This window comes from Gorilla gorilla, chromosome 1 (assembly GCF_029281585.2).
Source record: "Gorilla gorilla gorilla isolate KB3781 chromosome 1, NHGRI_mGorGor1-v2.1_pri, whole genome shotgun sequence".
In the NCBI taxonomy this organism is placed as follows: domain Eukaryota; kingdom Metazoa; phylum Chordata; class Mammalia; order Primates; family Hominidae; genus Gorilla; species Gorilla gorilla.
In genome coordinates this window covers 95700751-95769527 of record NC_073224.2, presented here as the reverse complement: position 1 = coordinate 95769527, position 68777 = coordinate 95700751, and the positions used below count along the sequence as shown (strand labels likewise).

The following is a 68777-nucleotide window of genomic DNA, read 5'->3' as shown; positions in this document are numbered from 1 at the left end:
CAATTGCCGGCTAATACTTCTTTTATCCATGGGAATGCAGTTTCTTTTGCTTCTAATTTTTCTCTGTGACTCCCAATAATCTAATTAGATTTCTACTAGTCCAAGGGCAGCTTCCAGAATGACATTTCACTGTTCAGAGAAAGCTTCTCAACAAATGATTGCAGCCACTTGTCAGGACAATCCTGGAAGGAAGCCAGCAGGGCTGGAGGCAAGGGATGGAAGGGAAGGGCAGAGCCATGATGAGGATAATAATAATACTCGACATTTGTGGAGCATGTGGTGCTTTTAAAAGTGTTTTCGCATACATTATGACACGTTGCATCATTTGATCCTGGACACAAGCATGACAGATCGGCAAGGTGTATATTATTATCCCAAGTTTACATGAGGAACTGAGAGTACAAGAAGTAAATGTGCCTAAGATCACACAGCTGGGGCCAGGTGCGGTGGCTCAGGCCTGTAAACCCAGCACTTTGGGAGGCCGAGGTGGGGAGGTCATGAGGTCAGGAGTTCAAGACCAGCCTGGCCAATATGGTGAAACCCCATCTCTACTAATAATACAAAAATTAGCCGGGCATGGTGGCACACCTGTAGTCCCAGCTACTTGGGAGGCTGAGGCAGAAGAGTCGCTTGAACCCAGGAGGCAGAGATTGCAGTGAGCCGAGATCGCGCCACTGCCCTCCAGCCTGGGCGACAGAGCAAGACTCAATCTCAAAAAAAAAAAAATCACACAGCTGGTTCTGAGGTGAAGCTTGCACTAGAAGTGGGTTCAGATCACCTCATTAGAATATTCTACTTGCCAAATGGAGAAAGAAAAGAAAAGATAGTGTGTGCTGGGTGGAGGGAGGGAGAAGCAACAAGGCTAATTAAATAATATGGAGGAGGTGCATCAGGGTTCATAGGAGGGACCCACAAAGGTCAAATTAAGAACCAGTGACCAGGGATTCTGGGATCACAGGATGCAGCTACAAACCTGCACTTACACAATTATTCTCATCCATGTTTTCAAAGTCAAATTCATGAAATATCCTTTTATTTGTAGCTTCAAGTCAGGACCCTGTCTTAGATAAATGTTTGTAGAAGTCAAGCACATCTGTTAAATTCAAGTACATTTTTCCTTTACTTAATTATGCACATAACTGAATATGGTCTCTTGACCTCTGAGACTCCCCTTCCTCTCTGAAATATGAAATAGATGTGCTCTAAAGTCCTTTAGGTTCTTTTTTTTAAATTTTGGCATTAATGTTTAGATAATATTTGTATACATGTATTTCAATCTGATATAATAACACTATGAATTAGTCCAGATAAGTATTCTCTCTCCCATTTTATAGATAAGAGCCTAAAGATATAGGTTACTCCTATATCCTTTTTTTTCTCTTATTATACTCTTTATTTATTTGTTGTTTTTTTTTTTTTGAGACGGAGTTTCACTCCTGTTGCCCAGGCTAGAGTGCAATGGCACTATCTCAGCTCACTGCAGCCTCTGCCTCCCAGGTTCAAGTGATTCTCTTCAGCCTTCCAAACAGCTGGGATTACAGGCGCTTGCCACCATGCCGGCTAATTTTTGTTTTTTTTTTTTTTTTTTTTGAGACAGAGTTTCGCTCTTGTTGCCCAGGCTGGAGTGCAATGGCGCAATCTCGGCTCACCGCAACCTCCACCTTCCGGGTTCAAGGGATTCTCCTGCCTCAGCCTCCTAAGTAGCTGGGATTACAGGCATGTGCCACCATGCCCGGCTAATTTTGTATTTTTAGTAGAGACAGGGTTTCTCCATGTTAATCAGGCTGGTCTCGAACTCCCGACTTCAGGTGATCCGCCCGCCTCAGCCTCCCAAAGTGCTGGGATTACAGGCGTGATTAAGCCACTGCACCTGGCCTAATTTTTGTATTTTTAGTAGAGATGGGGTTTCACCACGTTGGCCAGGCTGGTCTCAAACTCCTGACCTCAAGTGATCTGCCCACTGCAGCCGCCCAAAGTGCTGGAATTATAGGCGTGAGCCACGGCGACCGGCCTAATTTTCTTTTTTTTCTTTTGTTTTTTTTTTTTGAGACAGAGTCTCACTCTGTCACCCTGGCTAGAGTGCAGTGGTGTGATCTCGGCTCACTGCAACCTCTGCCTCCCACGTTCAAGAGATTCTCCTGCCCCAGCCTCCTGAGTAGCTGGGATTACAGGCACCCGCCACTATGCCTAGCTAGTTCTAACTAGTTTTTTGTATTATTATTATTTTTTTTTTTTTTTAAGATGGAGTTTTGTTCTAGTTGCCCAGACTGGAGTGCAGTGGCGCAATCTGGACTCACCACAACCTCCGCCTCCCAGGTTCAGGAGATTCTCCTGCCTCGGCCTCCCTAGTAGCTAGGATTACAGGCAGGTGCCACCATGCCCGGCTAATTTTGTATTTTTAGTAGAGATGGGGTTTCTCCATGTTGGTCAGGCTGGTCTCGAACTCCTGATCTCAGGTGATCCACCCGCCCTGGCCTCCCAAAATGCTGGGATTACAAGCATGAGCCACCGCGTCCGGCAATTTTTTGTATTTTTAGTAGACAGGGTTTCACCATGTTGTCCAGGCTGGAATTTTTTTTTAAGAGCTGGGGTCTTGCTACATTGCCCAGGCTGGTCTAGAACTCCTGGCCTCAAGCAGTTCTCCTGCCTTGGCATCCCAAAGTGCTGGGATTACAGATGTGAACCATCACGCCTGGCCATATAGCATGGTTTTCAAAAAAGAAGGGTATAGGCTGGGCACGGTAGGTCACACCTATAACCCCAGCACTTTGGGAGGCCAAAGAGCGCAGATCACTTGAGGTCAAGAGTTTGAGACCAGCCTGGCCAACATGGCGAAACCTTATCGCTACTAAAAATACAAAAATTAGCCAGGCGTGGTGGCGCGTGCTACCTGGAAGGCTGAGCAAAGAGAATCACTTGAACCCGGGAGGCAGAGGTTGCAGTGAGCTGAGATTGTGCCACTACATTCCAGCTTGGGCAACAAAGTGAGACTCTGTCTCAAAAAAAAAAAAAAAATTAACCAGGCATGGTGACACATGCCTGTAGCCCAGTAACTTGGGAGACTGAGGCAAAAGGACTACTTAAGCCAAAGAGTGTGAGGTTACAGTGAGCTACAATCACACCAATGCATTCCAGCCTGGGTGCCTGGGTGACAGAGCAAGACCCTGTCTCTAAAAAACATAAGAAAAGAAAACCGAGCTGTTTCTTAGAAAAACCATAGGTTTAATGAAAAAAAAACTAATAAAAATATTTCTAATGATATTATTTTATTTATATATTTGCCATTACATTTTTAATGTCAAATTTATGCTCAAATGTAATAATAGATATGGAGGCTGATTACGGTAGCTCACACCTGTAATTGCAGCACTTTGGGAGGCCGAGGTGGGGAGATTGCTTGAGGGCAGGAGTTCGAGACCAGCTTGGCCAACGTGGCGAAATCTCATCTCTAGTAAAAGTACAAAAACTAGCCGGGGGTGGTGGCACGAGCCTGTAATCCCAGCTACTCGGGAGGCTGAAGCAGGAGAATCACTGAACCCAGGAGGCGGAGGCTGAAGTGAGCCTAGATAGTGCCACTGCACTCCAGCCTGGGTGACAGAGCAAGACTCTGTCTCAAAAATAAAATGATAATAATAATAATAATAATAGATATGGAAATTAAACCAAATAGCTTTTATTAAATTGAAAATTCTTCCTGAGGACACATAAGTCTCCTCCCTTCCTCCCTCCTTCCTCCTTCCCCTCCCTCCCCTACCTCCCCTATCTCCTCCCTCCTTTCTCACTCTGTTGCCCCGGCTAGAGTTCAGTGGCACCATTATGGCTTACTGCTTAGGGCCCAGTGTTGGCCTGCTGGGCTCAAGTGACCCTTCCACCTCAGCCTCCTAAGTAGTTGGGACTACAGGCCTCTGTCTCCCGGGTTCCAGCAATTCTCCTGCCTCAGCCTCCTGAGTAGCTGGGATTACAAGCACGAGCCACCATGCCTGGCTAATTTTTTGTATTTTTAGTAGAAACAAGGTTTCATCATGTTGGCCAGGCTGGTCTCAAACTCCTGACCTCAAGTGATCCACCCACTTCGGCCTCCCAAAGTGCTGGGATTATAGGCCTGAGCTACCGCACCCGGCCTGCCCAGCTAACTTTTACAATTTTTTTGTAGAGACCAGGTCCCACTATGTTACCCAGGCTGGTCTCAAATTCCTGAGCTCAAGCAATTCTCCTGCCTTGGCCTCCCAAAGTGCTAGGATTACAGGCGTGAGCCACCATGCCTGTGGAAGTCTCTTACTCAACTCTCATTAAGAATGCTAATAGGCTGGGCATGGCAGCTCAACAGCCTGTAATCCCAGCACTTTGGGAGGCTGAGGCGGGCAGGTCACCTGAGGTCAGGAGTTTGAAACCAGCCTGGCCAAGATGGCGAAATCCCATCTCTACTAAAATACAAAAATTAGCCGGGCATGGTGGCGGGCAACGGTAATCCCAACTACTTGGGAGGCTGAGGCAGGACAATCACTTGAACCCGGGAGGCGGAGGTTGCCGTGAGCCCAGATCGCACCACGGCACTCCAGCCTGGGTAACACAGTGAGACTCCATCTCAAAAAAAAAAAGGGGGGGACACTTCTGTTCCAAAGTGTTCCAAAGCTGTCTGTGGGATAGGCTGAGGCCTCACCAGGACTATAACGCAAACTTGGCCTCTCCCTCTGTCCAACTTTGCTTCCTTCCCCTCCTTTCCACGGGCGTGGATCCCAAGTGCACTCCCTAATAAATGTCTTGTATGATTATTGACATCTCAGAGTCAGCTTCCCAAGAACCCAACCTATGGCACCACCCAAATGAACAGCAGCATCTAATTAGACTAAAAACTAGCCTTTGAAATAAACACACATATACACACAAATCACAACATATGAATTTGATGGTTGTTCCTCCACCACTTCTGGGTTTAGCTAAAGTTCTTTGTTGAGTCCTCTCAGATCATCACATTCACACCACATATATACAAACACATTGGGCTACAGGCATATTACCCTTTTCTTCATTAATCCGCACTGCCATCACCTGGTCTGGGCTTCTGTTCTTTTGTTTCAAATACACGAACCTCCGCCTTAGTGTCCTCCCACCCACCTCTGTTGCAGAATTAACTATGTCTGCCTGTGACCTGACTGTGCCAATACTCCCAAGGTCTATTGTGATTGCCTATCACATCATGAGTCAAGGCCAGCCTTATCACCATGCCCTTCCCATTCACCACAGGACACCTCAGCCATCCTGGTCCACATTCCCCTTCTCATTCTTGAACAGGCCCCTGGAACCAGACTGCCTGCGTTCAAATCCCAGCTCTAGGCTGGGTGCGGTGGCTCATGCCTGTAATCCCAGCACTTTAGGAGGCGAACCAGGTGGATCACCTGAGATCAGGAGTTCGAGACCAGTCTGGCCAACATGGCAAAAATCCGTCTCTACTAAAAAATATATATATAAAAATTAGCCGGGTGTGGTGGCACATGCCTGCAGTCCCAGCTACTTGGGAGGCTGAGGCAGGAAAATCGCTTGAACCTGGGAAGCAGAGGTTGCAGTGAGCTGAGATCGTGCCATTGCACTCCAGCCTGGGCAACAAGAAACTCCGTCTCAAAAAAAAAAAAAAATGCTGGGCGCAGTGGCTCATGCCTGTAATCCCAGCACTTTGGGAGGCCAAGGCGGGTGGATCACCTGAGGTGGGGAGTTCGAGACCAGCTTGACCAACATGGAGAAACCTTGTCTCTACTAAAAATACAAAATTAACCAGGCGTGGTGGTGCATGCCTGTAATCCCAGCTACTCAGGAGGCTGAGGCAGGAGAATTGCTTGAACCTGGGAGGCAGAGGTTGCAATGAGCCAAGATCGCGCCATTGCACTCCAGCCGGGGCAACAAGGGAGAAACTCTGTCTCGGAAAAGAAAAAAAAAAAAAAATCCCAGCTCTGTTACTTACTAGGCTATGTGACCTGGACAAGCCACTTGGCCTCCTCAAATCTGAGTTTACCCATCTGTAAAATGGGGATAATAACAGTTTCTACATCAAAGGGCTGTTCTGAGGGCTAAACAAGCTAATATTGTACAAATAAAGTGCTTAGAGCAGTGTCTGAACAGGAAGCCCCAAATAAGTATTATATTTTATGATTATCATCATCTGTTCATAGGCCCCTCTGTACACATACTTCCTTCTGACTTCAATGTTTTCTTCAACAAGACATATAAATAAAGCCTGAAAAGTGCCTACTCTAGCCTACCAAACCATATCTCCCCTGTCATTGCAGCTGCCTTGGGAAGGCGGCCCCTTCTCTAGAACCTTCACAGCTGTACCAGCAGAGCTAGGAGCTTGCTCTCACTGAATCCAATCTACATCAGGACACTCACAGTTTCCCTGTCCATCCTCCTCATCTATTTCATATTTTCCCGTGCCTCTTCACAGCTCCCCTTTTGCACTTAACCTTGGGCCCATACGTACCATACTGTACACACACATACAAATGTCCTACTGATGTACGTGGTAAACCAATAATAGAAGGAAATTCCATCCTTTCCATTGTCAAGTTAAATTTTCTCTAAGTTCACAACAAGAAAAGCCACAAAGTTAAAGGCATCAATAGATTTTTGGCCTGCTTAGGTTTTGGGCCCATGTATAGAAAGTCCATTCTCCGGCCAGGCACGGTGACTCACGCCTGTAATCCCAGCACTTTGGGAGTCTGAGGCAGGCGGATCTCGAGGTCAGGAGATCGAGACCATCTTGGCTAACACGGTGAAACCCCATCTCTACTAAAAATACAAAAAATTAGCCAGGCGTGGTCGCAGGCACCTGTAGTCCCTAGTCCCAGCTACTCTGGAGGCTGAAGCAGTAGAATGGCATGAACCCGGGAGGTGGAGCTTGCAGTAAGCTGAGATGGCACCACTGCACTTCAGCCTGGGTGACAGAGCGAGACCCCGTCTCAAAAAAAAAAAGAAAGTCCATTCTCCATTCCACTACTGGATGAAGCGCTAGCATTTATTGAGCACATACTATATTTGAGGCACTGTTGTAAGCATATTATATGTAATATCATTTAATCCCTGCAACAGCCTTTAGAGTTGGGTGATTCTATCGTTATCACCCATATTTACATGGGGAAACTGAGGCCCAGAGTAGTTAAGTAACTTGGCTAAGGCCACACAGTGAGTGGTAGTGCAGATTCACACCAATGCAGTCCAACTGCAGAGGCTATACAATGCTACACTATACTATACAGCCTTCCTAAAAATGCAAATCTGATACCTCCTTTAAGCTTTTGATGATTCTACATTGCTTATATGATAAAATCCAAATTTTTCTGCAAGCTAAGAAAGTTCCAATAATCCCTATACTCTGCCAAACGCCCACCTCCCTCTCTCCCCCCAGGAAGTGCTGGAAGAAAGTTCCAGCACTATCTGACCCCTTGATAAGGTTATCATCTTCATCACCCACTCTACTGTTGCAATTTACCCTCTAGCAATACAAAACTACTTAAAATTCCTAGCAAAGTCTGGGCTGTTTCACAATCTCTGCCTTTGCTCATGCTATTTCTGCTATGTGGAACACCCTTTTCCCCCTCTTTATCTGGGCAGCAGTATTCATCCACATTATTTTCTGGAAAACGACCTCCCACATGCCCAGTCCTCACCATAGCCTCACCTAAGCCTCTTTCCTAGGCTTTAATTATCCCATGCAAAACACTGTCAAAGCAATTCCCACATTATAATGACATCATCTGTGTACAAGCATGTCTCCCATGGTAAACCCCAAGTGAAAAGGGACCATGTGTTATTTAATATTCTGAGTATCCCACACTTAGCATAATAAAACTGGTACAAGTTGACATTCAATAAATGTTTTCTCAGCCTGGGCAACACCGTGAGACCCCTATCTGTACCAAAAAAAAAAAAAAAAAATTAATCAGCTGCAGTCATGCACGCCCATGAACGCCTGTAACACTGAGGATGTAATTCCTGGAAATTACTACGTACCTGAATAATAATAATGAAACAACTGTGGCAAATAGTATTTTCCAAAACAGCCACATCTATCTATATATTTATCTCCTCCCCCATGCTCTACTTACATTGTGACTGAGGTGGAGTCTAAGTTAAGTTTCCTCCCCATGGGCCGGGTGCGGTGGCTCATGCCTATAATCCCAGCACTTTGGGAGGCCGATGTGGGTGGATTGCTTGAGGTCAGAAGTTTAAGACCAGCCGGGCCAACATGATAAAAATTACAAAAATTAGCCAGGCATGGTGCATACCTGTAGTCCCAGCTACTTGGGAGGCTGGAGAATCACTTGAGCCCAGGAGGTGGAGGCTGCAGTGAGCTGTACTTAGTCTGGATGACAGAGCAAGACTCTGTCTCAAAAAAAAAAGTTTCCTCCCCATGAATCTGGCAGGGTCTTATGATTGACAATGGCATAATGGTAGAAGTGGCATATTATTAATGTTAGGCCTTATATGCATTTTCTCACTAAACTCTTAAAAAAAAAAAAAAAACCTATGAGACAAGTACCATTGAAGATTGAAGTACTACCGTTACCATTTCATTTTACAGATGAAAACACTGAGGCTTAGAACAGTTGACCCAGGCCAGGCATAGCAGCTCATGCGTGTAATCCCAGAACTTTGAGAGTCTGAGGCAAGCGGATCACAAGGTCAGGAGTTCGAGACCAGCCTGGCCAACGTGGTGAAACCCCGTCTCTACTAAAAATACAAAAATTAGCTGGGCATGGTGGCAGGCGCCTGTAATCCCAGCTACTCAGGAGGCTAAGGCAGGAGAATTGCCTGAAGCCGAGAGGTGGAGGTTGCATTGAGCCGAGATTAAGCCACTGCACTCCAGCCTGGGTGACAGAGCGAGACTCCGTCAAAAAAAAAAAAAAAAAAAAAAAACAGTTGATCCAAACCATATGGCTACAAATAGCAAGGTAGGAATCTTAACTCTGCCTGATTTTGAGGCTCTAAAACTATTATGCTATATGTAGCTTTATTGGACAAGCAAGGAAATCCCATGTATCTTTCAAGATCCTGTTCAAATGTCTATTGATCTCTTATACCTTTCCTCAGTCAAAATTAATCTCACCCCAATTTCTAGGAATATAGCCTAAGAAAGCAATCAAAGGTAAGTTTAAAGATTTTGGCTGGGTGCAGTGGCTCACGCCTGTAATCCCAGCACTTCGGGAGGCTGAGGCGGACGGATCACTTGAGGCCAGGAGTTTGAGACCAACCTGACCAAAATGGTGAAACCCCATCTGTACCAAAAATATAAAAATTAGCTGGGCGTGGTGGCAGGCACCTGAATCCCAGCTACTTGGTAGGTTGAGGCTTGAACCTGGGAGGTGGAGGTTGCAGTGAGCTGAGATTACGCCACTGCACTCCAGTCTGGGCGATAGAGTGGGACTCCATCTTAAAAAAAAAAAAAAAAAAAAAATTCATGTACAAGAACAATTTAACGTTATTTAGGTTTCATTGTTCGTTTTTTTTGGAAACTGAGTCTTGCTCTGTCGCCCAGGCTGGAGTGCAGTGGCACGATTGTGGCTCATGGCAACTTCCACCTCCCAGGTTCAAGAGATTCTCCTGCCTCAGCCTCTCAAGTAGCTGGGATTACAGGCACACACCACCATACCCAGCTAATTTTTGTACTTTTGATAGACACGGGGTTTCACCACATTGGCCAGGCTGGTCTCAAACTCCTGGCCTCAAGTGATCCGTCCGCCCCAGCCTCCCAAAGTGCTGGGATTACAGGCATGAACCACCATGCCCAGCCAATTTAATGTTATTTAGTATAACAAAGAAAAAAAAGAAATCTAAATGCCCAACAAAAGGTGAATAAGTAAATTATGATATAGCCATACTTTAGGAATAATATAGAAAGGACCTTAAAGTATATTTTGGGCCAGGCGCGGTGGCTCACACCTGTAATCTCAACACTGAGAGGCCGAGACAGGTGGTCAGGAGTTCAGGACCAGCCTGGCCAAGATGGTGAAACCCCGTCTCTACTAAAAATACAAAAAAATTAGCCAGGCGTGGTGGTGGGCACCTGTAATCCCAGCTACTTGGGAGGCTGAGGCAGAGAATTGCTAGAGCCCAGGAGGTGGAGGCTGCAGTGAGCCGAGATTGTGCCACTGCACTCCAACCTGGGTGACAGAGCGAGATTCCACCTCAAAAAAAAAAAAAAAGTATATTTTGTAGGAAATAAAGACATATCTCACACATTAATTCATAAAGACTAGAATGAAACACCAGTAATAAGTGTTTATCTCTAGATAATAGAATTACATGTGATTTTATTTTCTCCATAGTCCTTTGCATTTTCCTATTTTTCTACATGGAGCATGTATCACTTTTTTTAATAAAACAAAAAGCTTATCTCTTTAAAAAGTTACTCTCTTCTCCTCTATGCTCCTAAAACATTTTGTACTTTGTTGACAGCCCCTGGCACACGCTGCTCTGTACTCTACCTAGTCAATACGTGTCTGCAGTTTCTTGAGTTCTGCTTGTATCCTTCCCCAGCTCCCAGCACTACACTTTGCACAGAGGAGGTGCTCAATGAACTGCACCAAAGCACTGCTGGGGTGAGAAGATGGTCACAGAAGGCAGAGGCCTCCAGACTCTTAACAGAACCCACCAACAACCATCCCTTGTACGTGAAGGGTCAGGTCAGACCCATAACAGAAAAGGACCTACTTCCTTCCACTACTTTGCTAAGAAACCTTTAGTTTTTTCTAGATATCCTGTTAATTATTAGAATTTTCTGGCCAGGTGCAGTGCAGCAGCTTAGGCTTATAATTGCAGCATTTTGGAAGGCCAAGATGGGAGAATCACTTGAGCCCAGGAGTTCAAGACCAGCCTGGGCAACATAGAAAGATCCCATCTCTATGCCTCAGGGATATCAATAACAAAACATAAAAGAAGAAATACAACATAAAAAAGAATATAAGAAATTTTAAAAAGAGAGAGGCTCTGATCTCTATAAAAATAAAAGAAAAAAGAATTTTCCTTGAGTTGCTTTTGTGTCGAATTTGAATTAATTAATTTTATTTATTTATTTATTTATTTATTTATTTATTTATTTATTTATTTTGAGACAGAGTTTTTGCTCTCGTCACCCAGGGTGGAAAGCAATGGCATGATCTCAGCTCACTGGAATCTCTGCCTTCTGGGTTCAAGCGATTCTCCTGCCTCAGCCTCCCAAGTAGCTAGAATTATAGGCACCCACCACCATGCCCGGCTAATTTTTGTATTTTTGGTAGAAACAGGGTTTCACCATGTTGGCCAGGCTGGTCTTGAACTCCTGACCTCAGGTGATCCACCCGCCTCAGCCTCCCAAAGTGCTGGGATTATAGGCATGAGCCACTGCACCCAGCCGATTTATTTATTTTTAACTTTAATTTTAGGCTCAGGGGTACATATGCAGGTTTGTTATATAGATGAATTACATGTCGTTAGGGTTTGGTGTAAAGATTATTTCATTACCCTGCTAATAAGCAAAGTACCCAAAAGGTAGTTTTTCTATCCTCACCCTTCTCCCATCCTCTAAACTCAAGTAGGCCCTGGTGTCTGTTGTTCATTTAGAAAAAAAAAAAAAAGAAGAAAGAGGAGGAGGGGGAAAAGGAGGGAAAACAGTCAACCAGCCTCTCTCTGGTTTTCTCTAAGAATTCATCCAAACTTCCCTCTGGGCATATGAGACTCACAAGACCCCCCAGTTGCCAGGGAGCTGGAGCCCTGCAATAGGAAGGATGAGTCAGGGCCTCCTCACCCCACCAGCTACAGCATACCCAGTTTAACTTCATGTTTTGCCCCTAATCTCTAGCACAGTGCTCAGAACATAGTAAACACCAATGTTTGTTGGATTAACAAGTGAATTTCACACTGCAATATAATTAGAACCTGGACCTAGAGCTTCCACTCTGGTTTTCCCCTTCCTCCCCACCACTCACCCTGTAGAGATTGAAGTAACTCCCATAAGGGTTGGCCTCCTCGTAAAGATCAAGAGGCTCCACTGGGCCAGGGAAGTTCCACAGGGAAGGGCCTTTCCGGGGTTTGGGGTAGAACAGTTTAGAAATGTGTGAGCAAGAGGAAGGCTCTGTGAGGCCAACAACAGGCTGGGCTATGTCTAAATATCCATCCTTGGCTGCACTTTCAGTGATGTCGATCAGCTGGCTCGGGTCCTCTGAGGATGGCAGAAAGTGGTAATGGCAGGGTAAGACAGGCTCGCTTTCACTCCCTGGCTCCCTCCCGCCCTCTCTGCAGAATTTCCGGTTCTACCTGCTCAGATCCCCCGCCACCCCATCTTCCCAGTGCAAGGGAAGGTCGAGCCTGCCTGCCCGGGACTTACTTCAGGGGCCCAGCACCCACTTCCTGCCAGCCAGCTGCTTCCTCCTGTTCCGCCCCTACATTGTGAAATAAATGACGCAGCCGGACTTTAGACAGAAACCCTGCTTATCAGGGAGTCCAGGCAGATGAACTCTGGGTTCTCAATGCCAGGAAAACCCTAGTGTGTGTCCACTCTCACAGTATGTGTTCACTCATACTGCTTTCCACAACCGTCACACAATAGTGAAACCTCATCCTCAATTATGTTGGACACAAGGTCATCCAGGTCTTTCCTGAATCTCTGAAACAGAAACTGGTTTGAGTTTAGAGATCTCCAGGGTCTCTAGTCAAACCTAACAGATGTGATAAACAAGTCTCATTATTCCTATCACATAAAATGTGCATGGCATTTAAATCTATTTTTAGGTGTGGTGGAAACGTGTGTTGCCCATTTATGTGTCCACAGAACAAGTGCAAATTGAACTCAGCTGACTTGGAGGGGGGGTGGGATGTATCCTAACAGCCAAGGCCACAATCCCTAGAAACCAATATGGGCCAGGTGTAGTGACTCATACCTGTCATTCAGCATTTTGAAAGGCCAAGGCAAAAGGATCCCTTAAAGCCAAGAATTCAAGACCAGCCTGTACAACAGATGAGACCCTGTCTGTACTAAAAAAATAAAAAATTAGCCAGGTATGGCTCACCACTCACACTTGCCTATAGCCTCAGCTATTCAGGACGCTAAGACTGGAGGATTGCTTGAACCCAGGAGGTCAAGGCTGCAGTGAGGCCAGGCACGGTGGCTCATGCCTGTAATCCCAGCACTTTGGGAGGCCAAGGCAGGCGGATCACTTGAAGTCAGGAATTCAAGACCAGCTTGGCCAACATGGTGAAACCCCATCTCTACTAAAAATACAAAAATTAGCCAGGCACGGTGGCTCACACCTGTAATCCCAGCACTTTGGGAGGCCGATGGGGGCAGATCACAAGGCCAGGAGATCAAGACCATCCTGGCTAACATGGTGAAATCCCATCTCTACTAAAAATACAAAAAAAAAAAAAAAAAAAAAATTAGCAGGGCATGGTGGCGGGTGCCTGTAGTCCCAGCTACTTGGGAGGCTGAGGCAGGAGAATGGCATGAACCCGGGAGGCAGAGCTTGCAGTGAGCCGAGATCACGCCACTGCACTCCAGCCTGGGTAACAGAGCAAGACTCCATCTCAAAAAAAAAAAAAAATTAAATTAAAAAAATATATACAAAAGGCTGGGCGCAGTGGCTCATGCCTGTAATCCCAGCACTTTGGGAGGCCGAGGCAGGCGGATGACGAGGTCAGCAGATCGAGACCATCCTGGCTAACACGGTGAAACCCCGTCTCTACTAAAAAAAATACAAAAAATTAGCCGGGAGTGGTGGCGGGCCCCTGTAGTCCCAGCTACTTGGGAGGCTGAGGCAGGAGAATGGCGTGAACCCGCGAGGCGGAGCTTGCAGTGAGCCGAGATTGCGCCGGTGCACTCCAGCCTGGGCGACAGAGCCAGACTCCATCTCAAAAAAAAAAAAAAATATATATATATATATATATATACACAAAAATTAGCCAAGAATGGTGGTGCACGCTTGTGTCCCAGCTACTCGGGAGGCTGAGGCAGGAGAATCACTTGAACCTGGGAGGCAGAGCCTGCAGTGAGACAAGATCACGCCACTGGACTCCTCCCTGGGCAACACAGCAAGACTTTGTCTCAAAAAAAAAAAAGGCTGCAGTGAGCTATGATCATGCCATTGTACTCCAGCCTGGGCAACAGAGTGAGACCCTGTTTCAAAAACAACAACAACAACAAAACAAAACTCCATGATATATATATATAAGCAAGATGTAGAATATATGTAGTATACCTCTTTTTGTGTCAGAAAGGGGAGAAAAAACAAGTATTATTTATATATACTTGTATCTGTAAAATGAAACACTGAAGAGACATTAGAAACTATTGGGATTTGGGGTGAACAGGAGCAACATGGGAATGAGATACCCCACCCCTTTGATATCATTTTAATTATAAAACCATGTCAATTAACCTATTCTAAAAAATTTTTTTTAAAAAATCACAGTAGCTCTATCTTGAATCGGAACTGGGCTGGAGACTCCACAAGACATGATCACAAAGGAACTGAAGAGCAACATGGTGAGGTAAAAGTGGTCTGGAGTGGCCAGGTGCAGGGGTTCACGCCTGTAATCCCAGCACTTTGGAAAGCCTAGGCAAGAGGATTACTTGAAGTCAAGAGTTCGAGACCAGCCTGGCCAACATGGTGAAAACCCGTCTCTACTAAAAATACAAAAAATTAGGGGCCGGGCACGGTGGCTCACGCCTGTAATCCCAGCACTTTTGGAGGCCGTGGCGGGCAGATCACGAGGTCAGGAGATCAAGACCATCCTGGCTAACACAGTGAAACCTCGTCTCAACTAAAAATAGAAAAAATTAGCCAGGCATGGTGGCGGGCGCCTGTAGTCCCAGCTACTCGGGAGGCTGAGGCAGGAGAATGGCATGAACCCTGAAGGTGGAGTTTGCAGTGAGCCGAGATTGCGCCACTGTACTCCAGCCTGGGCGACAGAGCGAGACTCTGTCTCAAAAATAAATAAAAAAATAAATAATACAAAAAATTAGCTGGGCATGGTGGCGCGTGCCTGTAGTCCCAGCTGCTGGGGAGGCTAAGGCAGGAGAATCGCTTGAAGCCGGGAGGTGGAGGTTCCAGTGAGCCAAGATCATGCTACTGCATTCCAGCCTGGGTAACAGAATGAGACTCTGTCTCAAAAAAAAAAAAAAGTGATCTGGAGCCAGAAGGCAAAGACTAAAGGGCACTGAAATTCCACTGCCACTTGTTTCCTAGTTCCAAGTAGAACTAGGAAGTGCCAGTCACCAGTTTCTAGTTTGGAGGGAACAATTCACTCCTGGGAGTAGAGGGAGAGGAAAGGAGGAGTGACTCACCAGTGTGGGGAAAAGCAAGAGAGATCAGATTGTTACTGTGTCTGTGTAGAAAGAAGTAGACATAGGAGACTACATTTTGTTCTGTACTAAGAAAAATTCTTCTGCCTTGGGATGCTGTTAATCTATGGCCTTACCCCCAACCCCTTGCTCTCTGAAACATGTGCTGTGTCAAACTCAGGGTTAAATGGATTAAGGGTTGTGCAAGATGTGCTTTGTTAAACAAATGCTTGAAGGCAGCATGCTCCTTAAGAGTCATCACCACTCCCTAATCTCAAGTACCCAGGGACACAAACACTGCGGAAGGCCGCAGGGACCTCTGCCTAGGAAAGCCAGGTATTGTCCAAGGTTTCTCCCCTTGTGATAGTCTGAAATATGGCCTCATGGGAAGGGAAAGACCTGAAAGTCCCCCAGCCCGACACCCGTAAAGGGTCTGTGCTGAGGAGGATTAGTATAAGAGGAAGGCATGCCTCTTGCAGTTGAGACAAGAGGAAGGCATCTGTCTCCTGCCTGTCCCTGGGCAATGGAATGTCTCGGTATAAAACCAAGACATTGTCCGTTCCATCTACTGAGATAGGGAAAAACCGCCTTAGGGCTTGAGGTGGGACATGCGGGCAGCAATACTGCTTTGTAAAGCATTGAGATGTTTATGTGTATGCATATCTAAAAGCACAGCACTTGATTCTTTACCTTGTCTATGATGCAAAGACCTTTGTTCACGTGTTTGTCTGCTGACCCTCTCCCCACTATTGTCTTGTGACCCTGACACATCCCCCTCTCAGAGAAACACCCACGAATGATCAATAAATACTAAGGGAACTCAGAGGCTGACGGGATCCTCCATATGCTGAACGCTGGTTCCCCAGGTCCCCTTATTTCTTTCTCTATACTTTGTCTCTGTGTCTTTTTCTTTTCCAAGTCTCTCGTTCCACCTTACGAGAAACACCCACAGGTGTGGAGGGGCAACCCACCCCTTCACACCAGTCTACGGTTTTGAGGTATGCCTGCCCCTGAAAGGGCAAAGCTAGAAGGGCTTGAGTCAGAAACATCAATAGGAAACACTGGGACTCAGAGAATGACCCAGATGCAGGGCAGCAGTTCTGCCCTGCCCACCCGGAACTCTTCAGTGATGATACCACACTCAAGGAAGGGCAGGGGAGCAAATGCCAGCATTCCAACCCAGGTTTCCCTCTCTCCCCTGTGGTTACACTGTAAGTTGACCTATCCACACTCACCTCCACTGTGTCTCTCCCTACCTGGTAGACAGCTGAACCTTTTCTAAGGGACAGGTTCCCTAGGGAAAGGGAGGCCAGTACTCTGGGTCATCAGTTTTACTTTTCCCAAGTCCAGCTCTCCCAGTGTCTACCCTCTAGATCTCTGCCCTGCAGGGTCAGGGTTTCCCCTCCATTAGGTTCCCCAAGCTGGGGCCAGGCCTTTGCCTGACTTGTCGGTCCTATCTTGCCTTTCCTACTTCCTCCCTGACAGCAGAGCCCACAGTGAAGAACAGGGAGAACATATGGGCAACCTATCCACGCCTCTCAGGGACAGTGGACAAGCTAGACATCCAAGAAAAAGCTCCTGCTTTTTGATTTCTGACTCTGGCCATTTGGGATCTCCCTGCTTCCTTTTTTACCTACTCGGCTAGGGACAGCATTCTGGCATTCTTCCATCCTCACAAAATCCACAGGGGATAACAGCTGCCCAAAAATAATCCCTTCATGTATATGTAATGTAACTATTATGCTGGTTGATCCTCATGACAAAGGTGGGACAAGTATTACTGCTATTTTACAGATGAAAAGACTGAGTTACTGCCTAAGATCACAAACAAGGCAGAGAGAAAGCCAAGCTAGAACGCAGGTATGGTGGCCCAGCTCCCATTTCCATCCTCATTTGCACTAACCAAATCACTCCCCTCCCCCAACCCAACCCCAGATCTAGCCTGATTTAAAAGTTACAAGGTCAGTTCCTCCATCCCCTGGACATGTCACTTCCCAGGACCCACTGTCCTAACAGGCTAATGCGACATCATCTCAGGTTCCCTCTGCACTACTGTGGCTTGGTTCCCTGAAGACACCTCCAAGCTCAAAATGGTGTTATCATGACCCTTCCAGTGCCAGTATATGATTATTTTAGGATTATCATAAATAATATAGGAAATTAGAGGGAGAAAAAAGAAAGGAAGCAGTGGCAAAGGATAGGGAGTAAGCAGCTCCAGGAAGCTTTTAAGCCTGACAAATACTGTCACAGACAAACACTGTTACAAATACAGTCACTCACCCAGAAGAAACTTCTGGGCTTAGGGGAAAAATACTGGCACAGTACAAAGGTTGGAAAAACCTTTAGTACCAGAACCACATAACCAAAAATTGACTATGGGTGTCACTAGCAGTTCTAAAATACAGGCAGAAGTAAAATAGGCAAGGGGTAGGGAAAAAAGGAAAATTAAAGAAAAGGGAACTCAAAGAGTAGAAAAAAAGGAAGACATGGCCAGGCGCGGTGGCTCACACCTGTAATCCCAGCACGCTGGGAGGCCGAGGCGGGTGGATCACCTGAGAGCAGGAATTCAAGACCAGCCCGACCAACATGGTGAAACCCCATCTCTACTAAAAACAAAAAATTAGCCGGGCGTGATGGTGCATGCCTGTAATTCCAGCTACTCGGGAGGCTGAGGCAGGAGAATCGCTTAAACCCGGAAGGCGGAGGTTGCGGTGGGCCAAGATGGCACCATTGCACTCCAGCCTGGGCAAGAAGCGAAACTCTAACTCAAAAAAAAAAAAAAAAAGAGGGAGACATGAATGTAGAAGCTAGTGGGAAAGTAAGTTTAAAGGTAAGTAAGACAGTAGATTCTGAAGCAGTATCCCAAACAGTTCTTGTGCTATAGGGTGCCTGAGTTGCTGGATCCAAGAATGGAAAAAGGAAAAGCAAGTCAAGAGGGTTTGGTTCCATTCCCAGGTTCCACCCCTAACTCTATTGTCATTGAAGTCATTTCCCCTCTTGGACTTGTTTCCTTCTCAGTAAAATAGAAAGAGGACCAGATATGCCTCTGGTCCAATCTCTCCCAAGGGTTTATGTTGTGATAAGGTAGAAATGAGCAGTCAATCCATCTAAGGGCAGGGAATCTACATACACCAAACTGATTGTAATCATTCATTTATTTAACACTTTCTAAAACAAGAACCTTGGGGGTGGGGGGAGACTCATGTAGAACACATACTGACACAACTACTCACACAACGACACGCACACTCAAGAATCAGATAAACACACAGGTACTGCCACAGGTTGACTAACGCACAAACCAACCGACTAAACGCTCAGCCCCACACAAACACATCTAGAGACAGAGGCATGCCCTAGCAAGTGAGCCTCATTGTTCCTCAGGAAAGGGAGTTTACAAAGGAAACAAAAACTCTCATACACAGCGAGAGGGAGGGCAGAGCTCTGGCTCTGATGAGAATCCAGCCAACCAACAGATACACTCTCCCTCTGGGAAGAGTCACTCAGTCAACAACACGTATTAAGGACTCCTGAGGTAGTTATTCCATAAAGGAACTTCGCTGTAATCTCTGCTGCGCTTAGAGAAATTTCAGGTTTCTATTGCATTTCCTCTTTAGACTGTGCACCCAGACATTTTCCCAGAGCAACCGCCGCAATTCAAAGATTCGGAGGAGCCAGAGACTCCTTCAGCAAAAGCTAGGGAAAGAGACTTCCACCCCAGACCACCTCCATTTGATTTTCTTCGAGGACCGTTAAAGGAGCCAAGGCTCCCGGCTGCGCAGCGGGGTTCGTGGATGCTGGGTGGGCGTTGGAGGGGCAGGCTGGCCCTTCCCAGGTGCGTGTGGAGCGCGCGCTGGGTAGATGAATGTGGAAGGGTCCTTGGCCCGACGGCCCTCTCCAGTGAGGACGAGGAGTGTACCTCTGGTGTGTGCAGATGGGTCAGCTCCCTCCTGGTGGCCGTGAGGGGTGCGGTCACAACTCACCAGTGTGGGGGAGGGGAGCCAGCCACTCACCCAGCTGTGAGAGTGGTGAAAGAGGGACCAGCCAGGGGTGGAAAAGAGAATTAGCAGAACGATATAGGAAGTTTTCTGAGCTCCTCCCCTCCCGCGGGCTAGGGGCGTGGGGAGAGCCTTCCTCCAACCTCTGACCCGACCAGCCGATTCCTCCCGAAACTCTGGGAACTTACACAACAGGATCGCCAATATGAAGAGGCACAACAGTTTCCTCTCGACTTGCGCCTTTGTCCCCATCGCGATCAGGCTCCCGACACAACAGCCGCCGACGGACTCCTGGGAACAGACACAGCTCCGCAGACTACAGCGCGGGGACTGAGAGCCAGCCGCCAGGTGGAACCCCGCCCGGCCCCGCCCTCCGCGCCTGATTGGCCAGCTCCCCACCCCTGCACGTTCCGATTGGTGTAAGGAACCGCCGCTCTTCAGAACGAGTCACCTCGGCCAGGTGTTACCCCGCCGCCACTCCCCGCCTCGGCGCACTGGCGCCGTTCCCCACACGAGCTGCCTCTGATTGGCCCAGGAGACTGTCGCGTCAGGAGACGAATTCCGCACCTTCAGCAGGTGACGGCCCCCTGATTGGTTGGTGTTCCCGAAGTAGCGACTTCCTGACTGGCTGGGTTCTCAGTTGGAGCTGGAGGGCTGAGAAGTACCTCTAAGGAGGAAGTAGGAAAGGCAGTCGTGGTGTGGGATTTACGGAGACCGGCTTGGCTTGGGGTTTTGTGTTTGTTTGAATGTAAGTTGCTTGGTGCAACTGCACCTGCAGTTTGGTCCTGCAGAAACTTTGGTCCTGCCTCTTGGCAAGTAAAAACCAAATATTAATATGGGAGGGTAGGGGAGAAGACCCGGAGAGAAATGGAATGTTACTTTGACACCACCTCCAAACTGTTCCCCTGTCCACCCCACCGGCTTTGAGAGATGAGCTACGCTGGGAGGAAGAAAGGGAAAAAAAAGGGAAAGGGAGCACTCAACTGGAAAATGGGAGCCTGGGCAGTATAGTCCCAGCTACTTGGGAGGCTGAGGTGGGAGGATGGCTTGAGCCCGGAGGCGGAGGTTGCAGTGAGCCTAGATCGCGCCACTGAACTACAGCCTGGGCGACAGAGCCAGACCCTGTCTCAAAAAACAAACAACAACAACAAAAATTTAAAAACCCACAACAACACAACTTGGGAAGAGCAGAATTACGTTATCTCAAGAAGAAAGTTAAACAGATGTACACAAAACACACCCAGATGATACAAACTGAGCTGAACATGCTCTAGAAACATCTCTGGGTGACTGTGGATATGTCCTTTACACATATTTGATCTGTGAACAGGTCCCTACATTTCAAAATTGTTTGTTTTCTCACTGTGACTAATAGTTGTGTGCTGACTAAGCCACCTTTTTTCTATAGACAATGTTGATACTCAAACTTTCTGTTAATATTTATATTGCTACATCATTTTTAATTGAAATTCATGCTCAACACCTTTGCTAGTTGTAGTTTCTATTTTACGATGATTTAATTTTAACTGTACTAAGCATATGCAGACTGTGGGAAAAAAACTTCCTTAGCATTACCTCATTGCAAGGGAAAAGACCACATTTTTATCCAAAAGAATGATATTGTTTGACATTTTGCCTTTTTCACCTTTGCTCTCATTCCTTTGTCCCCATCTCTTTGGCCAAAGTTCTGCTTCTGGTTCCATTCAATTTAAACCACCTACTGGGTGCTTAATAGTCTTGGCCGGGTGCGTGGCTCACGCCTGTAATCCCAGCACTTTGGGAGGCCGAGGCGGGTGGATCACCCGAGGTCAGTCTGACTAACGTGGTGAAACCCTGTCTCTACTAAATACAAAAAAATTAGCCGGGCGTGGTGGCACATGCCTGTAATCTGAGCTACTTGGGAGGCTGAGACAGGAAAATCGCTTGTACCTGGGAGGAGGAGGTTGCAGTGAGCCGAAATCGCGCCATTGCACTCCAGCCTGCTGGGCATCAAGAGCGAAACTCCGTCTCAAAAAAAAAAAGAAAAGAAAAGAAAGAAATTTAAAGTCTTGGAGAAAGGTATATATGCTGACAGCTGGGCTCTGTGACGTGTGCCTGTAATCCCAGCTACTCAGGAGGCTGAGGCAGGAGGGGAGGATCACTTAAGGCCAGGAGTTTGAAACCAACCTGGGCAACATAGGGAAAAGACTCTGTGTCTAAGAGATTTTATTTATTTATTTATTTTTGAGATGGAGTCTTGCTCTGTCGCCCAGGCTGGAGTGCAGTGGCGCGATCTCTGCTCACTGCAAGCTCCGCCTCCCGGGTTCACGCCATTCTCCTGCCTCAGCCTCCCGAGTAGCTGGGACTACAGGCGCCCGCCACCATGCCTGGCTAATTTTTTTTTGTATTTTTAGTGAGACAGGATTTCACCGTGTTAGCCAGGATGGTCTCAATCTCCTGACCTCGTGATCTGCCCGCCTCGGCCTCCCAAAGTGCTGGGATTACAGGCGTGAGCCACCGCACCCGGCCTATTTATTTATTTTTATTTTTATTTATTTATTTATTTTTTGAGACGGAGTTTCACTCTTGTTGCCCAGGCTGGAGTGCAATGGCGCGATCTCGGCTCACCCCAACCTCCGCCTCCCGAGTTCAAGTGATTCTCTTGCCTCAGCCTCCCTAGTAGCTGGGATTACAGGCATGTGCCACCACGCCTGCTAATTTTGTATTTTTAGTAGAGACGGAGTTTCTCCATATTGGTCAGGCTGGTCTCAAACTCCCGACCTCAGGTGATCCGCCCACCTCGGCCTCCCAAAGTGCTGGGGTTACAGGCATGAGCCACCGTGCCCGGCCTTTATTTATTTTATTTTTGAAACAGGGTCTTGCTCTGTTGCCCAGGCTAGAGTGCGATGGTGCAATCATGGCTCACTGCAACCTCCACCTCCTGGGCTCAAGCAATCCTGCCACCTCAGTCTCCTGAGTAGATGGGACCACAGGCGTTGCCACATCCTGCTAATTTTTTCTTTCTTTCTTTCTTTTCCTTCCTTCCTTTCTTCCTTCCTTCCTCTCTCTCTCTTTTCTTTGTTTTTGTTGTTTTGTTCTGTATACAGGATGTCTTGCTATGTAGCCCAGGCTAGTCTTGAACTCCTGAGTTCAAGTGATCCTCCCACCTCAGCCTTCCAAAGTGCTGGGATTATAGGCGTGAACCACCATGCCCTGCCAGAAAATTAAATTTAAAAATTTTTTTTAATAAAAAATTAGCTGGGTATGGTGGCGTAACCTGTAATCCTGTACTCCGGAGGCTGAGACAAGAGAATCACTTGTGCCCAGGAATTCGAACCTGCAGTAAGCTATGATTGCACCACTGCACTCCTGCCTGGGCAAAGGAACAAGAAAGATCCTGCCTCTTAAAAATATAAAAATAAATAAAAATAAATTTAAAAAGCATGCATTCACAAATATAATAATAGCCATGTTACACTATTGAGTTATATTCAATTTACAGCATACTAAAATGGGTAAGCCCTTTATTTTCACTTGAACTACTATTAAATTGGGTCTCCCACATCCTATACTTATGCATTTTTTTTCTCAGATGAAGTATTGCTCTTGTTGCCCAGGCTGGAGTGCAATGGCGCGATCTTGGCTCACTGCAACCTCCGCCTCCCAGGTTCAACCGATTCTCTTGCCTCAGCCTCCCAAGTAGCTGGGATTATAGGCCACCACGCCTGGCTAATTTTGTATTTTTAGTACGCGGGGTTTTTCCATGTTGTTCAGGCTGGTCTCGAACTCCCGACCTCAGGTGATCCGCCCGACTCGGCCTCCCAAAGTGTTGGGATTACAGGTGTAAGCCACCGCACCCAGCCGCATTTCTTTCTTAACCAAAGTACATTTTGCATTTATCTCTATTCAATTTTATATTTTCTGTTTTGAAAATATTAATAATGGACAAGTATACATGAAATATTGTTAATAACTAAAATGAAAAAAGTAAATACAAACAGTGTGCACCTCAGTTATTACTATATAAAACATCTGCATATACAGTTACAAAGCATGAAGGTATTTTAGAGCATGCAAGTAATTTGATGTTCATCAGATTCTTTTTCCCATAAAGTTGCTTAAATGTATAATAAATGTTAAAATTTCATTGTCATTGACATTTGTTTTCCATAGTCCTTCAAAACAGATTTGTAAACTACAGACTGATTAGTTTGTCTGTAAAGTAGAAAATTATGGAAGGAATTATTCAACAGCCCCATGCACACACAAAAAAATAGACTGTGACTATAGACAGTTCAATAGAAATTCTGCAGAGAAGGCCAGCAGAGAAAAGGAGCAACAGCTGTAAGGGATGTTGAATAAACGCAGAGTAGGTATTTTGTTTAGATGGAAATACTTGTGTGCTAATAGCAATGATCCAGTAAAGAGCAAGAAATTAATCGTGTGGAAAAGAGAGGCCAGGCACAGTGGCTCATGCCTATAATCCCAGCGCTTTGGGAGGCCAAGGCAGGAGTATCGCTTGAGCCCAGGAGTTCCAGACCAGCCTGGGGAACAGAGAGAGACAAAAAATAAAAAATAAAAAAAAAATTAAAAAATTAGCCGGGCATGGCAGTGCCTGTGGTCCCAGCTACTCCAGAGGTTGAGGTGGGAGGATCCTTTGAGCCTGGGAGGTGGAGGCTGCAGTGAGCCATGCTCATGCCACTGCATTCCAGCCTGGGTGACAAAGCAAGACCTTCTCTCAAAAAGGGGATGGGGGAAGAACAGTTGTGGTATCAAGTAATAGAGGAGAGAAGAGATGGCATCCTGAGCTCAAGTTGAGGGTTAAAAGAAAGCAGAGAAAACTAGCCACCACAATGAGAGAAGCATGTGGTACAGCTTGTAGATTTGTTGGTGAGAAGATAATGGCAATTTCTTTGATTTCTTCAGAGGTAAACTCATTAGCTTAGAGTGCAGAGGAAAAAGGAAGTTTAGGAAATCTAGAGAGTAGGGAGAAGTGGAGACTGAAAAGGTACACACTAGTGACTGGGCTCAGTGGCTCACACCTATAATCCCAGCATTTTGGGAGGCCAGGCCAGGCGGATCACTTGAATTCAAGACCAGCCTGACCAACAAGGCAAAACCCCGTCTCTACTAAAAATATAAAAATTAGCTGGGCATGGTAGCTCACGCCTGTAATCTCAGCTACTCGGGAGGCTGAGGCACAAGAATCACTTGAACCCAGGAGACAGAGGTTACAGTAAGCAGAGATAGCACCACTACACTCCAGCCTGGGTTACAGAGTGACACTCTGTCTCATAAAAAAAGGATACACACTAGAGAAGTGTGTTAGAAGCTGGGCGTGGTGGCTCACATCTGTAATCCCAGCACTTTGGGAGGCCAAGGCAGGTGAATCACGTCAGAAGTTCGAGACCAGCCTGGCCAATATGGTAAAACCCCCGTCTCTACTAAAAATACAAAAATTAGCCAGTCATGGTGGTGGGCGCCCGTAGTCCCAGCTACTTGGGAGGCTGAGGCAGAAGAATCACTTGAACCCAGGAGGCGGAGGTTGCAGTGAGCCAAGATCGTGCCACTGCACTCCAGCCTGGGTGACAGAGGGAGACTCCGTCTCAAAAAAAAAAAACCAGAAAAAAAAACACAAAAAATTGCATATCTCTTATTACAAGTGACCTGAGCATCTCCCTGGATTAAGAGCCAGTTGTGTCTGGGTGCAGTGGCTCAAGACTATAATCCCAGCACTTTGGGAGGCCGAGGCAGATGGATCACCTGAGGTCGGGAGTTCAAGACCAGCCTGGCCAACATATAGTAAAACCCTGTCTCTACTAAAAAATACAAAAATTAGCTGGGCATGATGGTGCATGCCTGTAGTCCCAGCTACTTGAGAAGCTGAGGCAGGAGAATCACTTGAACCCAGGAGGTGGAGGTTGCAGTGAGCCGAGATCATGCCACTGCACTCCAGCCTGCGTGACAGAGCAAGACTGTCTTTCCAAAAAAAAAAAAAAAGAGCCAGTGGTATTCTGTGAATTGTCCCTTCATATGCTTTGCTCATTTTTTAATTAGGATAGTTGTTTTTTCTGATCCATTTGTACATGTTCTTTATATATCCAAGGAATTAGCTATTTGCGTATGCTCTGAATTGATTTCCCCAGTTTGCTGTTTCTCTTTTGGCTTGACTTCTGCAGACGTGTGTGTTTCCCATGCAGAAGGCTTTGGCTTGTTTGTTTTGTTCTTTATCAGCCTTTTATGGCTTCTAAATTTTGAGTCATAGTTAGAAATATTTTCACCACTTTAAGGTAATGAAAGAGTTTGTACTAGTTTGTTCTCATGCTGCTAATAAAGACATACGCAAGACTAGGTAATTTATAAAGGAAAGAGGTTTAATTGACTCACAGTTCCACATGGCTGGGGATGTCTCACAATCATGGCGGAAGGCAAATGAGGAGCAAAGTCACGTCTTACATGGCAGCAGGCAAGAGAGCTTGCGTAGGGGAACTCCCCTTTATAAAACCATCAGATCTTGTAAGATGTGTTCACTATCATGAGAATAGCATAGGAAAGACCTGTCCCCATGATTCAATTATCTCCCACCGGGTCCATCCTACAACATGTGGTAATTATGGGAGCTACAATTCAACATGAGATTTTGGTGGCGACACAGCCAAACCATACCAGAGGTCTTCTTCTTAACTCTTAACAGTTTACATTTTTGCTTTCTTTTTTTTTTTTTTTTTTTTTTTTTTTTTTTTAGACAGAGTCTCACTCTGTCGCCCAGGCTGGAGTGCAGTGGTGGGATCTCGGCTCACTGCAACCTCCACCTCCCAGGTTCCAGCAATTCTCCTGCCTCAGGCTCCCAAGTAGCTAGGATTACACGTGTGCACCACCATGCTTGGCTAATTTTTGTATTTTTAGTATAGATGGGGTTTCACCATGTTGTCCAGGATAGTCTCGATCTCCTGACCTCGTGATCCACCTGCCTCGGCCTCCCAAAGTGCAGGGATTACAGGTGTAAGCCACCGCACCCGGCCTTTTTTTTTTTTTTTTTTTTTTTGAGATGAAGTTTCATTCTTGTTGCCCAGGCTGGAGTGAAACGGCGCAATCTCGGCCCACCCTTCCACATCCCGGGTTCAAGCAATTCTCCTGCTTCAACTTCCAGAGTAGATGGGATTATAGGCATGCGCCACCACGCCCAGCTAATTTTGTATTTTTTTAGTAGAGACAAAGTTTCTCCATGTTGGTCAGGCTGGTTTTGAACTCCCGACCTCAGGTGATCTGCCCGCCTCATCCTCCCAAAGTGCTGGGATTATAGGCGTGAGCCACCATGCCCAGCTGACATTTTTTACTTTCAATCTTTCATCCATTTGAAATTTATCTTAGTATAGCGTATGGGGTACAAAACCCATCTGTATATCCATTCACGTTGTTTTAATTACTAAGAATTTATTTCATTTCATTTCATTCATTTATTTATTTAGAGGCAGGGGTCTCACTATGTTGTCCAGGCTAGCCTCAAACTCCCGGTCCCAAGCAATCCTCCCACCTCAGCCTTCTGAGTAGCTGGGACTAGAGTTATGTACCACCAAGCCCAGCTAATGAATCATATATTCAGGGGAGTCAAATCTTTTGGCTTCCCTGGGCCACACTGGAAGAAGAATTGTCTTGGGCTACACATAAAATACACTAACACTGGCTGAGTGCAGTGGCTCACACCTGTAATCCCAGCATTCTGGGAAGCCAAGGCGGGTGGATTATTTGAGGTCAGGAGTTCGAGACCAGTCTGGCCAAAATGGGGAAACCGTGTCCCTACTAAAAATACAAAAATTAGGTGGGCATTGTGGCAAGTGCCTGGAGTCCCAGCTACTCAAGAGGCTGAAGCAGGAGAATCACTTGAACCCAGGAAGCAGAGGTTGCAGTGAGCCAAGATTGTGCCACTGCACTCCAGCCTCACACACACACACACACAAATCTTATGTTTTAAGAAAGTTTATGCCTCTGCCTCACACACACACACACACACACACAAATCTTATAATGTTTTAAGAAAGTTTCTGCCTCTGCCTCTGCCTCTGCCCTTTGCACGGTCCTCATCTCCCCTCTGCACGGTCTCCCTCTGATGCCGAGCCGAGGCTAGACTGTACTGCCGCCATCTCGGCTCACTGCAGCCTCCCTGCCTGATTCTCCTGCCTCAGCCTGCCTAGTGCCTGGGATTGCAGGCGCACGCCGCCACACCTGACTGGTTTTCGTATTTTTTGGTGGAGACGGGGTTTTGCCATGTTGGCCGGGCTGGTCTCCAGCTCCTGACCGCGAGTGGTCTGCCAGCCTCGGCCTCCCGAGGTGCCAGGATTGCAGACGGAGTCTCGCTCACTCAGTGTTCAATGTTGCCCAGGCTGGAGTGCAGTAGCGTGATCTCGGATCGCTACAACCTCCACCTCCCAGCCGCCTGCCTTGGCCTCCCAAAGTGCCGAGATTGCAGCCTCTGCCCCGCTGCCACCCCGTCTAGGAAGTGAGGAGCGTCTCTGCCTGGCCGCCCATCATCTGGGATGTGGGGAGCGCCTCTGCCCCGCCACCCCTTCTGAGATGTGAAGAACGCCTCTGCCCGGCCGCGACCCCGTCTGTCTGGGAACTGAGGAGTGTCTCTGCCCCACCGCCACCCCGTCTGAGAGGTGAGGAGCGTCTCTGACCGGCTGCCCCGTCTGAGAAGTGAGGAGCCCCTCCGCCCGGCAGCCGCCCCGTCCGGGAGGTGGGGGACAGCCCCCGCCCAGCCAGCCACCCCGTCCGGGAGGTGGGGGGCGCCTCTGCCCGGCCGCCACCCCGTCTGGGAGGTGGGGGGCCCCTCTGCCCGGCAGCCCCGTCTGGGAAGTGAGGAGCCCCTCTGCCCGGCCGCCACCCCGTCTGGGAGGTGTACCCAACAGCTCATTGAGAACAGGCCATGATGACAATGGCGGTTTTGTCTAATAGAAAAGGGGGAAATGTGGGGAAAAGAAAGAGAGATCAGATTGTTACTGTGTCTGTGTAGAAAGAAGTAGACATAGGAGACTCCATTTTGTTCTGTACTAGGAAAAATTCTTCTGCCTTGGGATGCTGTTAATCTATAGCCTTACCCCCAACCCCGTGCTCTCTGAAACATGTGCTGTGTCCACTAAGGGTTAAATGGATTAAGGGTGGTGCAAGTTGTGCTTTGTTAAACAGATGCTTGAAGGCAGCATACACGTTAAGAGTCATCACCACTCCCTAATCTCAACTACCCAGGGACACAAACACTGCGGAAGGCGGCAGGGCCCTCTGCCTAGGAAAACCAGAGACCTTTGTTCACATGTTTATCTGCTGACCTTCCCTCCACTATTGTCCTATGACCCTGCCAAATCCCCCTCTCCGAGAAACACCAAGGAGTCATCAATAAATACTAAAAAAAATAAATAAATAAAGTTTATGAACTTGTGTTGGGCTGTATTCAAAGCTGTCCTGGGCCATGTGTGGCCCACAGGCCGTGGGTTGGACAAGCTTGATTATATATGAATAGCTGGTGGGGCTTGATGCCCCTCATTGATGTTCTTTTTCAAGCTTTTCTGGTTATTCTTGTTTTCAACTAAACATCATGATATATTTACAAAATTGAGTCTTCCTATCCAAGAACCTTTTAAGTCTTTTCTTTTTTTTTTTTTTTTTTTTTTTTTTGAGACAGAGTCTCGCTCTGTCGCCCAGGTTGGAGTGTGGTGGCACGATCTCAGCTCACTGCAACCTCCACCTCCTGGGTTCAAGCGATTCTCTTGCCTCAGCCTCCCTAGTAGCTGGGATTACAGGCACGCACCACTACGCCTGGCCAATTTCTGTATTTTCAGTAGAGACAGGGTTTCACCATGTTGGCCAGGCTGGTCTTGAACTCCTGACCTCAAGTGATCCACCCACCTAGGCCTCCCAGAGTGCTAGGATTCCAGGCGTGAGCCACCGCACCCAGCCCAGTCTTTTCATTTTTACAAGTCTAATTTTAGGTCTTTTTATTGTATTTTTACCACTTTCTTCATACAGGTCTTGAACTTTCTTAATAAGTATATTCCTAGTTATGCAAAGAAATGATGACAATTACGAATCATGTATAGAATCTAAACTCAATTAGGAGGAAAATATGGGCATGAGGAAAGTTGTAAAAATTTGGTAAGGTCAATTAATTGAAGGATTTGATAGGTTCAAGCATATGATTAGGAATGGAAATGCTAGTAGAATGAGCTGGAAGGATTTCTTATTGGGAAATACCATCAGGCCTAGTTTCTTAGGATTTTCCATTTTCTTGGCTTATCTTCACTTTAAAGTCTCTGGCCATGAGCTCAACATGTATTTTCTTTGAATTTTAAAAATCTGTTTTGCTGTAGTCTATTTCTTGTGTCTAACTGTGCTTAGTGTTTTTTTTTTCCTTTGGTTAATATGAATTTCAGGAGGCATGATCTATTATTTCTCATGTAAATACTAACCAAAATCGAAGTGGTATAGTTGTACTAATAGCAGATAAAATGGATTTGAAGGTAGGAAGCATCCCCAGGGATAAAGAGGGACACAGTGAGAAAGGGATCAATCCAGGAGGGAAGCATAACAATTCTAAATTTGTATACGTCAAATAACATAGCCTCCAAAATATATAAAGTAAAACTGAACAGAACTAAAAAGAAAAATGGACAAATCCAAATCATAGTGAGATATTTAAATACACCTCTGTAAGTAACTGGTAGAACAAGCAGAAAAAAACAATCAGTAGAGAGAGAGATTTGGGCCAGGTACAGTGGCTCATGCCTGTAATCCCAACACTTTGGGAGGCCGTGGTGGGAGGACTGCTTGAGCCCAGGAGTTCAAGACCAGCCTGGGCAACATAGCAGAACCTTGTCTCAAAAAAAAAAAACGAGAGAGAGAGAAAGAAAGAAAGAAAAAGGGAAGGAAAGGGAAAGGGAGGGGAGGGAAGGGAAGGGAGAAGGAAGGCCAAAAAAAAAGACATAGATTTGAACAACATAATTTAGTAAATTGGACCTAACCGACATATATAGAACACTGCACCCAAAAGCTGCAGAATACACCTTCTTTTCAAATGTTCAGTGACCACTTACAAAAACTGGCCATAAAGCAAATCTCAACACATTTTAAATGATTCATATCATACAGTATATATTTTCCTACTGAGTACCTTTCATATGCCAGGTTATAGTTTTACTGTTGGCCATACAATAATAAAATAAACAGTCCCTCCTCTTAGAGAGCTCAGGCTATTTTGCTCCCCCTCACCCCCACCCACTTCAATAAGCTGGTCTAGAAAGCTCAATCTAAAGTGGGAAGAACCATGCAATGTGATAAGTGCTACAATAGAGGTACATACTTTATCCATTTTTCCCATGTCTTATGTCCTTCATGGAATTCAGCTATATAATTTTATCTGGTTATTTTTCTCCCCTCTCCTTCAGTTTAAAAGCCATCTTGATGAAAACAACAAGTCTCATGCCAAAAAAATTCTGCTAATTCTTGTGAAATTCAGAGTGGTACAAAGGAGACTGGAAACTTCCCAAACAGGGAAAATGGCAAGTAAAGGCCAGGGTCAGGAAGGAGTAGGGCCTACTTAGGACATGAAGAAAACCAGCTTGTGGGGAGCAGCCACTGGAAGATAAATTTGGAAAGGCAAGGTGACACCAGATCTAGACTACAGATTGCTCAAAAGGCCAGGCTGAGACAAGTGCTTGAGCCACTACACAACAAGGACCTATTATAAATTATCAATTCTGACTAAGATAAAAATGTTATTTTAAGATCAGGCAGGCAGTGATTCTTCAGAAAGGCTGAAATTAGAAGATTCTGAAGGTCGGAAGGCTAGTGAGGCTCAGCAGACACCTACTGAGACGTCATGTTTGAGGCACTGGAGGTAAGAAAGTGAAAGCCAGTCCCTCCCTTTGAGAAACTCACAATCAATTAGGAGAGACAAATAAATGAACAAGAAAAATGTGGTGTAATAGAAATGATGACACACGTTTGTGGTAAATATAAACGTGGGAGAGATACAGGATGAAAGGGCAGAGTTTAATTTAGTATGAAAAGGAAGGTGTAAGGCAAGAGAAGTGCATATAGCTGGTAAACTCCAAGACTTCAACCTCACCTGCTGAAATAGTTGTGAGGAAAGGGAAAGAGAATTTTAAAAGGCAAGGTAATGGCTTGGAACAGCCTATCGGGGTTATGAACCAAACAGCTAATGAAGGAGAAAGAGGAATGTTCTCTTAATGTTGATCTAGCCAGAGGGCATGGTTATGTAATGAGCCAGGTCCGTTTACTTCCAGGATTCTCTCTAAACCTCATCAGTTATAAAACTGAAGAAACTAGCTGGGCGTGGTGGCTCACGCCTGTAATCCCAGCACTTTGGGAGGCAGGCGGATCACAAGGTCAGGTCAGGAGTTTGAGACCAGCCTGGCCAATATGGTGAAACCCCAGCTCTACTAAAAATACAAAAATTAGCTGGGCGTGGTGGTGGGCGCCTGTAGTCCCAGATACTCGGGAGGCTGAGGCAGGAGAATAACCTGAACCCGGGAGGTGGAGCTTGCAGTAAGCCAAGATTGCACCACTGCACTCCAGACTGGGTGACAGAGCCAGACTCCGTCTCAAAAAAAAAACCTGAAGAAAGCAAATGGCTACTTTTTTTTTTTTTTTTTTTTTTTTTGAGACAGGGTCTCACTCTGTCACACAAACTGGAGTGCAGTGCATAATCATGGCTCACTGCAGTCTCAACCTCCTGGTCTCAAGCAATCCTCCTGCCTCAGCCTCCTAAGTAGCTGGGACTACAGGCGTGCACCACCACACCCAGCTAATTTTTTGCAGAGATGAGGTCACACTATGTTGCCCAGGCTGGTCTTGAACTATTTGCCTCAGGCAATCCTCTTGCATCAGCCTCCCAAAGTGCTGGTATTATAGGCGTGAGTCACCACACCTGGCTAAAAACTACTTTATGGTGATAAAATATAAAGTGGTTACCTAGAAAGGGGGTAGGGTGGGATTGACTAGAAAAGGCCACCTAGAGATATTCTGGGGATTTCGGTGTTCAAGATTGTGTTTAGGATGGTGGTTACAAGTGAGTATATTCAAAATTCAATGAATTGAATGCTTAAGAATTGTGCATTTTGGCCGGGCACGGTGGCTCACGCCTGTAATCCCAGCACTTTGGGAGACCCATGTGGGCGGATCACCTGAGGTCGGGAGTTCGAGACCAGCCTGACCAACATGGAGAAAACGCGTCTCTATTAAAAATACAAAATTAGCCAAGCATGGTGACGCATGCCTATAATCCCAGCTACTCAGGAGGCTGAGGCAGGAGAATCACTTGAACCCAGGAGGCGGAGGTTGTGGTGAGCCAAGATCGCGCCCTTGCACTCCAGCCTGGGCAACAAGAGTGAAACTCTGTCTCATAAATAAATAAATAAATAAATAAATAAATAAATAAATAAATAAATAAATAGAGACTATTCCAGTCAAGTGCGGTGGCTCACGCCTGTAATCCCAGCACTTTGAGAGGCTGAGGTGGGCGGATTACCTGAGGGTGGGAGTTTGAGACTGGGCGGATTACCTGAGGGTGGGAGTTTGAGACGAGCCTGACCAACATGGAGAAATCCTATCTCTACTAAAAATACAAAATTAGCCAGGCATGGTGGCACACGTCTGTAATCCCAGCTACTCGGGAGGCTGAGGCAGGAGAATCACTTGAACCCAGGAGGCAGAGGTTGCAGTGAGCTGAGATCACCCCATTGCACTCCAGCCTGGGCAACAAGAGCGAAACTGTGTCTCAAAAACAAAAAAGACTATTCCAACTGGCCCACTATCCTCAATGGATACCTCAATGGCGAGTTTGTGGGGGGCTGTGACATTCTTATGCATATGTACTAGAATGGGTACCTGGTGGAAGAACTGAAAAAGCTGGGGCTCTGTTCTGCCCTTTTAGATTAAAAGAAAGACCAAGACTCCAAGTGAGGGCGCCTGGGCCTCACTGAACAGAGAGGGGGCCATTCATGTCAGAGACTCCCTGCCAGAAAAGCCTTTCCGATTTTGGTTTTCATTACTGAGACAACAACTGCTTGCACTGATCATTTCAGTTCATGAGCAGTCTAGTGATTTTAGTTTGTCCGGTGTTTGGGTTAAGAATATTTTATTGTGAACTTAATTACAACTACTGCACTGTAATAATTAATGCTATATTATGATATTGTTGCAAACAAAATTCATTCTTATATTGTCATTTATTCTTTGCCCAATTCAGGAGTTAAAGTAAGGGCTTTGAAATCATTATTATTCATGACCCCTCTTGCAGACTGTGTCAGTCTGCAAGGACAGTATCTTCCTCCAAATTTTGTGTAGCTTCTTTTGTTATGGAAAATGGACTAAAAAGAAACTGTGATAACTGGGGCGTTGTTTTTTTAAAATAAACTGCCAACCACAGGGTGAAAAAAAAAAATTGTGCTTTTTTTTTTTTTTTTCGAGACAGAGCCTCGCTCTGTCGCCCAGGCTGGAGTACAGTCTCGTGACCTCGGCTCACTGCAACCTCTGCCTCCTGGGTTCAAGCAATTCTCATGCCTATGCCTCAGCCACCAGAGTAGCTGGGACTACAAGCGAGCACCACCAGGCCTAGCTAATTTTTGTATTTTTAGTAGAGACAGGGTTTCACCATGTTGGCCAGGCTGGTCTTGAACTCCTGGCCTCAAGAGATCCGCCCGCCTCGGCTTCCCAAAGTGCTAGGATTACAGGCATGAACCACCATACTGGGCCAAGAATTGTGCGTTTTATTGTTAAGTAAATTATGCCTCAATAATAATAATAAAATGCTATAACCAAATTATAATAAAGACCTGTGGAGGGGAAAACAGAAGACTAGAAGACTTAAGACAAAACAAAGAAGGAAGTAGGCCCCAGAAGAAACTTCCCAACCTTTCTGAAAACCAAAACGTTTTGGGTATTTGGGGAAAGGGTAACTGACACTATTTGCCAGACTCTCGGTTAGACTCTTTCATGTATTTCAACTTTATCTCCAAATTCAACAATGTCTGGCTAAACTCAGACAGTAATGTGGTAAGATGAGCCCAGGGAGAAAGTGGGATAGCTCTGTGATAGGGAAGCTAGAGAGCCCAGAGGAATAGCAGATTTCATTGTGTATGGAGTGCATACTGTGAGATAAAAGACATAGGAGGGGCCAGGTGCGGTAGCTCACTCCTGTAATCTCAGTACTTTGGGAGGCAGAAGCAGGCAGATCACCTGAGGTCGGGAGTTCAAGACCAGCCTGACCAACATGGTGAAACCTCGTCTCTACTAAAAACACAAAATTAGCTGGGTATGGTGGCGCATGTCTGTAATCCCAGCTACTCGGGAGGCTGAGGCAGGAGAATTGCTTGAACCCAGGAGGCAGAGGCTGTGGTGAGCTGAGATCACGCCATCGCACTCCAGCCTGGGCAACAAGAGCAAAACTCCTTCTCAAAAATAAATAAATGAATGAATGAATGTAGGAGGGCTGGGTACGGTAGAGAAGGCAGAAGGGAAGAAAAGGAGGTGAGAGACAGGCAAGGAATGCAGGAAATGCCTGAAAGAAGTTCTTCAGAGGCATGAAAAATCAGAAAACTGGATTCATTTCTGACTCAATCTTCTCTTCCACAGATTAAGGAATACATTTTCCAAAAATCAAACTTAAGAAGTAAAAACTCTGCCATGAAAATATTTAAAATGTATTACACATCAAACTATACACTATACTAGAGGGAAGTCATATACCTACTGTGTAGTGCTGAATTTTGTTTCAGTAAGCATGTGTAATTTCATCTTTTCAACCAATTAAATTCTGGTTTTTTTGAGACTGAGTCTCTCTCTGTCACCCAGGCTGGAGTGCAGTGGCACTATCTCAGCTCACTGCAATATCTGCCTCCTGGGTTCAGGCAATTTTCCTGCCTCAGCCTCCCAAGTAGCTGGGACTACAGGTGTGCACCACCACACCTGGCTAATTTTTTTATTTTTGGTAGAGATGGGGTTTCACCATGCTGGGCAGGCTGGTCTCAAACTCCTGACCTCAGGTGATCCGCTGCCTTGGCCTCCTAAAGTGCTGGGATTACAGGCGTGAGCCACCGTGCCTGGCCAACCAATTAAATTTGTTAAATCCAGTATAAGAGATCAGTGTTGATAAAAACCGAAACCTGAGGCCGGGCGCAGTGGCTCACGCCTGTAATCCCAGCACTTTGGGAGGCCGAGGCGGGCGGATCATGAGGTCAGGAGATCGAGGCCATCCTGGCTAACACGGTGAAACCCCGTCTCTACTAAAAAAAAATACAAAAAATTAGCTGGGCGTGGTGGCGGGCGCCTGTAGTCCCAGCTACTCAGGAGCCTGAGGCAGGAGAATGGCGTGAACCCGGGAGACTGAGCTTGCAGTGAGCCGAGATCATGCCACTGCACTCCAGCCTGGGTGACAGAGCAAGACTCTGTCTCAAAAAAAAAAAAAAAAAAAAAAAAAAAACGAAACCTGGTTTTGGTGGCACAGAAAAGGCTCCTCACACCTGTAATCTGTGCATGACACATCAGTAGGGATGAAGGGTTCCATCCATTCCCTCACCCAAAGGCCTGGGATTGCCCTTTCACCTCCTCAATCCATGGACAAAGCAGCCATAGACAATAACCAAAGTTCACAGCAGCACAGCCAGTTGGGGCCACAGTTTGCTGACCTCTGGTCTACAGCAGTGGTACCTGCTGCTGGCTGTATATGAGAATCACCCCAGGGGCCCATAAAGCCACTAATGCTCAGGCTCCACCCTCCATATTCTGAATTAAAAAATAAAACAAACAAAAAAACCTACTAGGTGATTCTGATGTGCATTCTGGGCTGAAAACAGCTATTCTAGAAGAACTGTACATTGTAGCCTCTCAGGAAACTGCTAGAATGTTGCATGTAGGGAGTGCTAGGGGGAAGCAGATGAATGCTGCGAAATGATGATCCAAGGCTGAATTGAGGTCTAGATAAAGATTAGAACTGTTTTCAGTCCACCTGACACATTAAGTGCTTCCAATACTTTGATTAAATGTTCTTTATTTGATGCTTTTGTGTGCACAACACTATAAGGAGTTGCCCAATTCACCAAGTCAGCCTGTTCACACCCTTAGTTAAGGTGGCCATTAAGGGGCCAGGGGGTGGCAATCAGTAAGCTGCCTCCTGCCTAACTCTCTTTCTCCAACCATTCTCTGTAGGCTCCAGCGTAGTTGCGAGCCCTGTGGAGACAAAGAAGCGTGAGAGACTGACAGGAATGACAGGCAGTCCCCATCACCTCCCAGCTAGCAGCCACACCTCCCTGTACCCAGTGTATCCAAGACTCCGGGCCAGCTGCGTGGCCTGGAGGCCCCGCTTGCCCATCTGACAGAAGAAAACGAGATGCTCATCTTCCAGCTTTGGCTTCTCAGCAGAATATAAAGCCTGGAAGGCAGCTGGCTCCATCTGCAGAGCACTCTCCAACTCGGACACTGGAGGAGTGGAGAGGGTAGAAGGGAAAGCCAGCAATTTGGCACTCAGGTTCGGAAGCTGGGCCTGGAAAGGCTGGGTCCTGGGGGCCCCCAAACAACATATGATAACCATCCCCTACCCCCACCCCAATTTCAAGGACCAGAAACCGACAACTTTTGAATGCAAGCCACTCCCCAAGCTGTGAGGAGGCGCGGCGGGATGCCCCTCAGGCGTCCAGACTTGAGGAGGTCAAGAGAAGCTGGTCTGCCCCTCTCCTCTCCGCCTGCTGTCTTCTCAAACTGGATGGGCCAGTTCCGATGCCAAGATCCGCCCCCCATCAGTCCTTCCTACGGAAGCTGAGGGCTGGCTCCCGGGAATGCAGGACCCCCATAATCAGTGCCTTCCCCATTCCATCCTAAATGAGGTCCCATTGGCAAAGAACCTCCTGAACGGTCTCTATTCCACCACCTGGGCGTCCCCTCTTCACCCTATACCCGGGATGTTGAGCGCCCCTGGGATGGTCCCAGCTGCCGCCTCCTCGCGAGAGCGCACGTCGAAGAGCCGGGCCCGGCCGGAGGCTAGGAGTGAACGGAGTTCAGGGAGCGAGACCGTGGGCGCTGAGGAAGGGGCGCGACAGCCTTCAGGAGAGGGGGCCTAGGAGTCACGGCCGCCATGGCATCCCCTCACCTGGCAGCGCCCCTCCCGGTAGGGTGTGCACGAAGACCCCTCAGCCACGCCCCTTCGCTCCCCCACCCCACTCCCTGCCACGCCTCAACCCAGAGGACCAAGAGAACCGCGGCCCCAGGGATCCCCCGCAGGTACCTCCAGCCATGGTGCGCGTAGCAACCGCCAAGTCTCCGGATTGCGGCCCCGGCCCGCCCTCTCGGCGCCTGCAGCATCTCCCGCTCCCTCCCAGAGCTGAGACCGGATCCGGAAGCAAGGGCACCGCCTCCCGCGCCGCCTCCGCAGCACCTGTTCGCGGCGCCTCTAGCACCAACCCACCGCAGAAGCCCTTAACATTCTCTAGCGTGGGCCAAAAACGACATACCGGTCTGGCCAGGAACCAGGACTCCGGGTAATAAATGCAGGAGCAGCACCCCACCCTGAACTTGGCACAGCCCTTACTGGTCGAAGAGCAATGTGCCCCTCCCTTCCAGCCCGTGGCCCACAAAAGGAAGAAAAACAGACAACTGTGGCTTTGAACAATTTTATCTTAAAAAAAAAAAAAAAAAAAAAAGAAAAGAAAAAAAAAAACGACCCCCACAAGGGGGAAGGCCCCAAGTGGGCCCCTGCCTGTTGTTCTCTCTGGCTCCAGAGATGTCTGCATAGGCCTCAGCTTCTCACTGGCCAATCTCCTCTTCATGGGCACCAGCCACTGCTAAACATCCTTCCCCCACTTCTTGTGTAAGCTTGCTCCCCTGAGCCGCAGGGTGCACATCTAAACCTCAGCTCCAGGGAAAGGAAGAACCAATGGAAGTGCCAGTCCTGGGGCAAGCCAGAGCATCACCTGTCAGCAAACCTCTGCTGGGCACTCTAAGCAAGCACAGGACAAGCCCCACAGTTTAGTGTGTCCAGTATCCAGCATGGAGACAGCACATGCATTGTGCGAGAGGAGCACAAGGGCCCAGGGGCTGCATGGTGGGGGTGGGCAAGGCTGTCAGTGCACGTCCACATTGTGTGTTTCACACCACTGCAGGCCGCCATATCACAGGGCCTCAGTTCAAGGACACACCTTCTGAACTTCCCCCTGTCCCATGCCAGAAGTGGGGCAGTGAAGGAAAGGGGCATGGGATTAGGCTGTTGCTCCTGGGCTATCTGCAGTTCTTGGGCCCAAAGCCCCTGAATCCCCATAGTTAGTTGCTGTCATTCTTGATGACGACCTCTAATCCGTGGTGCCGCAACTGAGCTCGAAGCAGCAGATTCTTGTTTTTAAGATCTTCCACCTGACATGGGAAGGAGGCAGTAAAGGGAATGGGTAGTAAAGTTGGCACTTCCAAGCCCCTGAATGTATTCAGACATCCACTGGTGAGGGGGAAAAGATGAAGCCTTCTCCATGGAGAACAAAGTAGAGGGTGTCAAACTGGGTCAGTGGCTAGCAGAACTGAGAAGGGCTGCACTGGGGGTAGGAGTCTGACCTGTTGTCGAAGCACGTCATTGTCCAGCTGCAGTTGGTCAAGTCCCTGCAGTTCTTCAGACAAGCGGTGGTTACTCTGCCGAAGCTCCTGGATATAATCACAAGCTTTGGATAGAATCCCACCTTTACTCTGCAAGATAAGGTCAACAAAATGAGGACTAGGATTTCAGATACCCAGCTTGCTTTCCAAAAGTAGGCTCACACTTTGGACCTCATTTTCAAGGAAGGTGGTATAATATCTCCCAGGGATACAGGAACCTCAGGGAGAGATAAGACTACTGTCATGTGTGCCCCTCTCTCTACCATTTCTGGAAACAATACCAGGAGACAGAATTCAGGCATCCTGCCCACTACCAGGGTCTTTCCATGACCTGGCCAGACTTGGTGCTCTCCATAGAGCAGTCTGGGATTATCTTGGAGAGCTGCACGATCCAGTTGTTGATCTTGTCTCGGCGGCGGCGCTCCACTGTGGGGCAAAGTGGAGGGCAAGGTGACTCAGTGAAAACTCGCCACAAGTCCCAGGGTAAAATTAACTAATCCCTCCTCCCCTCAGACATCACTGCTGAGATCACACCAGACAGCTTCTAGCTCCACCCAGATCATACCTACCTTCATTATGCTGAGCCCTGCGTTTCTCATCCCGAGTTGTCCGGGGAGCTTCTGACTTCCTGACAACAGAGCCCAGGGTGGCCAGAGTAAGAAGACAGAATACATGATTGAAGTTTGGGGTTAAGGAATTATACAAGATTTAGCAGGTATTAGGACCACTTATGGTAGCTGGGTGTGGTGTCTCACACCTGTAATCCCAGCACTTTGGGAGGCCGAGGCAGGTGGATCACTTGAGGTCAGGAGTTCGAGACCAGCCTGGCCAACATGGTGAAACCCTGTCTCTACTAAAGATACAAAAATTAGCCAGGGGTGGTGGTACATGTCTGTAGTTCCAGCTACTCGGGAGGCTGAGGCATGAGAAACGCTTGAACCCTGGAAGCAGAGGTTACAGTGAGCTGAGATCATGCCACTGCATTCCAGCCTGGGTGACAGAGCAAGACTCTGTCTCAAAAAAAAAAAAAAAAAACCCACTGGAATCTGAGAAGAAACAAGGGTCACTCACGGGGAATAAGGGTGAGTCCTAGGGGCAATTGAGCGCTGGCTTCCTCCCTGCAGTACTTCTTGTGGTGACATCATCACAAAGAATTGACCTGTGAAGATGCAGGGTAGGTTCTGTCAGGACATGGGTAGGAACCTCACCAAGCCCTGAGGTGAAGACCCTGGTCCCCTCCTCTAAAAAGAACATGCTAATAGAAGAGCAGCCCAGACTCACTGCCTGTCCAGGTCTTAATGATCACTAAGAGTCATGAGTGAAGGCTCACTGCCTACCAGTCATGTCCCACAGCCTATTCTAGCCCTTTCAGCCAGCATCCTCATGCAATATCTCACCAGTGCCAGGAGGGGTCGCCTGCCCCAGCAGTGCCTCTGAGCCCTGGGTAGTAACAACAGCAGCTGTACTCCCCGATGTGGTACCCCCTGCCCCATCTCCCACTGCCGTGCTGGGGAAGTAAGTATAGTGCGTCTCAGCAGCTGTCCCCTCCGTGTCAACTGCATCATCACTGGTGAAAGCACCCTGGATCACCGCCTGGGAAGGGGAGCAAGAAAACTGATTCTGGTAACAGTCAAAAACTTCTTCCCACTACACCACTCTGCAGCTTCTATCCCTTGGGGTGGTAGGTAGGGTGGAGAGAGAGAGAGAGAAACATCCAGAAAAGGAGAACCTAGTGCTTTGGGACAAGGCAGCCTTAGATGCCTCACTGTTCCTAGCTTCACCCCCATCCTACTGATTCCCTTCTTCATCTTACTTCTCAGAACTCTAGTGACCTCCCCAGCCCATACCCTGTACCTGGGTCATGGATTGAGTGGCAGGGTAGCCACTGATGGCGCCAGTTCCCTCAGTTTGGCCATCCAGCTGCCCCTCAGACACCTGGATCACCCTGTACATCACCTAGAAGTGTAGAGGAAGGCAGAGGGAGTGAAGAGAGAAGAAAAGATTAAGTGTGGGGAATCCTAGGGCCCCTCATAAAGCTTCCCTTGGATAGGGCCCCAAAACAAAGTCCTTCAGAGACATGGATTCAGCCATTCTCCCTTCTTTCCCCACACAGAGGTTTCAGCATACATCTAACCTCACACCAGTCTCTACTCCAGTATTAGCACCTCCCTCCCCTGCAACAGTCCACTCTTTCAACTCATCCTCCAAGCCAGGTTTCCCCAAGACATGTTCAATTACCTCCCTCAATCCCAACCCCAGATAACACCTGCAGCCACCTGGCCCCCTCCCTTACCTGGCCCCCATTCTCAGTTCGGAAGACGTACTTGACGTTGGGGTCAGGGAAGGTGGCAGCTGACTGGATGCTGGCAATAGCCACACTGGTTGGGTCTTCCCCAGTAGCCACTGCACCTGAATTAAAAGAACAAAGGAAAAGTCTGTGAGTTAACTGCCTTTCTACCCCCGTTCCATTTGCATGTCACGGAAGGAGGAGGATGCACAGGAGATGGTCTGGTGGGGAAGGAAGGGAGGCCATGATGGGTTCTTAGTCTTGGTTCTGTTTCTAGCACTCACCTTCCTGAATCTGCACTGTCCCCTCTTCTGTTTCAGCTGTTTTCTGCTGCCTGTTTGTGGTGAAAGGACAAAAGCAAGAGTATGAGAAGAAGTCAATGAGAAGCTCACTGGCCCAGTAACATATGGCTGCAAACTCATTGGCATTCCCAACAGAAGCTGGGTTAGGTTAGAATAACAACTAGTGTTTACTGTTAACTATGTACATAAGCACTAAGCTAAGTACATCACATGTAATCTTACTTAATACTAAAAACAGCACCACGAGATAGATAGCACTACTTCCATTTTATAGATGGAAAAACCAAATCACACAGTAAGTGATAGAGTAGAACCTGAATCCAGGTCTGCCTGACTCCAGAGGCAGTGCTCTTGGTCATTTTGCATTCTTCCAGGCCACCCATCTTTCATCCCAGACCCTACCTCTTCTTCACTCACCCCTTCATCTCTCTGTGAGGGGGCACATCCGAGGAACTGGTCCTTTTTTGGAGGTCTTTGTATCTCCTGATTCACAGGCCTGAGTGCTAAGTCCTGGTAGAAATCATGAAGTTTGCAATGAGTCTAGGAAACGGAACAGTATCTCTGGTTCTAGAACTTAGGTTCCATGAACACATAGCCAGGAAAATAACCCAGTCATCTGCAGGGGACAATCAGCCTCCACCATACTGATGTTGAGGACTGGCCTACAGTGATTGAAAAAGCAAGGCTACAAATAGTGTTCCTCATCCCTCCATTATCACTCCAGCTCCTGGTGGAGAGTGGATAATTATACTGGAAGACAGAAACAACACTTTTTTTTTTTTTTGAGACAGAGTCTCTCTCTGTCACCCAGGCTGGAGTGCAGTGGCGCGATCTCAGCTCACTGCAACCTCTGCCTCCCAGGTTCAAGTGATTCTCCTGCCTCAGCCTCCGGAGTAGCTGGGATTACAGGTGCACACCACCACGCCTGGCTAATTTTTGTATTTTTAGTAGAGGCGGGGTTTCACCATGTTGGCCCGGCTGGTCTCGAACTCCTGCCAGCATGATCTGTCCACCTCGGCGGCCTCCCAAAGTGCTGGGATTACAGGTGTGAGCCACTGCACCTGGCCGAAACAACACATTTCTTTCTTTTTTTTTTTTTTCTGAGACAGAGTCTTGCTCTGTCACCCAGGCTGGAGTGCAGTGGCACGATCTCGGCTTACAATCTCCATCTCCTGGGTTCAAGTGATTCTCCTGCCTCAGCCTCCTGAATAGCTGGGATTATAGGTGCCCACCACCACGCCCAGCTAATTTTTGTATTTTCAGTAGAGACGGGGTTTTACCATATTGGCCAGGCTGGTCTGGAACTCCTGACCTCAGGTGATCCGCCTGCCTCGGCCTCCCAAAGTGCTGGGATTACAGGCATGAGCCACCGCACCCAGCCAACAACACATTTCTAAATGGATCATTAAAGCTATTATGACCTGCCATGACGGCAGCTTCATGGGAATCAGGAAGGGCCATGTATTGGCCCCACCATCAAAAAATACAGTGTCACGGACACTGATGCTTCTTCCAGTTTCTCAGCCACATGTTGTCCATCAAGACATTTCTGTTTTCAAACCTAGGAAGAGGAAATCTGAAGCCCACTACCACTGGAAGAATGTCCCTGACCACAAAGACTAGACTTGGCATTTGGGCCCCATTCTACTGACAGGACTCTTGTTTTGGGGTATCCAGATTTATATAATCTGTTAGAAACCCTAAAACCCAAGTGGATCCTCTTCAAGCATTCTCTATTTTATTCATCAAGCCTTCCTGTAGAACAACACTGTTGCTAAAATGTTGCTATGACAACTCCAAATCAACTAAGCCTGAGCAAGAAGGGGTAAAAAAAAAAAAAAAAACAGGGTTCTGAAGAAGAGACAAAGGGGGAAGAATCCACCTACAGGCTCTGCCTTAGGACCCTGACACCCAGCCAGAGGGCAGGAAAAACAAAGAGCTGGGCAGACACGCCTCCAGAAAGAAACAACTACACAGTACAAAGCAATAAGATAATCCCAACACAAAAGGGGCAAGATTTTTAGAAATTCTCTACCCATAGGTCCTCCAAACCTTTCCTATCCAAGGAAAATTTTCAGTGGATAAGCCTCGGAAAGACCGCGTCCGAGGAAAATGTTGAAAAAGGAACTGAAAGTGAAACCGTACAGAGGAAGTAACGCTGCAAGGAGATCCCAGCCGATAAGGGGAAGTAGCACTAGTGTTTTGGGACCACCTACATTTCCATCTTCAAACCTGAAGAGGAAATGCCCTGCGAAGCTTGCCGCGCTGACTGCAGGGGAAGGCAATGAAATAGAGGGCCCGGCACAGGAGGCATCTCTATTGGCCACAGCTGTCAGCCGGGGCAGTCTCTGAGGACACCCAGCAACCGGGTCAGGGTACTTATTCAAATCTTAGTTGGACATCCGGAAGCATTTCCTAGGCATTAGGGATCGGTGACACGGAAACAGGGATGGGACGTTGTGGTGTGCACGCTCAGGCCAGAAGGGCCCAGTAAGAGCCCTTGCTAAGTCTGGACACAAAGGGAAAAAAAATCAACTCCCGAAAGAAGTCAGGCGCCTAGACCTTGCCTTAGAATAAGGCGTCTCCCTGCAGGCTCACCAACCAGAAGGCGCTTACGGAGCTGAGCGCCCGCCAGGCGCGAGCCCGGGAGCCTGCGCCGTGACCCCGCAGCCCCGCAGTCTTAGCCCCGCGCCCCAGCTGCTCCGCGGAGGAGGCAGGAAAGGGCCTCGGGTACTAGGGAGCTCAAGCGCCCGGTGCCGGCGGCTGCGGCGCGCAGCTGGACAGCGCAGGAGGGCTGGGACGCTCGCGCTCTGGGGAAGGGAGAGAGTTTGGCCCACAAAGCAGGGTAGGAGATAAAGAACCAGCACAGCCCCCTCCCCCAAAACAAAGGCTTCCTCCCCAGCAGTGTTCTCTAACTTGAAAAACGGAAACAAAATCAAAGCTGCCCTGCCTTGCCAGTCCACCCAGTTTCCAGACTTCTGCCCGGTCCTACACTCACCGGCCAAGGCCGTCTCAGCTGCCGATTTTCTCCAACTGTGTTCTCCCTCTCCCGGCCTAGGTATCTCCATAGACAGCTGCTCATGCGCACTTCCAGCCCGCGGCCATGTTGGTGAGGGGCGGAAGTGTCGCTCTCGCCCCGCCCATAAACTCAAACTCAGAACTGCCCCACTTCCGCTCACTCCATCTTGATGAGAATTGATGTTTGTGGGTTATCTGTGAAGCCGGAAAGAAGCCGTGTCGTGGAGAATGTAGCTGAAGGCCTGGCCACTTTCGACAAGAACGGGAAAGAGACGACTAACTTGTACTAATATCTTAGTGCTTGGCAGGGCATTTTTTCATTCCAGGAAAAAAGAGAATCCAGCTGAGATCAAGGGAGGGACGTCCGACGGAGGCGCCATCTTTAACAAGGGCTATTTGGGAGGCCATGTTGGCTCAGGGCGTCTTTTTGAAAGGTTACCTGCTAGAGATTACGACCTATCGGGGCATGCATAGAATTGGATATGTTCCTTGTTATTCGCGTCAGCAGTCACTCATCCAAAGACCCCAAAGCTTCTAGTGTTCTAAAGACTCACACCTTCTGTGACAGGAATCTTGATTCCCATTCTTCTCAATCAAGACCTACCCTGAATGGATTTGGAGTAGTGTGGTATAATGGGAAGAATTCAAGCTTGGGGGCCAGGCAGATCCAGGTTTCAAACCCATCTCTGCCACTTCTTACCTCTGAGACCTTTGGCAAACATTTTGACTTAATTGAGCCTTAGTTTCCTCATCTATAAACTGGAAATACTAGCACCAACCTTCCAGAATTGTGTGGATTAAATAAAATCAAGGACATAGATTTTGTGAGCACAGGATACTTAGTCCAGTTCCTGGCACATAGTGAACGCATTATGTAAATATAAGTTTCTCTTCCTTATTTCCTGACCACCATGAACCTAGCTCTAGTTTCTGGCCACTAGTCTCCATGACAACAACTGAGGAAGAGCACCCAAACAAAAAGAAGAAGAAAAAGAATGTTTTGCCAAATATGTGAAGATATAATACCTATCACCAAAGACTTTAATAAGAATAATGAGACTCCACACTATGTGTAAAAATACAGCTTTTATTCTGAGACATTGACCTTCACTAGAGTGGGACCTGTGGCCCCAGCCTGGCTGGAGAAGCAGTCCCAGGGCCTGAGTGACACCATTTCCCTTTCCTGAAATAGGAAGAAGTTATTCTAAAGGAAAAAGGAGAGCCCAGAGAGATCTGTACAGGACCTCTCTTGCACATGGTGACTGGAGGCAGAGGGTGGGGAGCTGGAGAGGAGTCCAGTCCCTCCAACAAATATTGAGGGCTTCAAAGAGCTCTTCCTGGACGTTTCTCTTAATCTGGATTTAAAAGGGACAGGAGGTATCTTAGGGTCCAAGAACATAACAGGAATGGGCAACTCTAGAAGTGTTTGTGTGTGGAAGGCCCTAACCTGGCCCTGTCCTCCCTGTCTCTACCTTTGGCTTTCATGAAGAGAGATTCACAGCTCAGAGGAAGGGAGGAATTTCTCCAGTCTTCACTTTAACAGACTCTTTTAAGTTTTCTGCCTACCTTATGTTCCCTTTGGCCAATGACCCACTCCCTGGGAACAAGATCTTGTTGACTTTCTTGGGAATCTCCTAAGAGTAAGGCTTTGTGTCTGAGACAAGTTCAGGTAAACCAAGGCAGTGCCTCCCACAGTCAAAGAGAGAAGCTGGAGGGCCAAAGCCTATAGAGTTGGGCACTACAGCTGCTCATGCTGCAGAGGAGACAGCTAGTCAGGAACCCTGGAGATTCAAGACAACTTACTGGTCCCCTTTGCCCAGGGCTGTGGTCCTAATCACAGTCCCTCACCTTTCCCAGGGTTAGCCTGTGTTTCAAATGCATATGACCTGCGCTGAGAGGACAACAGGGGGTCAGGAACCTGGGGTTCTCTGGGGGGCAGACTAAGACGACTCCGGGATCCAGACCCTTCTGCACCTTCAGATGGGAGCTCCAGGCAGCTAAGGGGCCGAGGAGAATGAGCAGAGATCATGCTACAAGGGGAGGTTCTGGGGATGAGGCAGTAATCCCCACCCTCAGTACAGGTCTGGGTTCGCCGAACTCCTTGAGCCTCAGTCCTTTGGCGGTCCCGGGCTAGGGCCACAGCAGCATCAAAGGAAAGACTACCCCCATTCCTCCAAGAGGATCGAGAAGCTCGAGACCCCCAAGCCCTTTCTCCAGGAGTCCCATCAAGCCGGCCAGGCCTCGGGCTTGGATTTGCAGGTGCCACATGAATCTTGCTACACATTGCACTGGGCATCTTGGCAAACTGTGGCTTGGGGGGCACCACAGGCACAGAGCGGACCTGTTGGACCTGAACCAGAGTGGAAGCTAGACGCATGCCCACGCCACCCAGGCCAAGAGAACAGGGGCATAGACAGCTGTCTGGACTGGGCTGCCCCTCAGGCTCCATCTCCTCTGGCTGGGGTGGCTGTGGGGCTACCTCTTCCATCTCAGAAGAGTGAGGATTGCCCTCTTTGGCACAGTCAACCTCCAGGGACGCTACACCTGAACCTTCAGAGAGGGTGTCCTCTTCTAAATAGTACCCTCCAGCCCTCTGGTCTCCCTCAGCCTCTCCATCCCCACTCTCCCGCTCCTTGCTGACCTCCCCTGCTCCTCCTTCAGTTGCTGCTTCTGGGCTTCTGCTGTCTTCACCATCTCCTTGGTCTTTTCTTGCTTCATGGTACCCCTTCTCCCTCTGTCCTTTGTCCTCATCCTCTCTGACTCCCTCAGCCTCTTGTTTCTGTACAACTTCCCATTTCTCCTCAGCAACTTGATCTTCCTGGGCCCCTTGCTCTAGGTCCCTTCCAGCTTCTACCTGGGCTTCCTCTCTTTGTTCATCCTCTTCTCTCTCAATTTCTTTTTCCTTCTCGTCTGTATACTCCTCTCCTCCTGGTTCCTCCACACCTTTAGCCTCCATACTGTCAGCCTTCTTCTGACCTTTGGACTTCTCTTCCTTGGCCTCTGTCTCTTCCCTACTCCCTTCTCTCAATCTGACTTTTGTCTCTTGGCTTCCCCCAGCCTCCCCTCTATCCTCACTGGCCTTTCCAGCCTCCACCTTGGTCTCTGGACTTCCCTCTGCCTCTTCCCTGATGTCTAGCCTGCCTCCAGGCTCAGCCTGCTTGTCCTCCCCAACTTCCCAGCATGCCTGCTCTTCCTCACCCTGTCCCAGAGCCTGCCTTCCACATCCTGCTGCCTCTCCCTCCAGACTCCCTGAACCCTTCCAGATTGGGGGTTTAGGTCCCAGAAGGGGACTTAGGTCATCATAGGCACTCAGGAAAACTTCCTCCCCATTTTCCTCCTCAACTTCAGGCCTGGGGCCAGCGGAGTCCAGGGAACAGCAGCTGGGGGCCAAGACAAACTGTGCCTCATCCAGAGACAGGTCGTCCAGGGGTGGCTCCACAGAGAACTCCTCCACCTGTAGGCACAGCATTGTGACTCAGGACCAGGAGGCCCTGTCCACCCTTGACTCCATGCCACCCCCAAACCCAGCACGGCTCTCCTTACCTGAGGCCCAACTCCCAGGAGCTCCTCCAGGTAGCCCATCCCAGGGTCGTCCTCCCCAGGGGAGAAGGCTGCTCCTGCTGCTTCTGCCTGGGCCACCTCCCCATCCTCTGCCCCCACCCACTCAGGTTCTGAGCTGCTTGAGTCCTCTAGGAAGGAGAAGGAGTCCTGCACCTCCTGGGACAGCGAGTCCTCCAGGGCAGGAGCCAAGTCGTCTGGGCCTGAGTCTGCCAGGGGACTTGAGGCTGGATTTGCTTCCAACTTTTCATCTGTTGGGGGAGAAGTAGTCCCAGGAATACAAAGGTCAAGCCCTGACCCTTTTCAGTGTGAGTCCTCCTAGCATTGATATAGCAGGGGCCCAGCATTCCCAGCATTGCTACTCTGCATGACTGATCCTTTCAGACCAATGTCCCTAGTTATTGGCTTGCTACCTTAATTGAGACCCTACCAGGTGCCAAGCACTGTGCTATGTATTTTACAATGCATTGGCATTTTTTCCTCCAAACTATTATGTGGGGTATTGTCCTCATTTTACATATGAGGAAACTGAGGCTCAGAGATTAAGCAATTTGTCTAAGGTCATGTAATGAATAAGCAGTACAGCCAAAATTTGAACCCAAGTCTACTTAACTCTATAGCCCATGTTCTTACCCACTATCCTATCCTGCCTCAGGACTTCTCATGAGTGACACTTCAGGAACTGGAGTCAGAGAAAGGATCAGATCCTAGCTCTGCTACTTCTACCTAAATCAATTGCAAATTGATTAACCTAAGTCTTAGTTTCCACTGCTGTAACATAAGGCTAACAATACCTATGTCATAAGATTATGAGAAAATGAAACAAACCAATTCCTGCAATCACAGCACTTGGACCTTTTTTTTTTTTTTTTGAGACGGAGTCTTGCTGTGTCTCCCAGGCTGGAGTGCAGTGGCGCAATCTCAGCTCACTGCAACCTCCACCTCCTGGGTTCAACCAATTCTCCTGCCTCAGCCTTCTGAGTCTCTGGGATTACAGGCATGCCTCACCACGCACGCCTGGCTAATTTTTTTTTTTTTTTTTTTTTTTAGTAGAGACGGGGTTTCACCATGTTGACCAGGCTGGTCTCGAACTCCTGACCTCCAGTGATCCACCCTCCTCAGCTTCCCAAAGTGTTGGGATTACAGGTGTGAGCCACCGTGCCTGGCCTAGCACTTGGTACTTAATAAACTCTTTTTTTTTTTTTTTTTTTTAATTTGAGACAGAGTTTTGCTCTTGTCGCCCAGGCTAGAGTGCAGTGGCGTGATCTCGGCTCGCTGCAGCCTCTGCCTCCTGGGTTCAAGTGATTCTCCTGCCTCAGCCTCCCAAGGAGCTGGGACCGCAGGCATCTGCCACCACACCTGGCCAGTTTTTTGCATTTTTAGTAGAGATGGGGTTTCGCCATGTTGGGCAGGCTGGTCTTGAACTCCTGACCTCAGGTGATCTGCCTGCCTAGGCATCCCAAAGTGCTGGGATTATAGGCATGAGCCACGGCGCCTGGCTGGTACTTAATAAACTCTTGCTAAATGTTAGCTGATAGTATTGATGTTACTATTATTGTTACCCATCCATCTATTATATATTCCCACATTTGTCCTTAGTAATCCCTGCTGTATGTTTCTGACACAGGCCCCTATTCTTGGGTACATCAATGTTCTGAAGACTGCTAGAGATCTCCTCTCCATAGATTTCACATAGCCTGATAATATTACTGGATTTCCCTAATCCTGAATCTAGGAAGGCAGCTGAAGGTAACCACCCCAAAGCCCAAGGGCTGAGGCCTCTGCCCTTCCTAGGGTGGATCTTCCAGCATCAGAGCTTCAGCCTAGAGTTCCAGTCCCCTTTCCCAGTCTTGGTCAATCAATGGGTCCTCACCTGGGGGGCCAGGGCCAAGGCCAGGGCCAGGGCCAGGGCCAGAGGCAGGGCTTGGCCGGTGCTGTAGAGCAGGGCACTCAAGGCCACGGGTGAGCCTGGCCAAGGAAACGTTAGAGATGATGTTCGGGGGCACATTGAGGATAGAGGTGATGTGTAGTGGGAGGTTGACATTGTAGGGGTCTGAGATGTGGACACCAGCACAGCGCTCTGCACGGCTGCTGCCCCCAGCCCGGATGGCTGACCGCCCAGCTCGTGGTGTGCCTGGTTCAGAGTTTGTGCCACCCAATGCTTCTGCCTCAGGCTCCTGTTCACCCTCTGCTGCCTCTATAGAATCGTTCTCCAAGCTGTCAGGCAGCAATGGGCTTGGCCGGGGGCTGCTGGGCCCCACCAGCCCCTCTGGCTCTGTGGAGGAAAAAGAGGGCCAGGTAGGCAATGGCCTAAACTCCAAGGGGCCTAGACATCTCAAGAAGGCTCTGGAGAATGCTCTCTGCATTCTCATTCCTGAAAGCAATGATAGCCTGGAAGGCACCAGGCCCAGCTTCTTTTGATCACTACTGCAAACTTTTCACCCAGCCAGTAGGTCAAAGATCACCTCACTTTCACATACCTAGGGAACTCCCTTCCTTCCCTGCAGATACAGTCACTGGCCGTTGTCACCACCACCACCACCACCACCACCACCACTATCACCACCACCACCACCACCACCACATACCCATGCTGTCCCATCCCATACGAACACTCATCAACAAACTCATAGATTAGACAATGAACTCACCGTAGCATTCAGCTACATTTACAATGTGGCTGGTATATAATAGGCACTCATTAAATATTTTTTGAAATTATTGAACACAGTTGGCTGCACGTGCACACAAGCCCACGCTGGTCACATAGCACACACATATACACACAGAAATGCACCCCTATACTCACCATCACTGGCCCCAGCTGCAGCACTCAGTGAGTCCATGCTTTTGGCTGGCCGCAGTGTCCCCTTGTTGGATTTATCCTCTGTAAGACAGGGATGTGTGTAGAGCCAGGGCCTTGTGCACCCTCAGCAGAACTCCCCCCATCTCCCCAGACTTACCCCTGTCCTCAGCCCCCCGTGGAAGTTTACGCTTAGTCTCATGGCCAGAGCGACCTAAATTGAAGATAGACCTCCACTTCCTGACCTTCAAAGACCCCTTCCTCCTACAAAGAATGGAGGGGCATAATTGGAGGTTGGAACATGATGGTCAGTGCAGGGGAAGAAGGCCCAGGAAGGAGGCCTTACTTGTGCTCTGCAATCTCAATGATAGTATGGTAGGGCCGCATCTGTGGGGGTCCATCGCCAGCCTGCAGTATGCTAGGCAGGTGATAAGGCAGTGGCCTGGGCATAAGGTCCTCAGGGCTGCCTGATGCCCGGGTCCCTGGAAGCGATCGCCATCCACTCTCCACCTCACCACCTGGGAAAAGAAAAGGAATTGGCCAGCCAGGAACAGAGCTAAGAGAGGGACCTTGGGCACCCAATCCTTCATCACGCCTCACCAACTACCAGGTTAGGGATATATTCAGAAGCCCCTGAAGACAGTGCCTCCATGTCCATCACCTCAAAAGAGTGCCCTCATGGACAAAGAGGGCTGGGAGATCCCAGGACGTTGGCCTGGTGGGCTGGGGGTGGATATGAGCCATCACTAGCCTTGGGAGCCAGGATGGTGACTCAGAGGTCAAGCCATGCCCTAGACTGACAGCAGAAGAAGTCTTCTCAAGTCCTGACTGCACAACTATCTCCCCAGGGTTCTTTCCATGTGGCCACTACCAACATCCCTGTATGAGACTCAACTGAAGTAGGTGATCTTCAAGGCTCTCTGTAACTAACTTGACTCCCCAACAGTGGGATATGTGGAGGGCAGGAAGGACACTGACCAGAGAGGGCAGCACCCCCAAAGAGCTGGTCCACGTGTGTGAGGATGAACTCCACGACGATGGATTGTACCCGCACCTCCATGAAGGCCGCTGTCCCATTGAAGCCTGAGGCCTCTATGTCCTTAGACCTGTGGAGATGTGGAATTATTCTCCCCCTCAGCTCCACCAAACTTCCCAATCCAGATTCTCCCTGAAAATACCTTATTCTCTCTCTCTCTCTCTCTCTCTCGAATGACCTTAACCCCATCTCTACTTCTTAAATTGTATGCATAATTCTTCCAATTCTCAAATGACACTTGAAGACTTCTAGGAAGGAAGCCTTCTTGGACACCCTCCTCAGGATTAATCTCTATTTCCTTTGCACACCAGGGTGTCTAGTTTATAATGAATTTTATAATGAATTACAGGACTTCTCATAGTCTGTCTTGGACCACAGTGAGTGATATGCACAGTGAGCGCAGCCAACAGACTGCAAGACGTTTTGCTCAACAAACATTTGGCATGAGGCCGGACAGAGTGGCTCACACCTGTAATCCTAGCACTTGCACAGGGAGGAGGTGGGTGGATCACCTGAGGTCAGGAGTTCAAGATCAGCCTGACCAACATGGTGAAACCCTTTCTCTCTACTAAAAATACAAAAATTAGCCAGGCATGGTGGCTCATGCCTGTAATCCCAGCTACTCAGGAGGCTGAGGCACGAGAATCACTTGAACCCAGGAAGCAGAGTTTGCAGTGAGTTGAGATCGCACCGCTGCTCTCCAGCCTGGGCAACAGAGCAAGACTCTGTCTCAAAAACAAACAAAAAATTGACATGGAACTATTATGTTCCAGTCCCTGAGCTCAGTGACACACTGTAGGAAAACACAAAAGTCCTGCCTTTTAGGGACTTTATTTGATCGCAGAGAAGGGACTAAAATAGATGGGGCCCATCCGACCCAACATGATCTTGAACCTTCTTTTCTCACTGGGCTTCGTGAGCCCTACACCCTTCTCCGGTGTACCCACACAGTCACACCTCATCCTGGGAGCAGCCTCCCAAAGGCCAGTGTCTCACAGGATCTCCATACACTGCTCACACAGGCACCTACCTCAGCAGGTTGGGAGCCCACACGATGGCCAGGTTGCGAGCATGCATGTTTGTCTGGGCACTGAATGAGGCCATGTGTACCAAGTGCCTCATGAGGAACTCCAGGGTCCTGCAGAAAGCGGGGGCAGGGATCACACAGGGAATGCCCAGGGCAGGCATTAGGGCTGGGACCTGGGAGCAGTAGGACCCAGTTAAGGCTCCAGGCAGCGAGTGAATGAGTTGTCTCAGGTTGCTGGGCAGATATGGAGTGCCACATACCTGTAGTTTGGGACAGGGAGTTCTCGAAGCACCTCTAGGATCTTGACCAAGCGCTCAGGTTCCAATTGCACTCCTACAGCCTCCTGATTGAGAAGAGTGCAAGAAGCAGGAATCAGTGACCCAGCAATGCCCCTGCTTACTCCCCAGAGCTCCTAACCAAGTTCTCAGGAACAATGTGCACTGGGCTCTGTGCTACCCCATCCTACATCATCTGCGGTGCACTGACTTGGTAGAGAGAGCTCAGAATTGGGGTCCATGAAGATGGCAGCTGAATTTTGGTTATGCCACTTAATAGCTTTTGTGAACTTGGCAACTCGCTGCCTTACCATCCTCCATCCGTAGAGCTCTGGCACTGGGATACTTCAGTGGTGCCACCCTGTGGGTGCCCCAGGGACCACAGAGTTATTTCAGTGTGTCCTGGAAAGCTGTCCCCCACCCCAACCTAGCCGGTGTGGACTGAGCAGGGTGCTGCTAGGATTTAGGGTCTCTCAGTGCTCTTATGCTCAATAAAGTGCAACTTATTTTTAAAGTGTTACTCAATTCAAAATAGCATATTTTTCATGTGTTTTCGCATTTAAAAGATGTTCAGGCTGGGCACAGTGGCTCACACCTGTAACACCAGCACTTTGGGAGCTGAGTTGGGAGGATTTCTTAAGCTTAGGAGCTTGAGACCAGCCTGGGCAACACAGCAAGACCTTGTCTCTACTAAAATTTTTAAAAATCAGCCAGGCATGGTGGTGCACGCCTGTAGTCCCATCTACTCAGGAGGCTAAGGTAGGAGGCTCACTTGAGCCTGGGAGATTGAGGTTGCAGTGAGCTGTGATCACACCACTGTACTCCAGCCTGGGTGACCGAAGGAGACCCTGTCTCAAAAAACAAAAAACAGGCTGGGCGCAGGGTCTCATGCCTGTAATTCCAACACTTTGGGAGGCTGAGGTGGGTGAATCACTTGAGGTCAGGGATTCAAGACCAGCCTGGCCAACATGGTGAAACCCTGTCTCTACCAAAAATACAAAAAATTAGCCAGGCATTGTGGCGGGCTCTCCAGCTACTCGGGAGGCTGAGGCAGGAGAATCACTTGAACCTGGGAGGCGGAGGTTGCAGTGAGCCAAGATTGCACCATTATACTCCAGCCTGGGCAACAGAGTGAGACTCTGTCTTAAAATATAAAATAAAATAAAATAATAAAATAAAATAAATATATAAAATATAAAAAATATAAAATAAAATAAAATAAAATACCAAAGATGTTCAACGCATAATTAGAGTGAATGGAGAGGCATCCTTGAAAAAATTTTACTTCTAAAAAGTATTCTGATTCTCTTAAGTGTAGGGAAGCTCTGGTCTACGTGCTTTCCAAGGCCCTTCCAGCTACAACAATCGGACCTCTACCTCCCCAAGTCTCACCACTGTGCTGTGTGCAATCTTCAGGCCTTAGGGAGAAAGAAGGACATAGCAGAGAGAGAGTGAAGAGAAAAGGAATGGGGGAGGACAAAGGTAGTAGGGGCTAGGAGATTTGGGGAGGAGGGTTCTTTTCCCCAGTAAGTTTTTCTGTGGTGTCTGTCATTCAGGATCGCTAGGACTCTGGCTAGTATGTGGCACACTTGGGATGTCAAAACCAGACTGTCCACCCCTGAGCCCTGTCTTCCACCCCTCCGCCTCTCAACTCACAGCAAACTTGTCATAGAGCCGGTAAGTGAGCAGGGGATCCGGCAGTTCTCTGAAATAGGCCTTGCACAGGGAGGAGACGCAGTGAATGTCTTGGAGGTAAACATCCCGACGCAGGTCTGGCTTCCGCTCTGACTCAAATTCCTGCCTGGGGAGGCACAGTGTGGTCAGGAGTGGTAGGGGTTGGAGTGATGTGGGGAGAGGTGGGTCCCTACAGAGATGGGTCCCGGCATGGTCGTGGATCAACATGTATTGGACTTGGAAGGAGAATGTTGGGACACGTACACATGTAAGCCAGTAAGTATAAGGTATTGCATATGTTGACATGTAGATGTGAATGTGAGGATGGGTACATGTACAGGTAAGTGGATCTATGCATGAACAGGGATATGTTAGGGATGTAGCTGTAGATATGTGTAGCAGTACAAGGGTCTGTAAGAGTCAGTAGGGTATGGTCCTAAATCTGTGCCATTGGGTACATGTAAAAATGGATGGGTATAACTCTTAGAAAGAAACGTAAGTGTAAATCTTTATGTCCTAGGATTAGGCAACAGTTTCTTAGATGTGATACTAAAAGCACAAACAAACAAAGAAATGGATACATTGAACATCAAAATTAAAAACATTTGTAGCCAAAAGTCACCATTAAAAAGGTGAAGACAACCCACAAAATGGGAGTAATATTTGCAAACAATATATCTGATTGAGGGTCTAGTATACCAAACATATAAAGAACTCTTTTAATTCAGTGACTAGAAAGACAAATAAGCTAATTTTTTTTTTTTTTTGAGACAGAGTCTCACTCTGTTGCCCAGACTGGCATGCAGTGGCATGATCTCTGCTCACTGCAGCCTCCGCCTCCCAGGTTCAAGTGATTCTCCTGCCTCAGCCTCCTGCGTAGCTGGACTACAGGCACCCACCACCATGCCCGGCTAAACAAATAAGCCAAATTTTTAAACAGGCAAAGTCAGCACCATAGGAAAGGGGGAAAAAATGGGCAAAGGGTTTGAATAAACATGGTATTGCTCCACAGAAGATATGCAAGTAGACAATAAGCACAGGAAAAGATGTTCAACATCATTACCTATTACAGAAATGCAAATATAGGCCAGGGGAGGCGGCTCATGCCTGTAATCCCCACTACTCAGAAGGCTGAGGTAGGAGGATCACTTGAGCCTAGGAGGTAGAGGCTGCAGTGAGCCATGACCATGCCACTGCACTCTAGCTTGGGTGACAGAGTGAGACCCAGTCTCAAAAAAAGAACAGAAAAAGAACAAAAGTAACTCAAATATAAATCACTTTGAAATATCAGTTTACGTTTACAGGGATGGCTATAATAAAAAAGGTGGGCCGGGCGCAGTGGCTCATACCTGTAATCCCAACACGTTGGGAGGCTGAGCCAGGTGGATCACCTGAGGTCTGGAGTTCGAGACCAGCCTGACCAACATGGTGAAACCCTGTCTCCACTAAAAATACAAAACTGTGGGCTGGGCGTGGTGGCTCACACCTGTAATCCCAGCACTTCGGGAGGCCAAGGCAGGCAGATCACCTGAGGTCGAGAGTTCAAGACCAGCCTGACCAACATGGAGAAACCCCGTCTCTACTAAAAATACAAAATTAGCCAGGCATGGTGGCACTCGCCTGTAATCCCAGCTACTCAGGAGGCTGAGGCAGGAGAATCGCTTGAACCCGCAAGGTGGAGGTTGTGGTGAGCCAAGATCGCGACACTGCACTCCAGCCTGGGCAACAAGAGTGAAACTCCATCTCAAAAAAAAAAATTAACCAGGCGTGGTGGCATGTGCCTGTAATCCCAGCTACTCGGGAGGCTGAGGCAGGAGAATTGCTTGAACCTAGGAGTCAGAGGCTGCAGTGAGCTGAGATCACGCCACTGCACTACAGCCTGGGCAGCAGAGCAAGACTCCATCCCAAAAAATAAATAAATAAATAAATACACAGGCCAGGGCATGGTGGCTCATGTCTGTAAACCCAACACTTTGAGAGGCTAAGGCAGGCAGATCACTTGAGGTCAGGAGTTCAAGAGCAGCCTGGCCAACATAGTGAAACCCCATCTCTACTAAAGATACAAAAATTAGCTGGGTGTGGTGGTGCATGCCTGTAGTCCCAGCTACTCGGGAGGCTGAGGCAGGAGAATCACTTGAACCCAGGAGGCAGAGGTTGCAATGAGCCAAGATTGCGCCACTGCACTCCAGCCTGGGCAACAGAGTGAGACTCTATCTCAAAAAAAAAAAAAAAAGAAATGTCCTGGAATTAGATCGTGATGATTATTGTACTTCGTCACTATCTAAAGTAAATATACCATGTGAATAGTACGTGAATACACTAAAAACAACGGAGTTATACATTTTTAAATGGTGAATTTTTTGATATGTAAATTATATCTAAGTTTTTTGTTTTTTGTTTTGAAATGGAGTCTCACTCTGTCACCCAGGCTGGAGTGCAGTGGCACAATCTTGGCTCACTGCAACCTCTGCCTCCTGGGTTGGAGCAATTCTCCTGCCTCAGCCTCCCAAGTAGCTGGGATTACAGGTGTGTGCCACCACACCCAGCTAATTTTTGTATTTTTAGTAGAGATGGGGTTTCACCACGTTGGCCAGGCTGGTCTTGAACTCCTGACCTCAGGTGATCCACCCACTTCAGCCTCCCAGAGTGCTGAGATTACAAGCGTGAGCCACCGCGCCTGGCTCAAGTTTTTTTTTTTTTTTTTTTTTTTTTTTTTAAGCCGGGTGTGTGTGTGGGAATGGTGTATGTGAGAGTGGAGTTTGTGTGTGTGTGTGTGCTAAGTTGGGGGAGGGACCATGGTCTCCACCTTCCCTGAGGAGTTGTTAGAGCACCTCCCTAGGACCTTATCTAGTATCTGTGTTTCCTTCTCCCCACTGCCTCTCACTCCCCATCTCTGCTGTCCTCAGCAACTCTTACTGTGACCTTCTGGCTCCCTGGCCTCCTGGTCACAGAGCCCTCCCACTCTGTTTGACTCACCGAAGCTTCTGGATGTTGGAGGAGACCCCTGAGAGGCGGTAGATCCCATCCACCACTCCATACTCCTCCACAAATTCTGCACAGCTCTTTAGCACCTGGGGCACTGGGGACACAGACGGGGCAGAGACATAGAAATCAGAGGATCTGGGTGGTCAGAGACTGCACTGGGTCTGAGAAATGGAATTTCTCAGAGGAGGGAATTTGGGGAGACCACGAGCAAAACTCATGGAATAAAAACTTGTCAGAACAATTCTTACAGATCATCAGCTTCAACGTGCCAACCCCTCTACAGTATCTCTGCTTAGTGGGTCCTAAAGGTCCTGGGAGCTCACTGCCTCTCCAAACTACCCAATCAGCTCTTTGTTAGAAAGTTCTGCCTTTGTTAAAGTGAAATTTGTCAGGCTGGGTGCAGTGGCTCACCCCTGTAAGCCAGCACCTTGGGAGGCCAACGCAGGTGAATTGCTTGAGCCCAGGAGTTCAAGATCAGACTGAGTAACATGCTGAAACTCTGTCTCTACAAAAAATACAAACACAAATGGGGCGTGGTGGTGCATGCCTGTAGTTTCAGCTACTCAGGAGGCTGATATGGGAGGATCACCTGAGCCCAGGAGGCAAGGGCTGCAGGAAGCCGCACTCTGGCCTGCTGGGTGACAGAGTGAGACCCTGTCTCAAAAAAAAAAAAAAGAAAGAGAAAGAAAGAAATTTATCTCTCTAGGGCCAGGTGTGGTGTCTCATGCCTGTAATCCCAACACTTTGGGAGGCTGAGGTGGGTGAATCGCCTGAGGTCAGGAGTTTGAGACCAGCCTGACCAACATGGTGAAACCCCATCTCTACTAAAAACTACAAAAACTACCTGGGCATGGTGGCACATGCCTGTAATCCCAGCTACTTGGGAGGCTGAGGCAGGAGAATCACTTGAACCGGGAGGTGGAGGTTTCAGTGAGCTGAGATCACGCCACTGCACTCTAATCTGGGTAACAAGAGTGAAACTCCATCTCAAAAAAAAAAAAAAAAAGGAAAGGAAAGAAACTTGTCTGTAATTACTAGTTATTTTTAAAGGGGCAGCAATCTGGTTGGTAGGCGAGGCAGAGTCAAGGACTTTTTTTTTTTTTGAGACGGAGTCTCACTCTGTTGCCCAGGCTGGAGTGCAGTGGCGCGATCTTTGCTTACTGCAACCTCCGCCTCCCGGGTTCAAGTGAGTCTCCTGCCTCAGCCTCTCGAGTAGCTGGAATTACAGATGCCCGCCGCTACGTCTCCAGCTAATTTTTTTGTATTTTTAGTAGAGACAGGGTTTCACCATGTTGGCCAGGCTGGTCTTGAACTCCTGACCTCATATTTCGCCCGCCTTGGCCTCCCAAAGTGCTGGGATTACAGGCGTGAGCCACCGAGCCTGGCCAAGGACTTATCTTAAAAGTGCATTTACTTAACACTCTACATAAGGTGAAGGAACATTAGTTGTCCCAACCCAAATGGAACAGGACTGTTGGGGATTATTTTGAAGCACACCCTCTGGTAAGAAAGCTCATGGCTATTAGTTCTTTGTTGTTGTTGGGTTCTGTTTGTTTGTTTGTTTGTTTTTTTTGAGATGGAGTCTCACTCTGTTTCCCAGACTGGAGTGCAGTGGCACAGTCTTGGCTCACTGCAACCTCCACCTCCCAGGTTCAAGCAATTTTCCTGCCTCAGCCTCCCAAGTAGCTGGAATTACAGACACGCGCCACCATGCCCAGCTAATTTTTGTATTTTTAGTAGAGACCGGGTTTCACCATGTTGGCCAGGCTGGTCTCGTACTCCTGACCTCAGGTGAACCTCCCAAAGTGCTGGGATTACAGGCGTGAGCCACCCTGCCTGACCTGCTTTATATATGTTCTATCATTTAATCTTAAAAATTAGATATTCTGAATGACAGACCTTTGGCAATCAAATACAAGAATATCTGAAAAAAAACTTTAAAAATTAGATATTCTAGTACCCATTTTACAGATAAGAAAACTGAGGGTCAAAGAAGTACTGAGTGCCCAGCAGCACCCAGCTAGAGCCATGACTCAAATCAAGGGTGCAAAACCTGTACTATCTTTCCCAACCCTAGGCCCCCTCCTATTACTAGACTGTAAGCTTTTTAAGGACAAAATCTAAGTGTGATCCATCTTGGTATTCCTTATATTATCTGACATGGTGTCTCATACATGATAGATCCTCAAAAATGGCCAGGTGTGGTGGCTCACGCCTGTAATCCCAGCACTTTGGGAGGCCAAAGCGGGTGGATCATCTGAGGTCAGGAGTTCGAGACCAGCCTGGCCAACATGCTGAAACCCCGTCTCTACTAAAAATACAAAAATTGGCCGGGCGTGGCAGCACACACCTATAATTCCAGCTACTTGGGAGGCTGAGGCAGGAGAATTGCTTGAACCCGGGAGGTGGAGGTTGCAATGAGCCAAGATTGTGCCACTGTACTCCAGCTTTAATGACAGAGCAAGGCTCAGCCTTTAAAAACAACAACAACAACAAAAAACCATGTATTGAAACCCATCTCCACAAGGCCACGTAGTTATCTTTCCAAAGCACTTCCCTACTTTAGATCCTTTGCCTCGCATACACCCCACTCTGCCCCACGTTAATCCCCATTGCTTACCTTACAAATACGAAATAAAACATAAACTCCTCAACCTGGTATATAAGACCCTTCACAAATCAGGTCCAGACACCATTTCAGCCACAGCTCCAGACAATTCCTTGACAAATCCTATGATGCAGCCCTTTGCTAGTCCATTAACAAGCCTTGGTACCATCACTCATATTATTCCCTTGCCTGGAATTACCCTCCCTCTGACTCTGCCTGGTGAACTTCTATGCATTCCTTAAAACACATCTTAGGCCAGGTGCGGTGGCTCACACCTGTAATCCCACCACTTTGGTAGGCCGAGGTGGGCAGATCTCTTGAGGTTTAGAGTTTGAGACCAGCCTGGCCAACATGGCAAAACCCCGTCTCTACTAAAAATATAAAAATTAGCCTGGTGTGGTGGCATGTGTCTGTAGTCCCAGCTACTTGGGTGGCTGAGGCAGGAGAATTGCTTGAATCTGGGAGGTAGTTGTTGCAGTGAGCTGAGATTGCACCACTGCACTCCAGCCTGGGGGACAGAGTGAGATTCCGTGTCAAAAAAAAATGAAAAAAAGCACATCTTAAACATAACCTCCAATTCCAAACCTTTTTCTTATATCTATATTGTAATTCACCACAGTCTTTGTTCTTTTTTTTTTTTGAGACGGAGTTTCGCTCTTTTTGCCCAGGCTGGAGTGCAGTGGCACAATCTCAGCTCACCGCAACCTCCGCCTTCCAGGTTCAAGCGATTCTCCTGCCTCAGCCTCCCTAGTAGCTGGGATTACAGGCATGTGCCACCATGCCCAGCTAATTTTGTATTTTTAGTAGAGTTGGGGTTTCCCCACGTTGGTCAGGCTGTCTCGAACTCCCGACCTCAGGTGATCTGCCCACCTCAGCCTCTCAAAGTGCTGGGATTACAGGCGTGAGCCACTGTGCCCGGCCATTCATGTTTGTATTATAGCACTTCTTGCAGTTTGTTATGATTAGTTTATTTTGTATTGATACCTCCTGACATATAATAACATCCTCCCAGCATCTGGCACAATGTTGAAACAGAGCAGATGCTCAATGAATGTTTGTGAAATTGTTGCGGGAAGTCAGGGACCCCAAATGGAGGGACCGGCTGAACCCATGGCAGAAGAACGTGGATTGTGAAGATTTTATGGACATTTATTAGTTCCCCAAATTAATACTTTTGTAATTTCTTATGCCTGTCTTTACTGCAATCTCTAAACATAAATTGTAAAGATTTCACGGATACTTATCACTTCCCCAATCAATACCCTTGTGATTTCCTATGCCTGTCTTTACTTTAGTCTCTTAATCCTGTCAGCCAAGAAGGATGTATATCGTCTCAGGACCCCGTAATAATTGCGTTAACTACACAAATTGTACAGCATGTGTTTTTGAGCACTATGAAATGTGGGCACCCTGAAAAAAGAACAGGATAACATCAATTGTTCAGGGAATAAGAGAGATAACCTTAAACTCTGACTGCCGGTGAGCAGGGCAGAACAGAGCCATATTTCTCTTCTTTCAAAAGCAAATGGGAGAAATATCGCTGAATTCTTTTTCTCAGCATGGGATATCCCTGAGAAAGAGAATGCGCACCTAGGGGTAGGTCTCTGAACTGGCCCCCCACCGGGGCATACCTGTCTCTTATGGTTGAGATTGCAGAGGTGAAATAAACTCCAGTCTCCCATAGCACTCCCAGGCTTATTAGGAAGAGGAAACTCCCGCCTAATAAATTTTGGTCAGACCGGTTGATCTCAAAACCTGTCTCCTGATAAGATGTTATCAATGACAGTGGTGCCCAAAACTTCATTAGCAATTTTAATTTCGCTTTGGTCCTTTGGTCCTGTGATCTTGCCCTGCCTCCACTTGCCTTGTGATATTCTGTTACCCTGTTAAGTACTTGATGTCTGTCACCCATACCTATTCATACACTCCCTCCCCTTTTGAAACTCTCTAATAAAAACTTGCTGGTTTTTGTGGCTTGTGGGGCATCACGGATCCTACCAATGTGTGATGTCTCCCCTGGATGCCCAGCTTTAAAATTTCTCTCTTTTGTACTCTGTCCTTTTATTTCTCAAGCCAGCCGACGCTTAGGAAAATAGAAAAGAACATACGTGATCATTGAGGCAGTTCCCCCGATATGAAATGACTCAGTGAATTAATCAATTATGAGAATCAATAACATCCCTTGGAGATTTAACAGAGAATATTGCCAGTGACAGAATACTGGGTACTATTAACTAGGACTCATCAGAGCAATTCGTCTCACATATCAGTGTCAGAAAAAGCTGTGTTTGGCATGGCAGCTCATGCCTGTAATCCCAACAGTTTGGGAGGTCAAGGCAGGTAGATCACTTGAGATCAGGAGTTCAAGAACAGCCTGGGTAGCATAGCAAGACCTCATCTCTACAAAAAACAAAAAATTAGCAGGGCATGGTGGCTCACACCTGTAGTCCCAGCTACTCGGGAGGCTAAAGCAGGAGATTGCTTGAGCCCAGGAGTTTGAGGCTGCAGTGAGTGATGATGGCACCATTGCACACCAGCCTCGGCAACAGAGTAAGACAAGAAAGAAAGAGAAAGAAAGAAAGAAAGAGAGAGAGAGAGAGAAAAGGAAGGAGAGGAAGGAGAGAAAAGAAGAGAAAAGAGAGAGGAAGAAAGGGAGGGAGGGAAGGAAGAGAAAAGGAAAGGAAGGGAAGGGAAGGGAAGAAGGGAAGGGAAGGGGGAAAAAGCTGTGGTTCTCCTAAACCATCTAACTTTTTTTCCTTATGGGCCCATGAGTCTTGCACTTGATTATGTTTATTTATTTATTTATTTTGAGTTGGGGTGCGTTCAAGCAGTTCTGATGCCTCAGCCTCCTGAGTAGCCAGGACTACAGGTGCACGCCACCATGCCCTGCTAATTTTTATGTTTTTTAATAGGGATGGGGTCTCACCATGTTGGCCAGGCTGGCCTCGAACTCCTGACCACAAGTGATCTGCCCGCCTCGGCCTCCTAAAGTGCTGGGATTACAGGCGTGAGCCACTGGGCCTGGCCTATGTTTACCTCTTTAACCACTAGGAAGCTCAGAGCCCACCTCTAAGAACCATACAGAACCATGTAATATGCATTTCTGGGTGCTGATCTTTCTCTTCCTCTTGTTTTTCCTTCAACCCAATTCCTTCAACCCAGTTCCTTCAATCATTTATTCTAATTTTTTGTAAAGTTTTAGGTTTTGAAAGTCATTCCAAGCTCTTTGTTGAATAAAGTATGACAGAAATATGGAATGAAGAAAATAATCAATAAATTCATCAATCCCAATCTTTCCTTTTTCTTTTTTCTTTTTTCTTTTTTTTTTTTTTTTTTTGAGACGGAGTTTCACTCTTGTTGCCCAGGCTGGAGAGTGCAATGGTGCGATCTCGGTTCACTGCAACCTCCGCCTCCCGGATTCAAGAGATTCTCCTGCCTCAGCCTCCCAAGTAGCTGGGATTATAGGCACCCACCACTCTGCCCAGCTAATTTTTATATTTCTAGTAGAGACAGAGTTTCTCCATGTTGGTCAGGCTGGTCTCAAACTCCCGACCTCAGGTGATCCGCCCACCTTGGCTTCCCAAAGTGTTGGGATTACAGGCGTAAGCCACTGCACCCGGCCCCTTATTTATTTATTTATTTATTTATTTATTTATTTATTTGAGACAGAGTCTCACTTTGTTGCCCAGGCTGGAGTGCAGTGGTGCAGTCTTGGCTCACTGCAGCCTCAGCCTCCCGAGTAGCTGGGACTACAGGCACACACCACCATGTCCAGCTAATTTTTGTATTTTTAGTAGAGACGGAATCTCACCATGTTGGCCAGGCTGTCCTCAAACTCCTGACCTCAAGTGATCCACCCGCCTTGGCCTCCCAAAGTGCTGCGATTACAGGCGTGAGCCACCATGCTCAGCCAACCAAAATCTTTCAACTCTCCTCATACGACCTGGCTTCCAGACCCTTCATCCTCCTGCACACCACAGCCAGGAGTTGGGTGGGATTAGGGAAGCATCTAGTGTGCAAAATTGAAGGAAGCACTTATTCTCAGGGCTGTGCAGATGCCAATCATGCCCATGCACGGTCTTGAGTACCTCCTTGAGAATGAGGCATCTAGAGGCCTGGCGTGGTGGCTCACACCTGTAATCCCAGCACTTTGGGAGGCCGAGGCGAGTGGATCACCTGAGCTCAGGAGTTCAAGACTAGCCTGGCCAACATGGCAAAACCCTGTCTCCACTAAAAAGTACAAAAATTAGCCAGGTGTGGTGGTGCGTGCCTGTAGTCCCAGCTACTCGGGAGGCTGAGGCAGGGAGAATTGCTTGAACCCTGGAGGTCGAGGTTGCAGTAAGCCAAGATGGTTGTGCTGCACTCCAGCCTGGGTGACAGAGCAAGACTGCATCTCAAAAAAAAAAAAAAAAAAAAAAAAGGCACCTAGGGCAATTGTACGACACTGAAAGTGAGTGCTTCCTTAAATTTTGCACCCTAGTCATGTCTCTTGCCTCGTCTTAGTTTTAGTCCTACAGTTCACCATCCATCCTTTCAGTACCTACTCCCATTTTCTAGGATCCCACTGACCTCAGGTTCCCAGCACGGAATGCAGAGATAGGGCAGGCCCCTCCTTGTCTGAGCTGCTGCTGTACTCTCGGGTGCCTAATGCCAAGCCAACTCTTTTGACTCATAGTCTGCTGTCACCTAAACCACCAGGTTTTTGTCACATGAGCAGCATCCAAAGCAGGTCTTCTCTATCCTATCCTTCTCTGCTGATTTTGAGCCTCCAGAGTCCTTTAAAGGGGACACTCAAAAGCCTAAGGAGTCACAGCCATAGAAGAACTGGGTCAAGGAGATGGCGGAAGAGACAACAGGGTCACAGAGATGGGGGAGTTAGGGAGATAAAGATCAGAGAGATGAGATCAGAGATAAAAGCTACAGACAGGATTGGAGGGATGAAGTCAAAGGGATGGAGACATCAAGGAAATGAGAGTAGGGTCAGGGAGGAAGGCCCAAAGCTTAGGGACCTGAGAATTAGAAACCTGAACAATCGGCCGGGTGCGGTGGCTCACGCCTGTAATCCCAGCACTTTGGGAGGCCGAGGCGGGTGGATCATGAGGTCAGTGTTTGAGACCAGCCTGGCCAACATGGTGAAACCCTGTCTCTACTAAAAATGCAAAAATTAGCTGGGTGTGGTGGTGCCTGCCTGTAATCCCAGCTACTCTGGAGGCTGAGGCAGGAGAACTACTTGAACCTGGGAGGCAGAGGTTGCAGTGAGCCGAGATCACCCCACTACACTCCAGCCTGGGACAGAGCAAGACTCCGTCTCAAAATAGAAAGAAAGAAAGAAACCTGAACAATCTATCAAAGATTAGGAAAAGAAAGAATTCAGTACATACAGGGCTTAGGGAAGGAAGAGACCCATGTGGGGGCAAAGAGCTGGAGAGAGGACTGAGATGGAGCAAAGTTGTGAGGATGGGGGAGACCAACGTGATCAGGGAGGATAAATTAAGCAAAAACAAAGATCTCTCTGCTTTCATTTTTTTGTGGATGTTGGATTAAAGAGAGGAACCATCACCAGCCTCTCTCTGTCCTTCCTTCCACTTCCCACCTCTCTGTACCAGGAAGACCTGAGGGATAGGGAAGGAGCCACCACTACTACTCTGGTGCCCAAGATCAACCCACCCTTGGGTTCCGGTGAGGTTCTGGTCTCCTGCTCTCGGATTCACCTAGGATCAGGATTCAGCAATCAGATGTCTGTCCCCTCTAGAGAGTGTGCCCCTTCCCTGCCGGAATCCAGGAAGAGGCCGGGAGGGTTATAGGAGCAGGGTCTGGACTGGCTATGGGTTCAGTGTTTCAAGATAAGGTTGGTTGGTGGGCCACAAAAAAGGGCAGTACCAGGAAAGGCTGAACTGAGGGTTTGCATTGAGCTGGGAGGAGAACATCATCCCCAATTAAATCTCATAATCCTTGGCTAAGAATCATAGCTCTTGAGAGGAGTCCCTCAGAAAGGAGTAAAGCCCTGCACTGATAGCTCTGCCACCTGCACTCTGCCCAGTGAGAAGAGGAAGGCTCAAATAAGCTCGCTTCAGCTGTTTAACACTCTTCCTTGGGGTCTGGGCTTTCCCTTAACCAAGGGCAATGGGGATAGGGGTCGTCTCACTGGAGGAGAAAAGGGGAAGGAGGTGTCTGGGGACGCAGGGGCGGGGCTAAGAGCAGGAAATGATCTGGGAACCACCATCACCCTCCCTCCGCTGCAAGCACCACAGCCCAGAGCAGAGGAGGGGACAAAGAGGAAATGACAGATTGGGGTGGGGTGGAATGGGGTGGAGTGGAGAAAGAATTATGCCTTTCTCTAGGAGGAGCTTGAAGTGCCAAAAACAAGCTGGGCTGGGCAGCCAGGGTGCCTGGGTTCAATTTCAAATTGAATCAAGAAATGATTTTGAGTGGCTGCTCCATGCCAGGCCCCGTTGTGAACCTGATATTGTCCCTGGTCCTTCTGGCTTCAAAGCCCACTCTAAGGTAACCCAGGGAGGGAGCTGGGTGAACTCCACAGACAGCTCCACACCCACCCTCCTTTGCACCCTCCATCTCCAGCTTCAAGCCAGGCCTCACACCCTCTCTTTCATTCTTCCCCATTTCAGCAGCTTCTCCCCTTGCCCCCCACTTTGAACCTGTTTCTCTTTTGCACAGGGAGAACAAGAGAATCACAAAGACTAGGGGCAGAGGCTGTTTCCAGCCCGACATCATCCCCTGCGGCCCAGCAAGGCTGCAGTGGGAACAGAGCCCATGACCTTGTCCTTGGGTGTTCTCCAGCCAGGAAACCACCCGCCTCAAGGGCCATCTTGAGACCCTTCTGGGGCTATTTCCCTGTCTCCTTTCATTCAGACCTAAGGATAATCATTTCCCCTTCAGCCACTCCTCTCCTGACCCTGTCGCCTCACCCTCCTTCTCCTGTTCCCAGTCACCTGCCCGCTGTTTCATCCACTCCTCCCTGGTTTCCAGTCTCTTCATGCTCCCTGTCACTGCTACCTGGGTACTCACATTCTCATCCCCTCAGCCACCCCATCCCCAGAAAGTTACACAAGGGAGCCGCCCTGCCTTCTTCACTGAGCCACATTTCCTGTCTTGCCCACTTACAGTTCTCTTGAATGGTGACCCCAGGCCACTGCCCCTTCCCCAGGAGCACCGGAAACTGCTTCTGCCCTTCAGGCTGGATCGGGCTGCAGATGCCCAGTGCTTCCCCACCCACCCCGCAGAAGCTGAGCCGGCCTCCTTACCCTCCTGGCCTGAGTGCTGCAGGTGCTCCTGCAAGTCGCACCCAAAAACCCGCTCCTTCGCACTGCCCTTCTTCTTTCCTTTCTGCCGAGACTTCATGGCCAGAGCCCCAGGGCACTGGCCCGGTCACCTCTATCCCCCAAGACCTGTGCCCTACCAGTCCCCCATGGGATCCCAGCCAGCTGCTGGGCTTGGCCCGGCCCCAGGGGGGCAGGGCTCCCAATTGGGGGTGGAGGGTGGCCTGGGCAACGGGCAGCAGCTCCTGCCCCTGGGGCCCCGGCCACACGGAAGTGGCTGTTGAAGAGGAAGCTACCAGGACCCTGGCAAGAAATTGTGTCCTGTGTCTCGTGGCCCAGCCTGGCACTCGCCCTCCTCGCCCCGCTCAGCTTTAGGGGGCAGGAAGCAGTGCAGCTCCTTAACCCACTTCCTGTTAGAGCATCTTTGCAACCACAGGGCCTAGGGTGGGGGAGGTAGCTGACATTCACATCCTCACCCATTGCTTGGACTTCATTCATTGGTCAGGGGAGGTGATGTCAGAGCCCTGGGGTGGGGTGATGGTGTCTGTGGTGTGAGCAGGTGACCGACTCCCTTAGAGACCAGAATTCTTGGGTCCAAGGTAGAGACCTGGGGCTTGCCTGGGAGCAAGTTGACACAGGGCTGTAAAAAGCACACTCACAAGGGAAGATGCCTGGGTTCTGCCTCTGATGGATCTAGCACCACAGTCAAATCACATTACTTCACTGAGCCTCAGTTTCCACACCTAGGAAAATGAAGGGAGCAGACTAGAGGACCTTTAAATCCTCCCACCTCTAAGAGTCTGTAAAACTCATTTAACTTGAGTTTCAGTTTCTTTACCTGTAAAAAAGGGTACACTGCTGCCTATTTCACATAGCTGTTGTTGAGTCTCCAGTACAATAAGGAATTCAGGCTGGGCGCAGTGGCTCACGCCTGTAATCCCAGCACTTTGGGAGGCTGAGGCGGGTGAATCACCTGAGGTCAGGAGTTCGAGACCAGCTTGGCCA

The 68777-nt window shown here is 48.2% G+C and overlaps 4 protein-coding genes across 12 annotated transcripts in view; all 4 read right to left on the bottom strand.

Annotated features, from left to right (window-relative positions):
* Positions 1 to 19685, bottom strand: part of F11R (F11 receptor) — a 25038-nt gene extending 5353 nt beyond the window's left edge. The window contains exon 1 of one of the 3 annotated variants that reach the window (XM_063693654.1): positions 19491 to 19685. In XM_063693654.1, coding sequence (XP_063549724.1) covers positions 19491 to 19554 — 64 coding nt within the window. In that variant the 5' untranslated portion in view covers positions 19555 to 19685. The remainder of the gene's footprint in view (positions 1 to 19490) is intronic. The other 2 variants (XM_004027738.5, XM_055364245.2) reach the window with 2 other exon arrangements.
* Positions 19686 to 36323: 16638 nt separating this feature from the next.
* Positions 36324 to 37912, bottom strand: TSTD1 (thiosulfate sulfurtransferase like domain containing 1). 3 transcript variants are annotated; one of them, XM_004027740.5, is made up of 4 exons: positions 37571 to 37912; positions 37243 to 37365; positions 36606 to 36768; positions 36324 to 36519 (listed from the first exon to the last, which is right to left on the bottom strand). In XM_004027740.5, exons 1-4 carry the CDS (start codon positions 37578 to 37580, stop codon positions 36468 to 36470), a joined length of 348 nt encoding a protein of 115 aa, XP_004027789.1. In that variant the 5' UTR covers positions 37581 to 37912; the 3' UTR covers positions 36324 to 36467. The 3 variants fall into 3 exon arrangements, with proteins under 3 accessions (XP_004027789.1, XP_018881002.1, XP_004027791.1); XM_019025457.4 differs by having other exon boundaries at positions 37243 to 37326; positions 37571 to 37664; XM_004027742.5 differs by lacking the exon at positions 37243 to 37365 and having other exon boundaries at positions 37571 to 37664.
* A 29-nt stretch (positions 37913 to 37941) lies between these two features.
* USF1 (upstream transcription factor 1) lies at positions 37942 to 44643 on the bottom strand. 3 transcript variants are annotated; one of them, XM_004027735.4, is made up of 11 exons: positions 44510 to 44643; positions 41929 to 42021; positions 41494 to 41543; positions 41216 to 41331; positions 40777 to 40878; positions 40320 to 40515; positions 39994 to 40081; positions 39492 to 39550; positions 39254 to 39348; positions 38884 to 39012; positions 37942 to 38691 (listed from the first exon to the last, which is right to left on the bottom strand). In XM_004027735.4, exons 2-11 carry the CDS (start codon positions 41934 to 41936, stop codon positions 38602 to 38604), a joined length of 933 nt encoding a protein of 310 aa, XP_004027784.1. In that variant the 5' UTR covers positions 41937 to 42021; positions 44510 to 44643; the 3' UTR covers positions 37942 to 38601. The 3 variants fall into 3 exon arrangements, with proteins under 3 accessions (XP_004027784.1, XP_055220239.1, XP_004027786.1); XM_055364264.2 differs by lacking the exon at positions 44510 to 44643 and adding an exon at positions 43564 to 43786; XM_004027737.5 differs by lacking the exons at positions 41929 to 42021; positions 44510 to 44643 and having other exon boundaries at positions 41247 to 41331; positions 41494 to 41549.
* Positions 44644 to 45596: 953 nt separating this feature from the next.
* ARHGAP30 (Rho GTPase activating protein 30) lies at positions 45597 to 68182 on the bottom strand. 3 transcript variants are annotated; one of them, XM_004027734.5, is made up of 12 exons: positions 67758 to 68182; positions 57879 to 57981; positions 54885 to 55029; positions 53214 to 53296; positions 52957 to 53064; positions 51869 to 51996; positions 51237 to 51408; positions 51051 to 51154; positions 50897 to 50974; positions 49961 to 50362; positions 48073 to 48338; positions 45597 to 47983 (listed from the first exon to the last, which is right to left on the bottom strand). In XM_004027734.5, the coding sequence occupies exons 1-12, from the start codon at positions 67852 to 67854 to the stop codon at positions 46364 to 46366; spliced, it is 3306 nt and encodes a 1101-aa protein (XP_004027783.1). In that variant the 5' UTR covers positions 67855 to 68182; the 3' UTR covers positions 45597 to 46363. The 3 variants fall into 3 exon arrangements, with proteins under 3 accessions (XP_004027783.1, XP_055219931.1, XP_018881026.1); XM_055363956.2 differs by having other exon boundaries at positions 48244 to 48338; XM_019025481.4 differs by lacking the exon at positions 57879 to 57981 and having other exon boundaries at positions 67758 to 68135.
* Between the last annotated feature and the right edge of the window lie 595 nt (positions 68183 to 68777).

What these genes read in the sequence shown, in the direction of transcription:
- TSTD1 (XM_004027740.5), bottom strand. An exon ending in AGGGGCGCTCAACATCCCGG is followed by an intron (nt 36,769 to 37,242) that starts GTATAGGGTGAA and finishes CCACTCCTCCAG; the next exon opens with TGTCCGAGTTGGAGAGTGCT. An exon ending in CGGAGTCTTGGATACACTGG is followed by an intron (nt 36,520 to 36,605) that starts GTACAGGGAGGT and finishes TTGTCTCCACAG; the next exon opens with GGCTCGCAACTACGCTGGAG.
- USF1 (XM_004027735.4), bottom strand. An exon ending in GAACTGAGAATGGGGGCCAG is followed by an intron (nt 40,879 to 41,215) that starts GTAAGGGAGGGG and finishes CTACACTTCTAG; the next exon opens with GTGATGTACAGGGTGATCCA. An exon ending in GGCGACCCCTCCTGGCACTG is followed by an intron (nt 40,082 to 40,319) that starts GTGAGATATTGC and finishes GCATCTTCACAG; the next exon opens with GTCAATTCTTTGTGATGATG.
- ARHGAP30 (XM_004027734.5), bottom strand. Translation starts at nt 67,854, where the DNA reads ATGAAGTCTCGGCAGAAAGGAAAGAAGAAGGGCAGTGCGAAGGAGCGG. An exon ending in TGGGGGTGCTGCCCTCTCTG is followed by an intron (nt 51,409 to 51,868) that starts GTCAGTGTCCTT and finishes TTCTTTTCCCAG; the next exon opens with GTGGTGAGGTGGAGAGTGGA. An exon ending in TGCAGCTGGGGCCAGTGATG is followed by an intron (nt 50,363 to 50,896) that starts GTGAGTATAGGG and finishes TTTCCTCCACAG; the next exon opens with AGCCAGAGGGGCTGGTGGGG.